Source organism: Psammomys obesus, unplaced genomic scaffold (assembly GCF_907164565.1).
Source record: "Psammomys obesus unplaced genomic scaffold, mPsaObe1.curated_primary_1811, whole genome shotgun sequence".
NCBI classification, from domain to species: domain Eukaryota; kingdom Metazoa; phylum Chordata; class Mammalia; order Rodentia; family Muridae; genus Psammomys; species Psammomys obesus.
The window spans coordinates 785289-857377 of NW_026590365.1; the positions used below are offsets into that span (position 1 = coordinate 785289).

The window sequence follows — 72089 nt, forward strand, 5'->3', positions numbered from 1 at the left end:
CACATCATGACTCACAACAGGCACAGAACAGACCATTTGGTCTTTTCATTTTCCTACATACTAATGGGAAAGAGAGTCTGGAATATCTACCTGAAAAAGATTTATTCTATGCATTAATAAAGCTTCTAAAATTACTCTCATAAAGTTCTTTTGAGTCTATGTAACATAAAACATGCTGCTTAAAAACATGTTATTTTCAGCTTAATAAAAACTAATTATTTCTCAACTGGAAAAAATAAACCTAGACAGAGGAAGATGATGCTAGAAGATATTTCTTTCTCTTTTTTTCTTACATTATTTCTTAATTTTTTCTGAGTCAATATCTTTTTACGTAACCTAAAGGCTTACATCATCACACCGAACACTGGAAGACATTTTATAGCATGAAGAACAGGAACAATGAGCTAAGTCTACGGGGTTTATGCATTCCCTAAACATGTGCCTATGCTATGTGTTCTGTTATCATATCAGTGAAAACCAAAAACATTAGAGGCTACAGCAATTCTAATTAATGTTTTAAGGTCCATGACACTTGGGGTTACAGAATATATAAATAAAATAGCAACCGCTGCTGGACCTCAAAATCGTTAGTCTCATAAATCTTACTTTCCTCCAGATTTTATTCATTCATTCCCTAGTTGCTTCGTAGACTACTTTTAATCTTTTAACATTTCATTTATTCAGTGTGTCTCTCTGTGTATATGCTTATATATGTGAGCACATGTGTAAAGATCACAGGACAACCTGTAGAAAACAGTGTTCACATTCCACCATATAGTTTTTGGAAATCAACCTTTGCTTGTCTGGCCTGGTGGTGAAGGCTTTTACCACTGAGCCATCTCACCAGCACTGGAGATTTTCAATCCAGATCAGGCCTGGATTAGGCTCGGATTACTGATCTACCTTCTCCAACTGCAGTCAGTCCATGCACTATAGATAAATTAATTTTTAAACACTGAATTGACATACTTATCTTGTTCAGTGGGTTCTTGTGTTTTTCTTTTTTACTGTAAAATTTAGATATCATAGATATCAGACATTTAAAGTCTTCCCTGGAACTTGAGGCTAAAATCTGGCTCCATTCTTTAATAAACTTTATTTTATACTTTTCCCTAATAAGCAAATTATACTCTATTAGAATAAGTGAAACTTATTCTTAGTGCAAAGTTAAGATATAAGAAAAAGAAACACAGACACTGAAATCCCTAACAGCACAAGTTTATTTAAAATTGAAGTTAAGGAATATACATATATGTATATCTGGATATACATATATATATATATAGGTTTGTTTTTTGTTTTTTTTTTTGAGACAAGATCTTGACATATATCCCTGGCTGGCCTGGACCTCCCTATGCAGACAGGCTGACCTCAAACTTGCAGTAATCCTCTTGCCTCTGCTTCCCAAATGCTAGGACTACAGGCATGAGCTATATTGTCTGGCTGAGTTACGGAATATTTTTAATTCATGCTGAGAAAACAGTAATACTTCAAACTTACATGTATATATTTGATAATGAATACAAGAGAGTGCTGGGAAGGACTTTGACATACACAACTATTAGAAGCAGGTTATCAGAGCACTTAAAACATCATTAGAGTAATGTTATCAGAACAGTTAACATATATCACCTATGTATACATTACACCAAATTCATGAACACCTCATTTCCTAACTTCTCAAGCTATTTCAATAAATAGCATTCAAAGTTAAACATTAGGACTGGGGAGCAGAGAAGAAAGACATAAGTGGTAAGATCACATTATTTCAGAGCCTACATATATGAATACAACAATAAAATTAAGAAACAGTGTTTCAATTTTTTGTGTGAAACAATATTCTGCAATGTTTAGCGCATGAGAAGACACTGTTTTGGTCCATCCACTCTCTCCAGCTTTTCAAAGTGTTTTCTGGCATTGCGGATGTTGATCAGAGTAGCTGCAGAAGCTGAGGGTGGGGTAGGGAGACACCCAACAGAGTAAGAAGGGCAGTCAAAGGAATGTCTGTCTAGTAAAAGCAAATAAATTAAAAGATTCAAATCCTTCAATGTATGCCAGAATACAGAAGCAGGAAGCCTCACGCTATCAAGGTTTAATATTTCTAAAGCAGATTTGCACATATCCTAAACATAAAATTTCACAATCTTTTGGTTTGAAACTAATAAAATAAACCTCAATATTTGATGTTACCTTTAAATATTAACCTAAAATAGATAAAACCAGAAGAGAGATACGTTAAACACATGGGAATATTCTGGAAATACTATGAGAATCTTTAGTCTAATGGTTGTAGCAGATATGGCTTCCATGATATGGCAATATAAACACTGCCCCTTAATGCCCACAACAGAAATATGTGGCTGTGGAACATGTAGTGATCTACAATATGGTTCAGCTTTTAATAACTTAAAGGTTACATGGCTAGTCTTTTAAAAGTTAAGGGTTCTGTGTTCTCATTTCTTTAAAACTTCACAATTTAGTAATCTGCTTTCTTAAGCTTTCCTGAAGAAAAATATAATGCCTGATAAAAATATTTTCAGCCCCAAAATGTATGCCTATTAAATAAAATTCAACATTAATACTACAACCACTACTAATTTCTTTAACTGTAGCTTTATATGTATGTATGTATGTATGTATGTTTATATATTATATATTACTTATGTATAATATATGCTTTAACATGCCTACCATTTTTAAGTGTACAGTTCAGTGAGAGTACATAACTTCGTGTTATTGTGCAAATAGCCCCACTATAAAATAATTTTAAAATATCTAATAAAGTACTACCTCTATGGCATTAAAAAATATATATGAATTTGAAACTATGTCAGCCAAGTTCAAACTTACGAATGGATGGATCAGACATCACGACCATGACATAAGTGTTAGATGTAAATATGTCAATGAAGGCAGCAAAGTTAGAGTTTCTCACTTCCATGCTCTGCAAAGAGGCAGCCAGCTTGCTATGGGAGAAAGGAAATGATGGTTAAAGAAAAGACCAAAATAAGTTGTTCTTTATTATATTAGACATTTTTATAGAACTGTATTTCAATTCATCACATTTTAAATTTCCAAAGAAACCGTACTGATAACTTAACTTATTTAAAGAGTTACTAGGAAATAAGATATGGACTGATGTAGACTCAGAAGTGAAAATGGGCTTGAATCTAGACACATATTAAAAAAATGTTACCAAAGATTTTCTAATAGTTCTTATAATTAAAATATAAAGTAATAGGTTTTATTATGACATTTTACTCTCTCTGTCTCTCATTTTGTTTTCATTTGTCCACACTCTCCCAGAATCTTCTTCCCTCAATACTGCTAGTACCCTTATGCCTGAAATAGTGCACCTATCTGTTTTCATGTCACGTGCATCACATTTCCCTGTCTTCTCCCTAATTAAACTTAAGATATCTTTCTACTCTCTCATGGTTCCATTTCTTAGTTTTATAATCTGCACAGAAAGACACAAATTTTCCTGATGAGAACTGATAAGCTAGAGGCAGATGGAAGGGGAGGAGGTCCTCCCCTATTAGTGAACTGGGGTAGGGGCATAGGAGGAGAAGAGAGAGGGAGGGTGGGCTTGGGAGGGGACAAGGGAGAGTGCTACAGCTGGGATACAAAGTGAATAAACTGTAATTAATAAAAATAAATAAATAAATTTGAAAAAAGAAAAAACGACACAAATAAGAGAAAATATGGTATTTGTTTTAAGTAGCTCATTTAACTTAACATAGTATTTCCAGTTCCATTTATTTTCCTGCAAACTTTATAATTTTCCTTTTCCTAATGATAAATAATATTCTATACTGCATATGCATAAAGTCTTCATTATCCTTGAATCTGTTGATGGGCACCAAGAATGGATCTTTTATGAAGATACTGTTAATAGATCAGCAATAACATGAATATGTAAGTATGTCTGGAGATTAGTAGTTCTTAACCTTCCTACTTCTGTAACACTTATGTGTAGTTACCACCAAATATAAAACTATTTCATTGCTACTTCATAACTGTAATTTTGCTACTGTTATAAATTGTAATGTAAATATCTGATAAGCAGATTACCTGACATGCAACCACCAAGTAGGTCATGACCCACAGGTTGAGAACCACTAGTCTATACTATTCTATTAATCAACATATCTGCTTTATGTTGGTATCACATAATTTTTGTCATTATGTCTCTGAGGTACAATTTGAGATTAAGAATTGTGATACCTGAAGCACTGATCATTTTGCTTGGGACTGCTTTGGATATTCAGGATTATGAGATTAGATATGAATTCTAGACTTGGTTTATAGTTCTGTGAAGACTATAATTTGAATTTTGATGGAAACTGCAATAAATCTTTGTGTTGCTTACAATATTAACATTACCAATTTATGAGCATGAGAGGTACTTCCATCTACTAGAGTTTTCTTCAGTCTTCTATTTTTTTTTTAAATTTAAAAAACTAAAGTCCAAGTGGATCAAAGACCCCAACATAAAACCAGACACATTAAATCGGTTAGAAGAAAAAGTGGGGAAGAGCCTTGAACTCATTGGTACAGGACACAACTTCCTGAACAGAACACCAACAGCATAGGCTTTAAGAGCAACAATCAATAAATGGGACCTCATGAAACTGAAAAGCTTCTGTAAAGCAAAGGACACCATCATCAAAACAAAATGAATGCCTATAGATTGGGAAAGAATCTTCATCAACCCTCTATCTGACAGAGGGCTAATATCCTGTATATATAAAGAACTAAAGAAGCTGAAAAGCAACAAATCAAGCAATCCAATTTAAAAATGGGGCACAGAGCTAAAAAGAGAATTCTCCATAGAGGAATCTCGAATGGCAGAGAAACACTTAAAGAAATGCTCAACATAATTAGCCATCAGGGAAATGCAAATCAAAACGACCCTGAGATTTCACCTTACACCCATGAGAATGGCCAAGATGAAAAACACAAGTAATAACACATGCTGGAGAGGCTGTGGAGAAAGGGAAACCCTCCTCCACTGCTGGTGGGAATGTAAACTTGTACAACCACTCTGGAAAGCAATCTGGCGCTTTCTCAGACAACTAGGAATAGTGCTTCCTCAAGATCCAGCCATACCACTCCTAGGCATATATTCAAAAGAGACTTAAGTACACAATAAGGACATTTGCTCAACCATGTTTGTAGCAGCCTTATTTGTAATAGCCAGAAGCTGGAAACAGCCCAGATGCCTCTCAACTGAAGAATGGACACAGAAATTGTGGTACATCTACACAACTGAGTATTACTCAGCAATGAAAAACAAGGAAATCATGGAATTTGCAGGTAAATGGTGGGACCTAGAAAGGATCATCCTGAGTGAGCTGTCCCAGAAGCAGAAAGACACACACCGTATATACTCACTCATATAGACATATAATATAGGATAAACCTACTAAAATCTGTACACCTAAAAAAAGAAACTAAAACTGTACACCTAATCAAGAGGGAGGACTCTGACTGAAATGCTCAATCCCCATCCCAAAAGGCAAAGAGGCTGGACATCAGAAGAAGAAGAAAACAGGAAACAAGTTAGGAGCCTCCCACAGAGGGCCTCTGAAAGGCTCTGCCCTGCAGACTATCAAAGCAGATGCTGAGACTTATGGCCAACTGTTGGGCAGTGTGCATGCAATCTTATAAAAGAAGTAGGAAATAGTATGATCTGGAGAGGACAGGAGCTCCACAAGGAGAGCAACAGAACCAAAAAAATCTGAGCACAGAGGTCTTTCCTGAGACTCAGACTCCAACCAAGTACACATGCATGGAGATAACCTAGAACCCCTGCACACATGTAGCACATGGCAGTTCAGTGTCCAAGTGGGTTCCATAGTAATGGGAAGAGGGACTGCCTCTGACATGAACTGATTGGCCTGTTCTTTGATCACCTCCCCCTAATGGGGGGAGCAGCCTTACCAGGCCACAGAAAATGGCAATGCAGCCACTTCTGATGAGATCTGATAGACTAGGTTTAGAAGGAAGGAGAGGAAGTCCTCTCCTATCAGTGGACTTGGGGAGGAGTGTGCATGGAGAAGGGGGCATTGGAGGGGAGGAGGGAGATGTTTATGGGGGGGATGCAAAGTGAGTAAAATGTAATTAATAAAAATTAAAAAAGACATGTCAATAGCAAAAAGAAAAGGGCAAAATAAATGGCTAAGAATTACAAAAAAAAATTAAAAAAGGATCTTTCTTATTTATTTATTTATTTATTTATTTATTTATTTATTTATTTATTTATTTATTTTGTCTACAGTGTTCTGTCTGCATGTACACCTGCATGCCAGAAGAGGGCACCAGATCTCATTTTATATGGTTGTCAGCGACTATGTGGTTGTTGGGAATTGAACTCAGGAACTCTGGAAGAGCAGTCAGTGCTCTTAACCTCTGAGACATCTCTCCAGCCCCCTCTTCTATGATTTTAAAGTTTTCATTTTAGATGTCTTCCACTTTCTTTATCTGGTGTAATTTTTGGTTACTTTATTTATTTTGAAGTAATTGTGACTATAATGTTTTCCTGATTTCCTTCTCAGTAACTTCATTATTGTTGTATGGAGGTAACTACTTTTTAAAAGAAATATCTTTAAGATTATAATATAATTACACTGTTTTCTTCTTCTCTTTCCTTCCTCCAAACTCTACAATGTACCTCCTCCTTGATCGTGTGTGTGTCTGTGTGCATTCCTAAATATAAAGATACAGCCTGCTCAATTTATATAATGACTACCAATTTTTAATGTTGGTTTAGTATCCTGCTTCTTTGTTGAAAGTGTTGATTAAACAGTTATCCAGTTGTATAAGTCATTTGTAAATACAGATAATTCTTTCCTATATCCTTTTTCTTTCTTTTTGATCCGTGTTCTGTCTCTGATTTTGATCATTATACTGAATAAAACAGAAGGAGTGGGCACACTTTTCTAATTCTTGATTTTAGAGGAAATGCTTTCAGTTTTCCCCATTTGGTGTAAAGCTGGCTGTAGCTTTGACATGCATGGCCTTTATTATGTTGAGATACATTATTTTTATTCTGAGGTGTTTTTTTTCAGGTTTTTATCATTAGAGTTTGCTAAACTTTATCAAATGCCTTTCCTGCACCTACTATATAATTGTGTGAACTCTATCCCTATGTTCATTTATGTACTATATTACACTTATTGATTACGTTGAACCAACTCTTGAATGTGTGTGATGAAATTAACGTGGTCATATAATTTTACTGAGTTCTATAATTTAGTTTTCAAGTATTTTTTTTTGACAATTTTTGCATCTATGTTCATTAGGAAAACCGGTCTAGGTTATTTTTGGTGTGTTCTTACCTGGTTTTCATAATGGAATAATTCTTCTTTAATAGAATTATTTTGGCAGTATTCCTTCCCTTTATATCTTATGGGACAGGTTGAAAGATGTTAGATTTAGCACTTTCTTAATGTTTAGTAAAACCCATCAGTGAATCCACCTCGTTCTAGGCTTCTTTGTGGGAAGATGTTTAATTAGTGCTTCAGTCTAGCTACATGACATTATCTAAGATATTTCTACCTTTTTGATTTAATTTAGGTAGGTTAAAAATGTTTAGTAACCTATTTATGCCTTCCATACTTTTCAGGGCTTTATTTTTCAATAGAATTATTCAATGCATTCCCTAATAATCCTCTGGACTTTATTAGAATCTGCAGCAGGATCCCCATTTACATCTGGCTCTACTGATTTAATGCTTTATTTTTCTTCTGTTTAGTTAGCTATTGGTTTATCAATAGTGTTTAGCCTTATAAGGGAGCATTTTTTTGCCCTTACTCTCCATTTTATTAACTTCTGCCCTGATTTTTATTATTTCTTATACACTACTTCTTTTACATCTGGCGAGTTCTTGTTTTCATAAGACCTCAACGGTATATCATTATTATTTGAGATATCTCTGAGTTTTCATGTAAACACTCATAGCTTATAAACTTTTCTCTCGGAACTGCTTTGGCTATATAACAGAGACTGCAGTAAGTTGCACATCATTTTTATTTGATTTTGAGAACTTTTAAACTTCGTCTTTGATTTAGTCTATTACCCATTGTTTATTTAAACATGTTATGTTCTGTACCATTTCTTTGTGTTTCCATTGTGCTCTGGTCCACTATAATCTGACAAAATACAAAAAATTATTTTAATTATTTTGTTAAAGCTTATTTGGTAGCCTATAGTGTGATCAAATTCCGAGAATGCTCCATGGACTGCTGAAAAAGATGTGCATTCCACAGACACCAGATGTTTGCAGGTATTTGCAAAGGCCATTTAATTTGTGGTATAGTATGTCTCTGGCATTTCTTTGGTAATTTTCACTTTGGGGAACCTATCTGAAGATGAGTATTAATTATCACCAGTATCAGGACCCATCTGAGTTTTACTATCCCTGTGTATTTGTTTTATGAAATTAGGTGTCATAACACTTGGTGCATACACATTTATAACTGTGGTAAATCCCTGATACTTCATTCCTTTTATTACTATGTAGTGTCCTAATTTATCTCCTCTGACTAATTTTCATTTGAAGCATACTCCGTCAAACATCAGAATAGCTGTGCCAGCTTGTTTTCTGCTTCCATTTGCTTGAGGATTTGACGTCTATTCTTTGGCTATATGTCTATAGATTTCTTTTCTATTGAGGTGAGTTTATTGTAAGCAGCAGTTAAATGAGCAACCGCAGATATTGTGTTTAATGCTTACTATTTTCTATGGCACTAATTTATTGTTAGTTATAATGGGATCCTTCCCAGCTCTCCTTTCTGCAGTTTCATCAATTTTGTCTTTCCTGTGACCTTGTGATTGAGAGCATCTTCCTGTTATATAGTTTTCTTTCTTATAATTTTTAAAATGCTGGTTTGGTTGTCACAAATCCCATAGTTTTTGCTTATCTTGAAGTGTTCTTATTTTTCCATTAACTTTAACAGATAGCTTTCCTGGATTTGGCAATTTTAGTTGTCAGTTGTTTGGATTCAGGGCTTGAATATATCGTGACATGTTTTTCCAGCTTTTAAGCTTGGTAAAAAAAAAGATAAAGCATTTACTCTGATGCTTGCCTTATTGGTGAGTTGGCATATTCTTCTTACAGCTTTTAATATTGTTTCTTTGCTTTGTATTTTTGGCTGATTTGTCACAGAAAGGCTCTTTTTTGGTCATGGCTACTTGGGGTTGTAAATGCCTGCTGCTTGTTGTTGTAAATGCCTCTTGTTTCTGGTTGTCCATTTTTTCCCTTGGATTTTGGAATTTTTCTGTTATAATTTCATTGAATATTCTGTTTATACCTTTATGATTTTAAAAATTAGATTTATTTATTTTATTTTATGTGCATGTGTATTTTGCTTAAATGTATGTCTGCACAATGTAAACCCATGTTCAGAGGAGGACATCACATCTCCTGGAACTGAAGTTACAGATGGTTGTGCGACACCATGTGGGTATTAAGAACTGAACTCAGTACTCCTAACCACAGAGCCTTCTATCTAGTCTGATGCCTTAACATTTTATCTTAGCTTTTCTCTCAGATTCTAAAATTTGGGTTCTTGAATATACCCTAAGAATTCTTTTTTTAATTTATTTTTACTAATTACAGTTTATTCACTTTGTATCTCTCCTATATCTCCCTCCCTCCTCCTCTCCCAATCCCACCTTCCCTCCCTCTTCTCCATCCATGCACCTCCCCCAGTCCACTGAGAGGGGAGTTCTTCCTCTCCTTCCTTCTGATCCTAGTCTATCAGGTCTCATTAGGACTTGGTTTTGGTTATGCTAATTTTTTCCTTTATATATACTTGAGTGCATTTTGTCCTGTATTTTTAATATTTTTTCTGCTTCATTTTTTATGATAATGATTCTTCCCATTGTGCTTTTTGATAGATTCTTTCATTTCCTGGAGTCTAGTTTGGGTCTTTTTAAAAATCTCAGTTTCCTTAGTGAATATTTTCTACACATTTGTTTTTGTTTTATTTGTTTGTTTTTTGCACCTTGCCTCCACAATGCTGACCTTTCCTCCTCTTTGATAGCTTTAGTGTCTAGGTCCTGAATTAATTGATTTCCTTACTTCAGCCACTTGGTTATTTGAGTCCTCTACTTGAACACTGTTATTTTTTTTAAAGTAGGACTTTGAGATCTTTTTCTGGAATTTCAGGTATTTCACTATCTTTTGTTTCCAGTATGGAGGAATTGTGAACATACGTACACATGAGCTCAGTGTCACAGTGGCTCATTCTCTCTTTCTGGTGATACTTTGTTGTGTTTTGTGTATCTGCTGCAGCTTCTAGTTTTTTTGTTTCTTTTCTTTACTGATTTATTTTATGTGAGCCATTGTGGTGATCTTCTTTCACTTGGGTCTGTATTTCTCACAATTACTTAGTAAGTGAAGCCAACCCAGTAACAGATAGAAAGGTTTGACAGAAATTCTGGTGTTATCATGCTGTAAAATCCCCTTCTGCTTTTCACTTATGTCTTTAAGGTTCAAGACAAAGGGACTAGGGTCCTATGGGGAAATGTATTTTAGGTGTTTACAGGTAAGGTTATTAGTAATTAAAGTAAAAAAAGAGGAATGGGTGTAAAAAGGGGAAAGGAAGGAATAAAGTATAAGAAAAGGAAAAGTATAGAGTTACAGATGTGAGAAACAACAGAGAAAACAAAGAATAGATGCAAAAAAGGAAGGATAGTTATAAAGGTTTTTTCCTTGCAAGATATAAGTTGAAAGCATATAAATTAATAAGTATATAACTAAAATGAGACAACAATCATTATAATGTTAGTATTTCTTCTTAAGGCATAAATATAGTTCCTTCCCAGTTTGGTTATCTGTTATTTTCTTCTGTAGATAGACAGCTGCTAGTCTCTGCAGTTTAAACAAGTCATACAGCTATGTCTTCCCTGTTGTAAGAATTTGCTTTCTGGAGGAACTTCCCAGTCTGAAACAATACACATCAGCTACAGCCTTCTCTCTGGATTATTCCTGATTGCAGTTTCTATCACGAGCTTTGTGAGTCTGAGACTCTGAGGGAATGTGGAAAGAGGGTCTATACTTGTATTTACTTTTGTCATAGCATGTTGTCATTGAACCCAGATCTCTGCTGTTTATTTGCTAATGTCCTATACATCTTGCCCAAAAAACCTTGTGTGCATCTATAACAGCACTAAAGGTTCAGCATAATTTTGCATTACCATGTTGTTGCTTATGCCAGCAGTGCTAGCAGTAGTGCTTTCCATTTATCCTTCAGGTTAGTCACTCTGAGGCTCTTGAATTATACTCCCTTGTTGTATTTCTAACCTGGTATCCCTGGGAGCCTTACTCATGGTGTATCCAGTTTCTAGTTGTGTCTTCAAAGCCTGTCTATCTCCAGATCACTGACACTCATGCTCAGGAGGGGACAGTTTCTCCCTGGTATTATTAGTGCCCTAGGCTCGAGTGGAGGCAGCTTGGTATATTCCTGTCTAGTTGCTCACTGTTTCTACTGAAGATAATTTTTTTCTCTCACCTAACCTTATTTCTCTTCTATACCTTTCTCTTATCCCCCCATACTAACACTTTTAGCTCTTCTACTTGTATGTTGTTGATAGTCTTGCACTCTTTCCCTCTTAGCAACAGTGCTTCCTTTTTTAAAATGCAGGGTTGTCTACTTTACCAAGTCATATATTCCCCCTTCTTTTTCAAAACTTTCTTGGATATTCTATTTTTATTTCCCAAACGGTATCAAACATCTCAAAAAGATACTTGACTTGCTTATTTTTTTATATACTTCTGTACCAGTTTAGTTCACATAGTCCATGCATTTGGGTTCTTTTTTCTTTAAAACTCCTGAATTTAGTAACTTATTCTCTGAAGTCCTCATAAAGAACATAATATCCTTGCTCAATTACTTTTCATGTTCAAAATATAAGCCTATTATGCTTATATTAAACGGACAATGGACTACACTTCAGTCAGTTGTAGGCTCCCTAAGAACTCAATTTCCTATTTGATTAAACGAGTATAAACATAAATGTAGTCAACTACAGTTTCTTTAAATTTCAAAAATGATAGATATTATCCAGAAATGAACAGTTCTCATGTAGAAAGTCTCTTACCTACAGCTCAGCTTGAACTGTTTAATAATGTTGCTGATTTTCTCAAATCTGTGGGCATCACGTTGTTCTTTACACTGATAATGAGAAATCACCTGTGAAAAGAGATATTATATTTTTTTAAATTCATGCAAATACTCATATCACTATTAATAATTAAAACAGACATGTAGAACAGGGCGGTAGTGGCATAGGCCTTTAATACCAGTACTAGGGAGGAAGAGGCAAGCAAATCTCTGAGTTCAAGACCAATCTGCTCTACAGAATGACTTCCAGAACAGGTAGGGCTACACATCTATCTCGAAAACCAATAAACAAACAAATACATAAATCAGTCCTTTACTCATCTAACTTTTTTAATTAATTAATTCACTTTACATCCCAATCGTAGGCACCTCCTCTCCTGGTTAAGAACTGAGTTGTTACCTGGCATCCTGTTTCTTGCCATTTATGCCATATCCTTGCCAATAATTTCCATATTTATTTAGATAACCTACCCAGAGTCATTTACTCATAACTTTATTAGATCACTGTGTATTCTCTAGAGACGATTTTTGACTCATCATGACATGACTTTTAACTTACCGTGGTAAGTAAGCAGTACACATTGAGTACACGCCATATTTTGAATTTTTCCAGGTTTGGAATATATTGCACAATACTTTCTTGTGATGCTGAATAGCAACAAGGAGCCATAAGTCACAGATTACAAAGGTCAGTTCCGAGATTACAAAAGTGAAGGTCTGATCATTCAGGGGATTTGCATTGCTAAGGCTACATGCTTATCAGAACATAAACCTAGCCTAAGTTAAGGGGCATTTGGTGTCTTCTCAATTATCTCAATCATTAAATCTTACCTTATTATCTTCTCCTGATAAGATGACTTTAAAAAACAGTATACATAAAGTAGAAATAAATAAAAATATCCAGCTGCTCTTAAGCAGTAACTAACATTTAATTTTAAAGCCTGTACCACTAGCTGTTGGAAGTCATATTTAAAAAACTTTCCTAGATGACCCCAAGTATTGACTTTCATTAAAGAATTGTACTCAGGACAGACATTTACACCAGCTAAAAATATTTGCCTAACACCTCCCAATTTTAACAAAGTACCCTAAAGGCTGATTATAATTTGTGCATTCCTAGCATAAGAAAATCTATATTACTTGCCAGCAGAGAGCTGGCTTGGAAATCCTGACATACTGTCAAGTATTTGAGATATCATTCTTCTCCCAATGATAGAACAGGTAGATGCACCTTGAGTTTATCTCCCTCAGTACAAATCATCAGTCACACATAAGCTTTTTTTTTTTTTAAGAGAGAAACAAAAGCTGTTAGGAACAGAGTCTGCATTGGATTATCATTATATGACCATGTGTGGTAGGTAATGGCAAAGGAATACTACTGAAGCAAGGTTTTGTGCCATATACATCCAAACAAACAGAACAGCTTACTTCCTTATTGATACAAACATTAGCCTGAAAAAAATTTAGGGTGAGTAGTAAGAGAGTAAGCCATACCAGTGGGAGGACACAGAGAAGTACTCTATTTAGGATCTTTAGCCTGGCTCCACCAGATAGCAAGAAGAGTATGTCTTCATGAAAGAAGAGGGGAAACTACATGAATACATTCTCTATCCTCTGTTGTTAATTACATAAGAAGGTTTGTGCTGGCTGCTTACCATTACCCCATTCCATTGTAATGCATAAATAAACCTATGATATAAACAGTATTACTGTTATTTTGCAGAAAAGGAAACAAGCACAGAATGATGAAGCCATTTGACTTCACCTCATACTGGTATGGTTCAGAAACTTAGTTCTTCACTGGGAGCTACTTTTAGCCTTATATTAAATGAGCTTATTAATTATTTATGCAGTGTGTTCTGACAAATTAGCTTTGTTACTATTTTGTTGTTGTTGTTGGTTTCTTAAGACAGTGTTTTTCTGTTGTTATCCTGGAACTTGCTCTGTAGACCAGCTGCCCTGGAACTCAGACATTCACTACCTCTGCCTCCCAAAGGCCTATGCCACCACCCAGAGGCTATTACTTCTATTTTTAAATGTATACACTGGGCTAGAGAGATGGCTCAGTGATTAGAGTACTTCTTGTGTTCCAGAGGACACAAGTTTGGTTATCAGCACTCATGCCAGGCAGATCATGAAACTGCCTGTATCTCCAGCTCCAAGAAATCCGAATACCTTCTTTTGGCCTTCATGGGCACTCAGCAACTTCCCTCACAAACAGACACACAAAATCAAAATAAATCTTTAATATATATATTTATAATACAAGATTTTGCACCACCCACTCACAGCTCTACAGCAGACTCTGACATTGTGGCTACACTCAATAAAAGTATAACTACCAATATGCCTCTTACCTGCTTGACTTCTCCATCTGAACTCTTAAGTAAGTTACTGAGTATTTTACATGCTAGAAATTTTCATAGTGTATCAATCTTTTTGAGAAATGGGTGGGAGGAAGAGTTTTCTTAAAAAAGGTCAGAAGGTAATAGGAACCCTTTATCTTAATTATATAGTTATTACTAGAACTAATCTGAAGTCTCTGAGAAGGCATACTGCAAAAATCTAAATTTTATGAATTATTACAAGGTTATTTACCAAAGCAGCTTTTCTATACCACTTGAGAAAAATATGGCTTTATATCTAAAAATATACCTGCTGATGTGAAGTGGGAATGATTATTCCTAAAAGTAGTAACATATTGGTTTCTGACTGCAAGAAAACAGTTTGAAATATATCTGTAGAGCAGAAAGTCTTTACCAAAAAAGTAGCTCTCTCAAACAGAAGTACTTCATCAGCCTCAATAATTTCAGCAAAATTCCGCAGGTTCATTTCCAGTTGCTGAACATTGGGAATCAGCTGATAAACAATGCTGGACCAAGCCTAACAGGACAGAAGCACAATCGGCTATTACTAACAGGTAGCCAGTTCGACACCTTTGAAATGAGTAAGTACCCTACAAGACACAGACAGCAAAATACATTGATAGTTGAGTAAAAAAAAAAATATAGACGTTAAATGTAACAAAAATGAAACAACGAAATTAACCTAAATACTTGATTTGTATCTTCGAGTTGAATTTCTAGAGTTCAAACACCTGAGAAATGCTGAAGAAATTTCTTTCCATGAGTAAACAGGTAATTTAATATCATCATGTAGCCATAGGAAAAAAAGTTGCAAAGTATGATCTAACACCCTTCTAATCCAGACATCTAACAAATATTTAAGTCCAACATTGTACACAGCTTTAAAAAGAAGAAATAATGGTATATTTAACATACATCCAGGAGTAAATTTTCTGAAAATATTGGAGTCACAATGATGAGTAGCCCCTCCCTTCAAAGATATAATATGCCATTATAAAAGGAACAACCGGGGTTATGATTTTCAAATGTTTGGTGACATCTGTAGTAATTCTTGGTTCAATTGAATTTTAAAAGCTCATGTGATTACCTGAAACTTTAACTTCATCCAGGAGTATGACTAATGAATGCATGCAGATGGAATCAGTTTTACCCTCCTAGTATTCTCTTAAGGTGCTTGTATTCATATTTCCATTATAAAATCTCCTTTTCTCTCACTCCCCATGTGTCTGGTTGGGTGTACTTTGTTCTTCTGTCTCTTACAAGATGTCAGGAACTTTACTTAGCCATTTGTATATGTGACAGCATCCAGTAGATAGACAATGAATGCTTCTTGAATAAAACTTAATATAAAAATTTAAGTCAGTTCTATGTGACATTAATGTAAGAGATAGTAGTAGTGCCATGTCTCTGTTCCAATTGTTTTTATTACTTAGGCGTAGTGTTCCAAGTTCCCATGTTGGTGTTAATGTCACTGCTGAATTTACCTTGGAGAAGGCACCAAAGCTAACCACAGCAGAGACATTGTCACTCACAGCAGTGTTGTGATTAGCCAATTGTCTTTGGTCGTGTTATGTATTGCCATCCTTCACATCGCAGCTGGTTCTTATCAGTGCATCATGTCCATCCTTATTCACGGTTACCTGTTCTATGGGAATAAGGCTTTGAGAGAAATTCGGCCCATATTAATCTAGAACAGTACTTCCTAGACAGGTATCTCAAAATGTTGTTATTATAGTGAGCCTGGGGCAACACAATACTGGGGGAAAAATGAATCAGTTGAAAAAATCAATTGCTATTTTGAAAAGCCCAATGGTTTTCCTCCTTGCAAGCCAGGTTTTTGTGCTTCTGGTTGTAGATACTGTCAGATGAGTTGATACTGAAGCTACCAGTGAGAAAGAAGGATCGTTTGCTACCCAGAGTCACACTTGTCAATGAATATCAGAAGCAGTCTGAAGAAAAGGTCTGACCACATGAGGACACAAAAGTAATCTTTAAACCACCAGTAAGCAAGAAAAACGGAAGAAGCAGGAGCCTATGTGGTAACTTCAACGTCATCCACAGAACTACTAAGATAATAACCTCTAGACTGCAACCAGTATGATAATCATTCCAGCAATGCTAACAACAAGAGTTGAATGCTCCAATTTGGCATGAAAGCTGAAGTTACAATATAGAGTATACGTATTATATCTCATTCTAAGATTCACTTCTCTCATTTCTCCACTAATTCTTTTTTCTATGGTCATCTAAATTTAGGCGGTTTAGTTTATACCATTAGCCCCTGCACATTAGACACAACTACAATAATCACTGAGACCACCTGGGTCAAAATGGATGGTGGATGTTAAGCAACATTTTCTCTATGAAAAAGAAGAGTAGCAGATTATTCATATCCAAACTGGCAAATCCAGTGTGACTTGGTGAAAATGTCGACCCAATCTAAAATTAAAACCAAAATCTTTTGATGTTGAGTTTGATTTTCTTCAATCGATTTGTTAGAGATTATTTTCTTTTTAGTACAACAAATCTAGATGGCTATGAAATAGTATAAAATATTTTAGTTTTGTCAATATCTTTCTAACTTTTATTCATGTTCTTAGGGTAGAGAACTGAGGAAACATACACACCTTATACAGAGTTTCATCCCAGATAGATGTTCGGAAACAAGAACATTCTAATGGACGTGATAAACGCCTTAAGTCTTCTTCTCGTTCTTTAAAAATCTGAATTTTAAAAAAAAACACAACAAACTGATAAGCATATAATAGCTCTCCTCCTTCATTGCAAAATCTGAGATGTAATTATTTTATCATATTTTGATCAGGACCTCTTACTCTATCGTCATAAGACTCTTGGGTGTTATTATTTCTCAAACAAGGCTATAAATGTGTTAATGACTATTCAAGTTGTTCGGGCTTATCCCGCTTTTGCTAAATATTCATAGATTTCACTATGATAGAAAATGAACTTTATAATATAGATCTTAAAATATATGTATATTCTAATCTATCAAATCTTAGAAAATTTAATATGGTAATGACTATATTAAAATTTTACAAATCAAAATATATTTAGTTCTCCAGTATAAATAGAAATACTATTTGATAACATATTACATGTATATATGCAATTATATATATTTATATGTTTAGTGTAATTAATTTGTAGCACATATATAACTCATACAAACAAGTAAGCTCTATCCAGCTAGAATTTGTTTCTATGTATACATACTCACATATCCAGAAAATATCTCTATAAAACATGTATACTCACTCAGTTGGGTATGGTAGCACACGCCTGTAATATCAGCACTCATGGATGCAGAGACAGGCAGATCTCTGTGAGTTTGAGGACAGCCTGGTATACAAATCGAGCCCAGGACAGCCAAGCTTACACAGAGAAACCCTGTCTCTAAAAACTAGTTCTTGCCCCACGCCCCCAAAAAAACATGTATACACAGATGTTTCCCTGTGAGCAGATTGCTAGCATGTGTGTGCACACAGTGATGGCTAATTCTTCTTAATTTTTTAAATTTCATCTTAAATTAAAATGTACTTACATTACTTTTACTCTTCCCTTTCCTCACTCCAGCCACTCCCAAGTCCCCTCCCTCCAATTTCTTCCCCTCCAATTTCTTCCTTGTCCCTGTTCCTTCTTAAAATAAGTCTTTTCCTTTGGTTAGTATTGTCATACACACACACACACACACACACACACACACACACACACGTATGCACAAATAAGTAAAGACAACCTGATGACTTCATTTTTGCTGTGTATTTGTATTTGGTTTAAGGGCTGATGACTTTGTACTTGGTAGCCAACTGCTGTCTAATAGGACTTAAGGCACAAAAAGAGGGAAATCATGCCTGATACTAGAAACCTACTCCTCCTCCAGGAACTAGTAAAGTCATGGATGCCACTATGCTAGACCAGCATAATTCCCTACTATATTCTGAAACTTATTCTTATGCCTACAGATAAGTGTAACTACCACCCCTCATCAAAAAAAGCCCTTCTTTAAAACAAATATAGACTATCACAGAAAACCACAACCAGATAAAATGCAGAGATCAACAAATCCTGGGGAATGCAGCACCAATGGATAGGTGCACACCACAGCTCCTGCATCTATGGCTCAGAGAACACTGTAGAAGAGGGAGCAGAAAGAATATAAGTGCCAGAATACCAGGAAGTCTGCTGTGAAACACTCTTCCCTAGACATGTCTAAACTGCCTTTCTATTTCAAGTACAACATCAAAGTTTTATGGTTCTCTAGTATGTTGGCCTACTCTCCAAATTTCATACTTGCCAGCCTCCACAATCAGTAGAACTACTTGCTTACACTAAATCTACCCTCCGGCCCCCATCTCCCATTCTGTTGGTTCTGTTGCTCCAAAGAACCTTTAATAAAATATTTTAGTACAGAGAGTGGGTTCTAGAATAAAATCTTTATTATTCAAAAATATTTCATATAATATATTTTAATCAAATTCTTCCCCCAATTCCTCTCAGGGAATCTACTCAGAAGAAAAGGCAAAAAGATTTTAAGAGTTAGAGTAGAATCTTAGAGATGAGTTTTCTGAATTGGTTTTGGTATGACTGGGATTACTTCTCTAATCTGATTAGAATTAAAGATGCAATTGCAAGAAGTAATGAGAACACACAAGAAATTTTGGAGGTGATGTAAAACTCAGATACTGAATCATACTAATAAATAATTGTAACAGGCAATGTTCTGGCAAGCACATATGTGACTATTTTTGTCAAAATGAGTATAAATGAGTTTGTTAGCCAATCCCAATTTTGCTGTATTAAATGGGCAATGATAAAAATGAGCTCATATTTGAATATCCAGTTCAATCACAATATAGATGATCTGAAATGTCTATATTTTTCTTGAAAAATATACTTCCTACAGCCACAGGTCTGAGGTTGCTACAAAGTAAATTTGGAATCTCATTCTATGAAGAGATAAATTACAGCTCAAATTAAATGCCCAGCTCCATGAGGTACCTGCTTGGAGAGCATGGCACTGGCTATGAGGGAACATGATTCTGGAGGGCAGAACAGGTCTCATATAGTAAAACCTTGAGGAACTTGGGGATGCCTAAATACTCAACTCTTTGCCTATAGAAGAAGCTATTACATTCTTATCTAAGAATATTCCAATTTTTCCTGGGGGAAAAAAAGATTGAAATGATCTCCTCCGAGGTTGCTGTAAGAGTTCTGATTCCATAACCCTTTGCTTCTATATCTATACAGATTCAAGTATTAGAAGAGTTCTAAAGGTGAGATACAAAGCATGAATCATGAGTAATTATTCTACTCTCTAACTATGATTTTTGTAAAAATATAGACAAAAATAGAAGGATAACTATGAGAGTAGATATTAAAGGTGAAGAATATAGTAGAAGGAACATAACATTCACTCAGGCCAAGTTTATTGATACGGATCCAATAAGCAGAAGATTTGTAGGGTTAAGAAAGCATTTTGCCCCCCACTATCTGGATTCAATCCGGACATTGCATTGTGCCGTTTATTCTAAGCATCACCTGTCTCACATTTGTGTAAACATGCCACCATTTGTTCTCCAATTTGTCAATCAAAACAACCAGCCACAATGTTGAGCCACAATGTTGAGAGGATAGGGTAGGCATCCTGGCTCAGAGCAGGAGGAGAAGAAGAAAGCAGGAGGAGAGAGAAGAGGAGCAGAAGCAGGGAAAGCAGAAGCTGGAGGAGAGGTCTTGGAACAAGGTGGAGAAATAAACTGGACCTAAGATATCACTAAAAGTAAGTATAATGGGGTGAATCTGAATGGTAGGAACTACACAGGCTTGGAGGTTTAGGATGGAGTAATTATTGCCCAGCACTGTATTCTAGGTTAACTAAAAAAAGAAAACAAAACAAGAATGCATTTTGCTTGTGCAGTTCCTGAGTGAGACATGAATCCAAACATAACCTATACTAGTTGAAGTTAAAATGTCAAGTTAAAATATGCATTAATCTGATACCTAGTAAAGAATCTAAAAGCTGAAGGAGATTATAATGATCAAGGTTTGTCATCTACAATCTATTCATCAACACTGGGAGGTTCCAGAACACAATAATAATGAGAAACAAATTAGTAAGAGGAACTCTAACTTCCTTCCCCAGGTCTCTGATCACTTTTCTCTGTAGGCGAAAACTTACAGTGGTATTGCTACCACTTAATTGGAAGGAGAGGGTGTTAGAGTAGCAAGAGCAAAGCGGAGACATTTTTTATTATGAAATACAAGAAGGATACACTTATTTGATTGGACAAAAGAACGTAAGCACCAACTCACAGAAACCTATAGTTTTGACCAGCTGATCTTAGTGCTCCTATAAATGAACTAGATGGGAATATCTACTGCATTCTTACTTGGTCTACATAAATTAAATAATTTAGATAAAATGATCAAAAATCTAGCAAGAATCATAAAATGTCATGGCTCCTCAACTAGTATCCAGATTTGCACCACTTTGCAAATCCAGAACCCCTTGACTGAAAGAGGAAGCTGGGTCAACTTAGGAAAGGATGCTGCATGGTGGAGAGGATGTGGAGAAAGGAGAATGCTCCTCCATTGCTGGTGGGAGTGGAAACTTGTATAACCACTTTGGAAATCAATATGGAGCTTTTTCAGACAATTGGGAATAGTGCTACCCCAAGACCCAGCTATAACACTCCTGGACATATACTTGAAAGATGTTCCACCATACAACAAGGGCATTTGCTTAACTATGTTCATAGCATCTTTATTTGTAATAGCCAGAAGCTAGAAACAACCTAGATGTCCCTCAATGAAGAATGGATACAGAAATTGTGGCACATTTACACAATGGAATCATGAAATTTGCAGGCAAAAGATGGAACTAGAAAAGATCATCCTGAGTGAGGCAACCCAGACCCAGAAAGACACACATGGAATGTATTCACTTATAAGAGAATATTAGCCACACAGTAAAGGATAAGCATACTACAATCCACAGACTTAAAGAAGCTAAATAACAAGGAAGACCCTAGGAAGGATGCTTAATTCTCAGTCAGAAAGGCAAACAGAATAGACACCAGAAATGGTTGAAGAGCGGGAACAGGACAGGAGTCTACCATAAATGTCTTTTGAAAGACTCCACTGATAGGGAATCAAAGCAGATGAGAGAATCACAGTCAAACTTTGGATAGAGCACAGGGAGTCATAGGAAAGAGTAGGAGAATAGAAGGACCTGGAGGGGACAGTAACTCCACAAGACCAACAAGTCTGGGTCCAGGGGGTCTGCAGAAGCTGATACAACAGTCAAGGACCATGCATGGAGAGGACCTACAACCCCTGCTCAGATATAGCTGATAGGCAGCTCAGTCTCCAAGTGAGTTCCCTAGTAAGGGAAGCAGGGGCTGTCTGTGATATGGACTCTGTTGCCACTTTTCAATCACTTCCCCCTCGTGGGAAGTGCCAGGTCACAGAGGAAGAAGATGCAGGCAGCCTAATGAGAATTGATAGGCTGGGGTCAGACCGTAGGGGAGGAGGAATAGGAAAGGGGGATAGGGGAAAGACGGAGGGATGGTGGAATCAGGAGGAAACTAGGGGGGCTACAATCAGGATGTAAAGTGAATAAATTATAAAAATATGTTTACATTATTTTTAAAAAGAAAAAAAGAGAAAGGATGCTGATACAATTCCATTCGGGTTCTATAGAAGACCTGGCTCTTGGAAAGTGGGATATCATATACACAAAAAGTTTCTGACTGCAGTTGCAAGTACTAGAACTGATGTGGTTAACATACTAAGTCTTCCATTGGTATAAGATTCAACTTTTCCTGTTGAGTATAAGAAGGCTACTAATTATTTGTGTTAGCTTTGTATCCTGCTACTTTGCTGAATGTTTTTATGGCTGTAGAAGTTTTCTGATGGAGTTTTTAGGGTCTTTATGTATATATTCTTGTTTTCACTCCTTTAGTCCATCTTCCCTGCTCTCCAGATTCTTCAGACTTCTTCCAGAGTTGGCTTCTAGAATCAGTTGAGTTAATTCCTTAAATGAAATACCCTCCCATGTCTTTTTGTCTTTATTTTTCTATACACAAACACATATGATTGGGTCTCTTTCTCTGGAAAACTTAACCATGCATAAACATACATAGAAATATTTATCTTAACTGAAATTGTTATTTTGAGAAACACATTTTTAAAACTTTTTATTGTAGTAGTTAATAAATTAATGAGTTTCTCAATTAGGTTAAAAATCTCTTAAGACTATAATATATGAAGATATTTATATGAGTATTTAATAAGTATTTAAAACAGTAAAAGAAATTAAAAGTGATTGAAACATTCAAAAGGAGCTCATTTGTTGGAACGCTCTAAGTTTTTATTACAATTTTAACTAAAAATATGTTTTCTAAAATGTGACTGGGTACAGTAGAACACGCCTATAATCCCAGCAGAGGCAGGCAGATTTCTGTGAGCTCAGGGCCAGCCTGGTCTACAAAGCAGAAAGGCTGAGAAATCCTCTCTCAGGAAAAAGAAATGTAGTGCTGGGGATTTAATTCAAAGTATCAAATGGGCCAGGCAGCACTCTAACACTAAATTATATCCCTGGCTCTTGAAGTTATTTTTTAAAATCCCAGAATAAGGAGTTGGAGAGAGGGTTCAGTAGTGGAGAGCATTTTCTGTTCCTACAGAGGACTCAAAGTCAGTATGTGGTTCCCAGCACATATGTAATTCCAGCTCCAGGGGATCTGACAGTTTTTCTTACTGAAGCTAGTACCAAAAAAATACTTTAGTATGAAACCTTCCTTAAGACTCCAAGGGACTGGGTGGTGGTAGCTAATACTTTAATCCCAGCACTTGGGAGGCAGACACAGGTGGATCTCTATGAGTTTAAGGCTGCTCTACAGAGTTCTGGAACATCCAGGGCTACACAAAGAAACTTTGTCTCAAAAACAAAAATAAACAAACAAAAAAAGACTCCAAGACTATGAGAAACTAAATCTAATACTGCTTTCCTTAGTTCTTTCTTTTTTGTTTTGGATTTTTTTGGAGTCAGGGATTTTCTGTGTTGCCTTGGCTGTTCTGGACTCACTTTGTAAACCAGGCTGGCTTCACACTCCATCTGCCTCTGCCTCCCTGAGTGCTGGGATTAAAGGCACGTGCCACCACATCTGGCTTTCTTAGTTCTTCTCTATGATATAGAGAAGAATTTTCATTTTTACCTTATACCTTAATATCTAGTGCTCTTATTTTACATTAAACAAACTGAAGGTAGACTATGTCTACGTCTTACCAAACCCAGAATCTCATAGCTACGTAAGAGTTTGCCTATTTCATTTTAAAAGATTGATTGGTTGATTGATTCTGCCTGCGTGTGGGCCTGCATGCCAGAAGAGGGCACCAGATCTCATCACAGATGGTTACAAGCTACCATATGGTTTCTGGAAATTGAACTCATGACCTTTGGAAGGGTAGCTAGTGTTCTTAACCTTTGAGCCATCTCTCCAGGCTCCTTGCCTATTTTACTACATGTCTTCTGTACTGAGCCCCTGAGTTCTCTCTGGGATATTTTGGGCTATAGGTAGTTAATTTTATGTGTTTTTGTTGAAGAAATGAAGGTTGATATTTCCTACTCTATCATCCTTAGTCATTTTTTAGTTATGCTCATGCATACTAATTCATTTATGACAGTGCAATTGTGAGGGATCATGAGTAGTGCTTGACACAGTGCAGTAGGCACTTGAACTGGTACATATTAGTTTCCTAAATTAATCTAGTGATAGCAGTAGCTTCTCCTCATCTTATTTCCAGTGGATCTATTAACTGTGACAACACAACAGGAGCAGCTAACTACTTTTTAAAATGCCAAAGGTTGTTTAGTGAAAGCACATGCTCAGATTCTTACCTAGTTCTGAAATATAAAATACTATGAACTGACCTACACTTTTTATAAAGGAAGTGTACAAAGCACACAAACCATTTGGTACAGTACCTTTTCAGTTTCTTACCAAGTCTCGCTGATCCTCCTGTACCAAATCCATTTTGTGTACCAAGCAAAAGATTTTGGCTTCTGGAGAATTCTGCAGAATAGCCTCGAGGCATGACTGATAATAGTGCATGTCCTTTTCTAGTTCACGGCTCTCCACATCAAAGACATAAATCAGAACCTCCACATTTCGAAAGATGTTGTCACGCTGGCTAGTGAAATAATTTTCCATGAAGGTCTCTTGTCTGATAGGGAAAAAAAGTCTAGATAGTAAAGACATGCTCTGTTCAATCACTCCTGCTTGAAAGTTTGTTGCTTAATCAAATAAAGTAAAAGCTTAAACTTTAGTTCAGACAGCAACTAGCAGCCAAAATGTCTTGAGTCTACCTCACTCTACTTCAGGGACATAACTTGCAATCCTATAGAAGCCTCTGACTTTCTTCTTATGCTTTGTTGTTGCTGCTGCTGTTCTTCTTGAGACAGGGTCTCACTATGTAGCCCTGGCTGGCCTGGAATTCACTATTTAGACCAGATTGGCCTCAAACTCATATAGATCTACCCACCTCTGCATACTTACCATGCCTGGCCTCTCTCCTTTAGTTTTAAACATACTTACCTTCTGTTCATTTTTTGAGTGGTTAGTGTTTTAACTCATGAATCTTTTACATATATTGATCACTCTTTTACATGTTACTTATCTACTTTTTCACCTAATTAACTCCACCTTGTTTCTTAGACTTTAAACCAACTCATATGTCCTTACAGAAACCATCCCTACCTTGGGCCAGCTCACTTACTATAAGCCCTTTACTGACACATCCCTCTCATTTACAACACTTATCATAGGTGCAATGCTATACTTTTTTGTATGAGTTTTTGATTAATAGTGTTCAATTTTGGAGGGAGGGGGACAAATGAGAGTGAGACTGGGAGAAGAGGAGGGAGGAGGCTAGGATAAAGCAGTAAAGAGATTAAATAAATAAATGAAAAAAAAAGTGTTCAATTCTCTACATAACCTGACAAGGATCATCTATGATATTATCTCCCACTGTGTCACAGATGAGTGTGGTAGTTTAATTCCTGACTTGGGAGGCAGATTCAGGCAGATCTTTGTGAGTTTGAGGCCAGTCTGGTCTACAAAGCAAGTCCAGGACTGCCAGGGCTACACAGAGAAACACTGTCTCAGAAGAAAACAAAACAAAACAAAACAAAACAAAACAAAACAAAACAAAACAAAACAAAAACACCACCAACAAAAACCAAACAAAAAAGGGCTGGCAAATGCTTAATGAACATTTGCTAAATAACTTTCATTTAATAGTCTAAATATATGAAAATGACTCCAGTGATGACTTTTCAGCAGAATGTTACTCTTTGCTCCTAGCTGGGGTACCACTTCCCAAAAAGATCTCAGAAGCTGGACAGCAACAAAACAGCAGAATCATTTAGTGGTGTATATTGTCTGGTGTCTACAAATTTCCAATCCTGAACCTTGCTAATTATAGCTGTGTGACCTTGAAAGAATCATAATTTCCCCTGAATTACAGATACTTGATCTACAATACTGAATTTCTTATTTTGGTACCTTAAGCAAGGAACTTGGGTAAGTCTATTGACAGATTAGAGAATTGAAAGCAATTACAATAAGGGGAGATTTATATCCCAGTGTGTTAGTCCAGCTGCTAGCAAGAAAAAGTTATTTCCTTAATATTATATAGTTATTACATTATTCTTTCAAAACTACTCCCTGAAAGTCTTTTGTATATTAGGAGCTAGGAAATACCCAGCAGCCAATAATAATCATTTTGTATAAGTCACTACAGTATATATTTTAGGTTATCATCATAATAAACCTATGAGTTGGTGATTTTGCTCTATTGTACAAGTGAAGCTTCAGCACAGACAGTTTGAATAATATACTCCAGACAAAGAACCTATGCTCTTAATCACTATGTGCTACACACTGCTGCTTCAGCACAGTGGCACAGTAAGTGTACATTTGTGCTGTGATTTTTGAGGATTGCCTTGGTTATGAAAGGAAATTCTCTCACCTTCAAAAAATAGGTAACTTGGTCAGATAACATATGCTCAGAATCCAATCTACAATGATAAGACTACCTAGAAGTAATTACTAAATGATTAAGAACAGTCTGGTATAATAAATAATAACTAAGAACTCTGTACTAGTAATCTGAAAGAGAGATCTAATTTATGCTACTGCAAAAGAGGCATCATCTATTCCACAGTATACATACTTAGATGAAGTCTATGTTGGAGCTATTTAAAATGTCTTCTGTAGAGGAAAATTTCACAGCTGTACAAAACACAGATCTTTATTAATCAAACGACAATTCTGAAACCGTTTTTAGCCAGTACATCTATGCAAATGATAGTTTCTCTAGGTGTATTTGCTATGCTGGTTATACTAGCTGACATCATTACTGACATCAGCTTCACAAACAAGTAGGCACATAGTACTTACCCACCACAGTCCCACAGGTTCAAAACCAAGTTTCCCAGAAATCGAACATGAGAATGTTCTACATCAACTGGAAGATAAATGTTACAAATCTAGTACTTGTAGTAAAATAACATGAAATTTAAAATAAACAAACCACTAACCCATGGTGTTTAGAAGGACCAAAGTGAAGTGAAATGCTCAAAGCCATAACAAGAAGGTGATTTTCAGTTTAGTTATGTGGTTTAGTGGCAAGGTAGGCACTTATACTACCATAAACTAAGGAATTGCTCTTGTGTAAGTAATTTTTAAATTTCAGTAGTTTAGTACACAAAGCAGAAACAATCTCCAAATATAATTATTAATATTAAGATTTAACACACAAGACAATGACATACACCATTTAACTGAGATTCCCAAACCCACAAAAATTAAAGACAGAAAGCAAACACAGAACAAACATAAAACATAAGGAAACTGCTATAATGACTTCCTCTTCAGTTAATAAGTCTACTAGATTTTCTTCTTTCTGACTCTCCTGACCACATTCAATTCACTTTGAGTCCTTTGTAGTATCTCTTAATTCTATTCTTTATTTTATAATCCATCACCCAACATCAAGGAGAGCCCTTATCACCTCATGCCTGCACTACGAGAAAGCTTTACTTACTTTACATCACCCATTAGGCTACTGCAAGGTTCACCTTCTTAACACTACTTTAAACATACCACTCTCCACTCAAAACCCTCTCAATGGTACCTCCATGTTTAATGGGGGTCTCTCAAGGTCCTTCACACTTAAGCTTTCAATCTACTTTTATAATCCCCACTAATTCACATTAAGAAATCCTTTCACTTCAGCCCAATATGTTTTTATTCATAGTCCTCCAAACTCTATTACCTCCCCATCTCCCAACATATTTTATATTCAGGGGTCGCAAACTTGCTAAATCAGGCCATGTGATCAAACCTATACCATTAAAGCTGGTTAAATATGAGGATAAATATCTACCATGAGCTCATAGAAGTGACAGTTACTCAACTATTGTTCATTTTCCATGCAAAATTGTTGGCTCAGGTTTACTAGATCTTTAACATTTTAAATAGTAGCTTAAATTCTACATTTTGTAATAAAAACTTTGACAGGAGATTACCACTTTCAATTTTTCTAAAACAATGTACAGACAAAAGAGAACACATCTACAGGCCTTATCAAGCGCACAGGCTGTCTGTTTGCGACCTCTGTTTTATTGTTCCGTCCCACTAGCCATGGCTTTTTTCATACTTTGCTGCAAAGCCTCCTTCTTCCTTTAAAAGTTAATCCTAAAACTGATCCTAATTCCCACCTCCTCCAAAAGTTCTCCTTGCCTGACAAAAATCCCACTTCCATTATCACTCTCTCTGAACTCAAACATTTATTAAGCAACTACTCTCTGCCAGGCACGAAAAACCCCAAGAAAGAATAATGAAAGATTTTATCATGAATATTTCTCAAAGTGTAGCAAATTTATTCCATATAATTTATGTGATAGTTAACTCAATCACACTAATATTTCCACTATCTCCAAGCTGTTACCTAAACTAATTGTTATCTACTTTTGTACAACTTTATCTTCTCATAATGTATAGAGATAAACCATCATGATAAAGTAAATCATAAAGACTTTCAAGTCAAACAGACTTTAGTTTATATAACAGTTCTACCTGTGTATGACTTTGGACAAGTCATGAAAGCTTATGAAATTAGCATTCAATTCTGTGAAAAAAAAAAAGGAAAGAACATAGTATTAGCCTCACAGGATTGCTGTGAGGATTCAAAGAGCTATATACATAAAGTGCCTGGCACATAGTAGATGCTCAAACTACTTCCTTTTACCCCTCTACTTCCCCCTCCTTGGAAAAGGAATCATATCTTACATGTCTTTGTATTTCCAACAGAGTCTACGAGAGAGTAGGTGCTCAAACTGCTATTAATTTGAAGACTATGTATACGGTCTAGTACTAAAAAAAAATGAAAAGAAGTGCTACTGAGAAAGGGAAAGACAATAACAAAAGAAATGACAGGATTCAGTGATTTTTTAGATATAAGGCATATGGGATAGAAATCTGGTTTCTACTCCCATATCCCAGAAACAGTTCTCATTAAGTGACCAATGGCCCCATTGTCAAATCCAATGGACTTTTTAGTCCTTGTCTTTCTGCAGCATGACACTGTTGAGTACTCTCTTCTTAAAAGAATTCTCTTCTCTTGGTCTCTGGTGTCACATCTACAAAATCCTGGAAGATCCTCCCTCATGGGCGCCTATTCTTCTTTCTGTTCCTTAAATGTTAGGGCTCTTCGGGATTCCAACTGGCCGCCTTCTCAACAAAATATTCTTCCCCAAGGCAACTTAACTGTCATAATGCTACATTTAGAATTCAGTTACTAACTAGGCAACACTAGTGTGGATTTTTCTATTTTTCTGACTCATATTGTATACTATACTGTCTAAGCTCAATGCAGCCAATATAACTTATCTCTTCTTTCATCCAAACCAATCTGCCCCTTTCAGTTTTCTCCATCTTGATGAATTTAACCAGCTGACTAATCTAAAACTTCTCATACTTTCAGTCTTCTTTTTCCCCTCACAATTCTCTCCAGGTTTCCCAGAAATCCTGCTGACTCCGCCACTTAATCATAAACCCCAACCCAGTAACCTTGCACCATAACTACCACCATCTTAGTCCCCTGCCAGCTCTTAAAGTTTTCAAAAAAAATAGAGATTTACTTCTCACAATTCCAAAATCGTGAAAATTCCGAGATCCAGCCACCAGCAGAGTGGGAGTCTAGTGAAAACCAGTTGTCTGGCTTATAGGTTATAGCTGTTTCTACCTTGCATCACTCCAATCTGTCATCCACATTACAGGTATATTGATGTCTCCAAACTGCTGAATTTTATACCATTCTCTAAAATGAACATGTCTGTGCATACATAATTGTATGCATTGAGAAGAAAGCCAGAATGGTAACCTTAGAAGTACAAATAGTGGTTGTCTCTAGAAAGTTGGCTTGACAACTAGGAACAAAATGGACTTTTTATACTTAGATAATGTTCGGCGCTTTTACAAGTGTTATTATGAATTAAAACTAATTCTTCCATGCTACTTTTTTGTTTAACATTCTCCCATGAGTTGAATACCTTTCTTAACTTATAGGACACTTTATATATAAACCTCATTTCCTGTTTCCCTGTTAAATTTTAGAACCATCTATGTCCCTCTTGTTCTCCTATAACTTTCCTACTCTGTTATCATGAAAGCAACTAAAAAGAATGAAAAACAGAGCTTTAGGGATTCATATACACTTATGGAGCAGAAAGGAAAAAACATTATAATTAAGATTAACTTTTCTTTTTAAAGCAGGGAGGGGTTGTTGAAGTCAAAGGAAGAATATTGATGTGATAAAGCATTAAATAAAAAGCCAAGAGAACAGAATTTTGAGAAGATGGAAAATCCTTGAGCCATCAACAGTGTTTAAGACTAAAATATTTCATAATCATTTTAGTGACAAATTTACACTTTAACATTTAATTATAAATTAGTAATATCATTTTTTACTTCAAATTTCAAAATGCAGAAGTCTATAAATTTAACAAAATAAAACTCGAATTTTTTCAGGAATGACAAACCATGAAAACACTAACACATTAAAGTCAAACAACATTTTAAAAGTAGTATTCTTTTTACTACCTTTAAATAAAATCAGTAACTACATCAAAAGGGATAACAAATGAAAAGCAATGTACTACATGTATTCTGAACAAACACAGACCTTTCTTCATTAGTGACAAACTTGTTAATGATGATATGCTAAAACATTAAGACCAGTATTTTTCATTATATTCTTTATTATCTTTAAGGAAATTCAGGAAATACTAACCAAGTATTACCAGTCAACTTGATACATGAGATATCCTTAGGGGTAGGAGCCCCATCCTACTGACATTATCTGGGAAAAGATACTTCCAGATATATGCTTTCTGAATGAAGGGCCTATTTTAATTAATAGGATTATAAAATTTGCACCATTATGATCATAATAATGCTCCCGGATTATGTCAAAACTATTTTCAGCAGTTTCAGTAATTTTGAAATTCTTGCTGTGAGACTATCCATTGGATTCAAGGTAATTAACCACCTCTGCTGATAAGTTAGAAACACAGTGAGAAAAGATGTTTCAAATAAGTGCACAGAATTTAAAATATGAATGAAAAAAAGACAGCATCTTCAACAAATGGTGCTGGTCTAACTGGATTTCTACATGTAGAAAAATGCAAATAGATCCATTCTTATCACAAAACTAAAGTCCAAGTGGATCAAAGACCTCAATATAAAAACAGACACACTAAACCTGTTAGAAGAAAAAGTGGAGAAAAGCCTTGAACTCATCGGCACAGGAGACAACTTCCTGAACAGAACTCCAACAGCACAGGCTCTAAGATTAACAATAAATAAATGGGACCTCATGAAACTGAAAAGCTTCTGTAAAGCAAAGGACACTGTCAACAGAACAAAATGACAGCCTACAGACTGGGAAAGGATCTTCACCAACCGTATATCTGACAGAGGGCTAATATCCAGAATATATAAAGAACTAAAGAAGTTAAACAGCAACAAATTAAGTAATCCAATTAAAAATGGGGTATAGAGCTAAACAGAGAATTCTCAATGGAGGAATATCAAATGGAAGAGAAACACTTAAAGAAATGTTCAATGTTATTAGCCATTAGGGAAATGCAAATCAAAATGACCCTGAGAAATGGACCATGCATGGATAAAACCTAGAACCCCTGCACGAATGTAGCCCATGGCAGCTCAGCATCCAAGTGGGTGCCCTCATAAGGAGAAGAGGGACTGTCTTTGACATGAACTCAATGGCTGGCTCTTTGACTCCCCCACCCCTCGCTGACCGAGGGAGGAGCAGCCTTGCTAGGCCACAGAGGAGGACAATACAGCCAGTCCTGAAGAGATCTGATAAGCTAGGATCAGATGGAAGGAGAGGAGGACCTCCCCTATCAGTGGACTTAGAGGGGAATGGGAGGAGATGAAGGAGGGAGGGTGGGATTGGGAGGGAATGAGGGAGAGGGCTACAGCTGGGATCCAAAGTAAATAAACTGCAACTAATATAAAAAAAATAAAAAATTTAATTAAAAAATATTCAACATCCATAGTCATTTGGGAAAGTCACTGGGGAAATGCAAATCAGAACGATCCTGAGATTTCACCTTACAGCCATCAGAATGGCTAAGATCAAAAACTCAAGTGACAACACATGCTGGAGAGGATGTGGAGCTTTCCTCTTCTTACTTTTCCTTTCCAACCTTGTACAAACACTTTGGAAATCAATATGACGCTTTCTCAGAAAATTAGGAATAGTGCTTCCACAAGATCCAGTCATACCACTCCTAGGCATATATCCAAAATATGCTCAAGTATACAACAAGAACATTTGCTCAACCATGTTCACAGCAGCTTTATTTGTAATAGCCAGAATCTAGAAACAAACTGATGTCCCTCCATGGAGGAATGAATACAGAAAAGGTGGTATATTTACATAATGGAATGCTACTCACCAATTAAAAACAAGGAAATCATGAAATTTGGAGGCAAATGGTGGTAACTAGAAAAGATCATCCTCACTGAGGTAACCCAGCAGAAAGATACATATGATATATATTCACATATAAGTGGATATTAGCCATATAATATAGAATAAGCATATTAAAATCTATACTCCTAAAGAAGCTAAACACCAAGGAGGACCCTAGGAAAGAGGCTTAATCCTCATTCAGTACAGCAAACAGTATAGATAGTAGAAGTAGGAGAAGACAGGGAACAGGACAGGAGCCTTCCACAGAGGACCTCTGAAAGATTCTACCCACCAAGGTATCGAAGGAGATACTGAGACTCATAGCTAAATCTTGGGCAGAGTGCCAGATTTATTATGGAAGAAGGAGATAGAAAGACCTGGAGGGGACAGGAACTCCACAAGGAGAACAACATAGCCAAAATAACTGGGCCCAGGGGGTCCTGCAGAGACTGATACTCTGACCAAGGACCATGCGTGGAAAGGACCTAGACCCTGTATTCAAAGGAAGCCCACTGGCTCCTCAGTTTCCAAATGTGTTCCCTAGTAAAGGGTACAGGGGCTGTCTCTGACTTGAACTCAGTGGCTGGCTCTTAGATTACTTTCCCCTGAGGTGGTACAGCCTTGCCAGGCCACAGAGGAAGATGATGCAGCCAGTCTTAATGAGACCTGATAAGCTAGGGTCAGATAGAAGGGAAGGAGGTTCTCCCCTATCAGGGGACAAGGGGAAGGGCATAGGGGGAGAAGACAGAGGAGGCTGCAGCCACAATATAAAGTGAATAAATTGTAAAAAATAAATATTTAAATAAAATTAAACTTAAAAAAGAGTAAATACTTAGGATGTAAAAACAAAGAATTGAAAGTATGAAGAAAAGGTATTCCAGGAATTGATGGGTAGTATAATATAGAATAATATAGACAGTGTAATATAGACAATAGAGTATAGTATAGATAAATTATTATCTGTCATAATAAACAGAAGAGGACAAATTGTTATTCTAACTCTGACACTTACTAGCTGAATGTGATTAAGTTTTAAGTTATCCTTTCATCATTATTAGAATACAGGCAATATGAAAACTAGAGTAAATGAAGAGAGGGCATAAAAGTTACAGTCATTCAATAAGCATCCCTACTGAAAACATATAGATAGTAGGCCTACATATTCAATTTGAAAAACAAAAATATTAAATATATCAAATCAAGACACAAGACAGAAAAACATTTGGACAAGTACACTTTCTGGAGGCTAGATGTCAACAAACCATATGAAACTATCTTGACCAACATTTTTGACAATAACTTAGATACTTATCAAATATAAAACTGCATATAACTGTGAAGGATACCTAACATATCAAGTGAGATAATAATTAGCCAAAATGAAAATGGGAATTTCTGCCAAGTACAATGACACCACTTGTAATCCCAGCACTCAGGGAGGCAGAGGAAGAAGGATCTCTGTGAGCTCGAGGGCAGCCTGGTCTACAAAGCAAGTCTAGGTCAGCCAGGATTACACAGAGAAATCCTGTCTTGGGGGGGAAAAACACTAAAAACAGAAACTAGGAACTCCTTTGTATTATGCATAAAAAAACTGCAATCCAGCAGCTTAGATTTCAAAATTAGGAAACATGAGCCATTTAATGTAAGAATTAATCATGAAGCTCAAAATATGAGCTGTACAAAAACCAGAGGATGGCTATGCTTTAATATATGTAAAGATGAACTGAGACTTTTATTGTGATTCAGTAAAATAAAGGTTGCTCCAAAACAAAAAGGTAGGGTTTCATTATACTAATAGCAAAGTAATGACCAGAATAAGAGAGGTAGTAGGCCTACCCTGCCTTGATTAGACCACATCTGCATTCAAGTCTTATAGGAAAAATAGACAAATTTGAAGAAGTCCTTAAAATATTTCAAAATTACGTCAAATAAGGAACCAGGGATGTTTAAAAGGTAGGGATAACAAAATTTGGGAGGTAGAGAATGAGTAAGATAAATTGAGATTTTGAGTATTCTCAAATATTTGTAGAGAATAGAAGAGAACCATAATAAAAAAAAAGAAAGAAAAAAGAAGAAAGATAGCTAGATAAACAATTAGACAGACTTGGTACTTTATGTAGGAAATAGTTTTCTAATCATCAAAACTGCTCCCTTTATCGAAGTCTACATTATACTACAAGCCCCTAACAGAAATGAAGTTCCTTCTCCTTTGTATCCCAGAGTCTGGAGCATAATGTGCTTTGAAACCAGATTGGGGCGACTTACAGAACAGTGCTAACTTGTTGCTAAAAGTACTGAAGATGCTAGAAACCCAGATTGGAATCTCAAGGCCAGGCAGAGGAGTGCCTTACTCATCCAGAAGCCAAGAACAAAGGCAGGATTCAGAAATGCTTAGATGCTTCAGAATGAAATGGCAATCTGTATCAGAGCAGGGCACTCCCAGGATCCTTGACTCATTGTTCTGGTAGCCATATTAGCCAAGAAAGTCTATACTAACAGTCTAGCCATAAACGTCAATTAGATATTTCCCAAGTCAGAGTAGATGCTCCAAAGAGAAGATCTAGGTGCATAAAGAGAGCCAGCAAAGTGCAGAGCAGGTATATCTTTTCCAAGTTTATCTTTTAATAAAGACAAGGATTAACTCCTGCATTGAAAACATCTTAGATTTTATTATACACTAGTTAATGTCTATGATTTTCTCCTTTGCATAAAAAGTTATAAACAAGCATTCTTCCCACAAAATAAGCAGGCAAAGGGTCCCTATGCTTGCCTAAGAAACAGCAGGATAAACAAGAAGTTAGCTAGGAACATCCCACTTTGCAAGCACCCTAGAAAGGAAAGCAGCTCCCCAGGATAGTGAGCTATAACAACCAGAATTAGGCCACACATTCTGAGAAATGCAAAAAGGGAAAGCATGCTCCAAAGCAAATTCATCAACCTGTGCATTCTCAAGCTGCTGCAATCAAGTGTGTTATGCAGATTAATAGCCAAGGTCACCTCACTTTACAATAAGATGAAACATCTTACTTGTTGCACCAAGGCGACGTGTGTCTCTGGCAATATAATTTGCAAAGATAATAGACCTCATGCTGGTCTTACCAGATCCACTTTTACCCATCAACAGCACCTAAAGACAAAGTATGGAGAAAAGTTAGCATATCTAGTGTAAAGAGAGCCATTTTCCCTCTGTAGTTGACATATTACAGAAGTGCAAGTACCAATGACCAGTATGGACACCTGTAATTTAACTATCCCCTAGCCAATGGTGATAACATTCCATGAGCCAAATACTTACCTGCTATGAATTACACATCATTTTAGCAATACAACTGTGGTGAGTTTGTTATTAAATGTAATATTTATTTAGAACTATGTTAATAAAATACCACCAGAATGGAAAACTAACTATTCTCCTATTATCAAAGGTTATATATATATAACACCAACAAGCAGATTTCAGTATAACTGAAAAGCTCTTCCTACTTCTCTGTTCAAGGTCAGTTTTTGTCACTTTAGCCCATGATTTTATCCTTTCCATGTACTTCTACAATTTTCTTTCATCAGTTTCTGTCTCTTCTTTTTAAGTTTCTTGTGCCCTAAGAAAACTGGGCAAGTAACCTACACATAACACCATTCTTGATTTAGCTTATTGATTTAGCTTATCTACTGTCTTTACCCCTTGACTTTCCCAGTCTACAACTTTTAGCATCCAGACAATTTAATAGAATGGATTGTAGTTTCTTTGCTTTCAGCCGTTTAGGGAGTCGAGACTCTATGTCTGTGTTCACAGTGTATTTTCTACCATCATTTATTCTTCTTTACTAAGTCCCACTTATCCTTCAAGGATTGATGCAACAATCAGCTCAAGAATTTTCTCTGGAGCTAGGGATGGAGCTCAGTACTAATACAAATGAGACCCTGTGTTCAATCCCCAGTATCCTCCCCATAAAGTTTCTCTGACCCAAATACCTTAGGCCAGCAATTCTTAATCTGTGGGTAGAAACCCCTTGGGGTGGGGGTGGGATCAAACAATCTTTTCACAAGGGTCACCTAAGACCATTGGAAAACGCAGATATTTACATTACAATTTGTAGCAGCAGCAAAATTCCAGTTAGGAAATAACAACTAAATTAATTTTATACTTTTTTTTGGGGGGGGTGTCACCATAACATAAGGAACCTTGTTTAAGGGCTGCAGCATTAGTGATGTCTAGAATCACTGCCTTAGGCTGACAGTTAGCTTGCCTACCCCCTAGTGGTACTACTATGTTATCTTAGACCACAAAGCTCTGCAGTCCCTCCTTTTGGGGAATTTTCTTCTGGGACTCTAAACCCTTCAAGGACAGAGGGAGCATCTTTGTATCCTTTGTATCTCCAAGGCCTGATGCATGGTAAAACCTTGAAAAACACTCACTAAATGAATGAACAAGCTATTAAAACAAAGATACAAGACCGTAAAGACATCTTTCTTGTGTTAGTATTTAACACAAGAAAAACACTGTTAAATAATGCCACATGTTCTTACACTAGAAGGAAACAGAGTAAAATGACTTTCAAAGAGTCCTTTTAAACATTAAGTTTATGAAATACAGTTCTGTTGTTAACGTTCCTTTTCAAATGAAAGGGATACTTATTCTACCTTCAATCCTAATATAGTTTATTGAACTGTCTGATTACAAATATATGGAACATTAAATTATAAGGAACAATTAAATTAACTGGAAACTAATTAAACAACTATATATATATTCCTGGGATAAAAACTGATTCTTTAATGCATGTACATTGTAGAATGATTAAATCAAATGACTTTTCCCTTTTTCTCTTTTTATAGTTCTTTAAGCTTTACTGTATCTAAGTTTTGCTCCTAATTATGTAGAGATCTCTGGCATTTTTAGGCATTTTTGTTGATAGCAACTTCAGGAAATCATCAAAAACATCCTCCCAGAAAACCTGAGGTCCATAATTAAATTTTAGATGGACTCAGGCTAAAAATATTAGACCTTCCCATGAAAGGGCAAAGATAATTATGTTTGTGCTCTACAGGGAGTTTACTCATATAAACTTCCTAATAGCCCTGTGAGGGTTATTACAGTACTTTACAAATGACATCAATTCCAAAAAGACCAAGAAATTTGCTTCAGAGGTACATTCTTTGGGATACTGTCTAAGTCCCAATAAAAGTGCAAAGTAAACAACATCCAATTCCAGCTAGGAAAAAAAATGCATGTAAACATTTGATATGGGTTAAAAAATAAACATGCACAAAGGAGGCTGTGTAATATTTCTATATGGCTTGACTCTGTGAGATTAATTTTAGACAAAGTAAATCTACAGTAAATAACGGGATGAGAGTCTGAAAGACCACATAGGTTATTGCCGTGGTCCAGAAAAAAACAAATTTCCTGAGCTGCAGCTTACCTTCTTCTTCATGTTTTTGATGTACCTAACACATCTTACCTTTTTCTTCATGGCTGCATTTGGCATTGCCCACCTGTAGATACAAACCAAAAGATAGTGTTTCTATGGTCTAATTGCCTTAGAAATAATAATTTAAAAAAGTACACGGAGAGATTCAGAAGAATACTCTTTAAAAGAGCTAAATATGTATAAAACCTCGGTTCAGATGTCTTCATTTTCCTAAATCATAAAACTGGGTTTATGGCTTATATTCCCTGTTTCCTTCCTAAGGCCGGGAGATGCTTCCTAGGAAGACATATTTAGGAATACGAACCATTTAAATTCAAGATTTTATATTTTCTTATAAAACTAAAGCAATACTGTGGGTACTTTCATAAATCAAACAGTATTTTAAAATACTATTTTGAATACTATTTTTTAAATTCAGCTTCTTATTTTTCAAATCTGGAAGCATCTTTGGATCTTCAATCGTCCTTCTAAGCTGTGTTTCATTCATTAAAGGCACAAAATACATATAACGCAGCTCTCAAATAGGCATATTGCATTATACGTCACTGGTCAGCAAATGTCTGTCCTCTTCCTCTTTTTATCACCAACAAGGTGATATCATCAAATCACCTTTAAGAAAACGCAAAACTCAGAACTGTCTCCATTAGAACACTACACATAAGGCAGGAATCTCAGCTCCAGGCAAAAGGCTGTTTCTGTTCTGTTTTCCATCATCAAGGGCATGATACCAATCAACCATACTGGTAAATTAAAGCAATTTATCACTGGAGGTTAGTGGCTGTTGCATTTCTCAATACTCTTTACAATTAGCACACCCTCCCTCCCAGGTACAACATAATACCCTGAACCCACCCAAGCGATCCTTCCGGTTCCCCTACTGGAGGTTCCACTTCTGGGCCCAGATTCTCATTCTCCGTCTTTTTCTCGGAGTCAGATTCTTCCATCGCGCAACAAGTTCTTCACAGTTCCTTCTAGATCCGCAGTACTCTTTTCTTCTTGCTCACCTCCCTTACTGCCTATCTTTGCCCAGTGCCTGCGGCCTCCTCTATCCCTGCCTCCTCCTTTGTCCACTGGGGGGCCGCTTTTCCCACAGTTACCTTTAAGAACCCAACTTAGTCTCAAGGCACAGCCAAGCAGGTCAGCCAAAAGGAGCCAGCGATTCGGTGCATGCAAAGGAAGAGATGGAGGAGAAGGGAGGGCAAGATGAATAAGGAATTGGTCCTCACTCCCCAAGGTCTCAAGACCGGAGGTAACTTGGTCCCCTTCAGTGCAGAATGCAAAGGCTGAGGTAATGGAATGAGCTGGACCTAAGCTGCAAGAAGCAAAGCGGTCACCGCCTGGTAGCTCCTCCCGACCTCGCTGCCAGTAAGAATCCGCCTGAGGACGCCTTTACTTCCGTGCCCGCCCTTCAGGAGAGCCTGAGTCTCACCGCAACCACGCTACTGCAGCCCAGGATCACGTGGGAACCTGCCGTAGTCCCAGGCCTGTCACGTGCCGCACCCCTTTGGGGTGGCAAGGGAGGGGAGCTTGGAAGAATACCATAGAGATGGCTCTAGAAAAGCCAGAGTGCCACCCGCTGTCACGTGGCCCGGGCTCTCATTTCCCCGCTGTGGGCCCTTAGGGTGACCCGCAGGCGCTGTGAAAGTGATGGACGTGGCCACGCCCACCCGCTGCTCAAAATTAAAGGAGAAGGTTGCGATTTCAGCACCTGCCACCTGTTTCCACTGCACCTTACGCTTAGGCTACCGTTCGTCCTTACGACAGTTCTACTAATGAAAAAACGTAATACATCTGAAGTGCTTTAAACTGCCTTTCACGTAGAAAACTCAATAAGTTGTTATTGCCAGGACCAGAAACACACACAGGGTTTTAACACATTCACCATTTAACTTTAAACATATGCAAATGTATTTTTAAATTTTCTTATTAACATGTAATACTTGCTCATACAGAATTTAGTGTGGAAAATAAGTTCACATAAGAGAATATATTTTCATAAGAGGTTAGGAAACTATAAAACTGATAACAGACCATGCTTATTATATTCTGGTATAGAGACTGCCAGAAACAGACACCAATTACGAATTCAAAATAATTGCTTCTGGAGAGCAGGACATGGAATAAGATGTGACATAAAGGAATTGCTAATTTTCATTTTAAACCCTTATATATTATATACAAATTATATAGACACACATTTTGTATATACACGCATTAGTTTGGTAAGAAAAGGTAGCAAAAAAAAAAAAGCCAGCTATTAAAGTACTCCTTTAATCCCAGCATTCAGGAGGCAGAGGCAGGTGGATATCTGAGTTTGAGGACAGCCTGCTCTACAGCATGAATTCCAGGACAGCCAGAGCTACAAAAAAACAAAACAAAACAAAACAACAACAACAAAAAAACCACCTTGTCTTAAGAAAAAAAGAGGGAAAAGAAGAAAGAAAAGGTAGCAAAAACTAGTGTCAACTCCCACCAACCCTAGTTGAGATCCTGTATGATCCTTCCTCTTCACAACTTCCATGTTTCATGAAAAGAAATACTCTATTGTGATTACTCTTTTGTGGCCCTAGCAGTAGCAAATTTTTCTGCTTCCTCCAATCAAATATTAACTGTCCAAAGGCGGTAGAGGGACCCAGCAATGACCAAAACAAACTAAAAAAAAATTAGGATATACCTATATTTCATCTAAAACTTGTAGAATACATGGGGCTGGAGAGATTGTTTGGTGGTGAAGAGAACTGTCTGTCCTTCAAGAGGACCTAGTTTCAATTCCCACCACCCACCACCTGGCAGCTCACAACTGTATATAACTACAGTTACAGGGCATCCAACACCCTCACATAGACATGAAGATACACAGAGCACCAATGTACATTTAATAAAGTAAATACACATTTTTAAAAAGTGATGTTTAAAAGCCTGATGGTGGTGGCACATGCCTTGGATCCCAGCACTTGGGAGGCAGAGGAGGTGGATATTTGTGAGTTCAAGACCAAGCTGATCTACAGAGCAAGTTTTAGGACAGCCAGGGTTCCTCAAAGAAACCCTGTCTGGAAAAACCAATAAATAAATAAACAAACAAATAAATAAGATAAAAAGTAAAAAAGTGAAATACACAAGAATACACGTAGCTCAAAGAAGAATAGATAGTAAAAATATATTCCCCAAAACTCAAGTGATAACACATGCTGGAGAGGATGGGGAGAAAAGGGAATCCTCCTCCATTGCTGGTGGGAATGTAAACTTGTACAACCACTTTGGAAATCAATCTGGCACTTTCGCAAAAAATTGGGAATAGCACTACATCCAGTGACACCCTTCCTGGTTATATACCCAAAAAATGCCCCACCACTCAACAAGGGCATTTGCTCAACCATGTTCATAGCAGCTTTATTCATAATAGCCAGAATCTGGAAACAAACCAGATGTCCCTCGGTTGAGGAATGGATACAAAAATTGTGGTATATTTACACAATGGAATACTACTTGGCAATTAAAAACAAGGAAATCATGAAATGTTCAGGCAAATGGTAGGAACTAGAAAAGATCATGCTGAGTGAGGTATCCCAGGAGCAGGAAGACACACATGGTATATATTCACATATAAGTGGGTAATATAGGATAAACATACTAAAATCTATACTCCTAAAGAAGCTAAACAAGGAGGACCCTAGGGTAGTTGCTCAATCTTCACTAAGAAAGCAAATGGGATAGACATCAGAAGCAGCAGAATACAGGGAACAGGACAGGAGCCTACCACAGAGAACCTCTGAAAGACTCTACCCAGCAGGGTATCAAAGCAGATGCTGAAACTCATAGCCAAACTTCGGGCAGAGTGCAGGGCATCTTTTGAAAGAAGGGGAAGATAAAAAGACCAGGGAGGGGGAGAGGTAGCAGCTCCACAAGGAGACCAACAGAACCAAAAAATCTGGGTCCAGGGGTCTTTGCAAAGACCGATACTCCAACCAAGGACTATGCATGGAGATAACCTATGCCCCTTGCTCAGATGTAGCCCATTGCAGCTCAGTGTCCAAGTAGGTTCCCTAGTAAGGGAAATAGGGGCTGTCTCTGACATGAACTCAGTGCCTCACCATTCCCTGAGGGGAGACAGCTTTACCAGGCCACAGAAGAAGACAATGCAGCCAGTCCTGATGATACCTGATAGGCTAGCATCAGATGGAAGGTGAGGAGGACCTCCACTATCAGTGGACTGGAAGAGGGGCATAGGAATAGAAGAGGTAGGTAGAGTGGGACTGGGAGGGGATGAGGGAGGGAACTACAGTTAGGATACAAAGTCAATAAATTGTAATAATAAAAAAATAAAATTAAAATTAAAAATGTAATAGGCCACCAAGTTGACTAGATATCTAGGGCAGCCACGGAGACACAATAGACGCCAGAATAGAGAGTCAAGCACAAACCAAACCAAAGTGAAGAACAGTTACACAGAGAAGATTCCTACTGGAGAGGAGTCAACAACAAATGTTAAAAATTAAAAAAAATTAGAGGGAAATGACCAAGATAATAAAAATTACTTCCCGCATTCACATATTCAACCAAATCCTCAGGCAACAAGGATAAAATCATAAAGGTTAGGCATATGTAAGCTGTCTCAAACGTTTTCACCTACTCTATACCTATCCTCAGTTGAACAGAACCTGAGTCCTAGCAGGCAAATCATGCCAATAAAGAAAAAGGGTAAATACAGTGGAAGGTATGACACAGAAGAGAGGCAAAGAGAGTCCTGAGACATGAGGGCAGGTCCACCACCTGGACAGACAGAATTACTCCAAAGCAGACTTCATGACAAGGACATTTAGGGACAGAATCTGTGATGCTTTGCCCAAGTTTAGAAGATTCTTCTAGCTTGTCTGTTCAGTGACCAGCAGCAATGTTTTTGACATGAAATATTAAGAAGTAAAAATCACAGATGTGGATAAATTCAAAGGAGAAGAAGATACTTAGGGAAATGTATCAAGGCTGAAGATTTTCAAACCGGAATCCCAAACCAATGGAGTCCTGAGAAATATTTTTCTCAGGAGTCTCCTGCTGGGGGAGAAAAGCTATACATAAAACTCTGGCTAAACAGGACAAACTCACCTGGCAGGAAGAGAATCCATGCCTTTCTGAAAGTGTATCTAGCTCTCATGTAAGCTGACTCACGTGTGTTTCCTGACTTCCCTTCATTCATTCTACAAGATGCAAGACAGCTGCAGGAAAAGAGAAAAAACCTGGGAGACTTTCAACTCCTGCTTTGCCAAAGTATACATCAATTCGTTTTCTCTACCAACTCCATCTCTTAATTTCTTTTGAAACATGGGACCACTAAGGTGGCAGGTTTAAGCATCCAGCAACAATGTTAGTAGTGACTTCAACCGTAAAAATGTAAACTCTAAAAATCAACACAAAGAGCAGCACTGAACAACTCTATCCAACGAACACTGGCTACACATAGTACAGGGATTCCATAAGCTAAACCATGTCTTCATATGGTGACATTTTTTTTTAAAAGGCTGATACCCAAACTGTAAATAAAGGAGAAAAAAAAAACATATTCCATGCAAATAGGCAAAACAAAGCTGGGATTACCATACTCATAGCTGATCAAATGGCATTCAATCAAACCTAAATCTCAAACTTTGGATACAAGTTATGAAAGAGACATTATTCAATAATAAACAAGTTAATCTATCAAGAACATATAAGAGATATACGTGTATATGCACCAAACATTCCCTAAATAAATGAGGTAAATTTCTACAGAATGGAAGAAAGACAAGTCCGAATCAATAGCAGTTATAGACATATATCCTTAATTTAAAAGCAATTAAACAATCAGGGAAAAGATGTATAAGGAAATGAACTTGAGAGAATCCATAGACCACCTGGATCTAATAGAAATATATAGAATATTCCACCCAAGAAAGTAAAAAAAAAATGTTCATTTTTTTTAACTTGATGAGAATATGTGATCAAAGTTAGACCATATATTTGACTATGTCATACAAAAATGTCTAAAAAACTAGCACTGGAATCATAAAAAAACTTTTCTGACTAAAATGTAATAAAATTAGAAATAAATGCCAGGGGAAACCCTGGCACATATCCAAATTTATGGAAAGTAAATAACATATTCATAAGAACAAACACTGATCCAATGAGAACTTTTTATGCTCATTTGCATTTCCTTGGTAGTTTCTTCTGCTCTTTAGTTTTCAGCATTACTCAGTTAGTAGTTAAGAGTCAGTATGTATCTTCTTAGTCTCTATAATGTTCCAGGCAGCAGGTTTAATTCATTTGATTAATCCATTTAATCCTATATTTTGCTTTAGTATCATATTTTATTTTTTTGCCTTTGTTAGTGTCCGTTTTTTTTTTTTTTTTTTTTTTTTTAAAACAACTGTGGTGTGCCTCTTCCTTTCCCCTTTGATAATCTTGACACTTTTTTTTTTTCAGTTGTCCCTTTAATGGTATCTTTATAACTTTTTACACTTAAACCTGTTTATTCAATTATTAGTATTTTAGAAAATACCTTTTAACTTTGACTTGAAAGGTGGTGAAATATCTTTCCTATCACCTGTTCTTCCACTTGTTGTACTATATTGTTTTTTGTTTTCCTAGTGTCCAAATTTACACATTTAAATTAACTGGGTTGCTTTTGTTTCTGAGAAAGGGTGTCACTGTGTGCTCTAGGCTGATTTTGAAGCCATCTTCCTGCTCCAGCCCTCCAAGTAGCTGGAACTAGATGAATGTGTCACTGTGCCCAACTAAGAATACACGTTTAAATAATGTATCTCATTGGTACTTGATTTAGTTTCTCTCCTTACCTTTGTAGAGTGTTGGGACTAGGCTATATGTCTCAGTCTAAGTTACTCCATTTTATATAAAATAATGGTTTTCCAAGCAGCTGTCTCTATGTAGATCTATCATCTACACCATCTGTTACTCACCATTCAACTAACTCAGACTAATAAATGACTTATTGCTGGCACTAGAAAGGGAAGTATTCTATAAGTTTATTGGGGTAAACTGAGATTGTAGGGGCACATGTGCTTAATAAAATCATATCAGACAGATTACACCCATGAACTTATCAGACATTTGAGACCATGTGGATGTGACTTACTCTCGTGGACAACATAAAGGGATGGACACCTGACACTGTGATGACATAGCCACACACCAACAATATCTGGTGTCTGTGAGTGTATCTAGGCTCAGAAAGTAGAGAACTCCACAACTCTATGTGGAGCTTCAACTCCTTTTGGAATCCTGCTGTTGATATGACCTGTTAAACTGTCTACTTGTCCAGCTGATCGCCTGATCCTCTGGACTGGAGCTCACTATTTCCTGTTTTTAGAACCTGGCTTGGGTTTTTACTTCACAAGTGGTATCTGCACCAATTCCATTTGCTCTTTCTGTTTCATGCTTGTGGCTCACGATGTGAGCTCTCAGCATCCTGATCCAGCTACAATGCCTGTTGTTTGCTGCCATACTTCCCTGCCATGATGGAGTCTTATCCCTCTGGAACCATAAGCTAAATAACAGAAGGTGTTCTGGATATGGAGATCTTGGTGAAAGAGCAGGTCTTGAACAAATTGTTTGAATTCTCTGAACCTCAGTTTCCTCTACTATAAAAAATTTTAACAGCAACTTTCTTAGATATTTTAAAGATTGGGTTTGACCATGAAAGAAAATTGTCATGTGTAGTGGCTTATCTATAACTGCTACTCAATAACTGGTAATTAAAAAATTTATAATCCTCTACTCATATTTTATATATTTTTAATAAAAGCAACTCATAAGTGAAGGGATAGAAATGGAAGTTCCATGAAAACAGAATAATGGCTATACTAGTATTTGATAAACTAGACTTGAAGTCTGAAACAAAAAGGTCATTATATCATAATAGAGGCATCAACTCCTCAAGAATACACAACAGAACAAGAAAATTTGAACACAGGGAACTTCCCAGAGACTAATACTCCAACCAAGGACTATTCATGGAGATAACCTGGAACCCCTGCACAGATGTAGCCCATGGCAGTTCAGTGTCCAAGTGGGTTACATAGTAATGGGAAGAGGGACTGCCTCTGACATAATCTGATTGGCCTGCTCGTTGATCACTTCCCCCTGAGGGGGGAGCAGCCTTACCAGGCCACAGTAGAGGACAATGCAGCCACTTTTGATGAGAACTGATAGACTAAGATCAGAAAGGGGAGGAGGACCTCCCCTATCAGTGGACTTGGGGAGTGGCATGCATGCAGAAAGGGGAGGCAGGGTGGGATCGGGAGGGGAGGAGGGAGGGGCTTATGGGGGGATACAAAATGAATAAAGTGTAATTAATAAAAAATTAAAAAAATAAAAAATAAAAATAAATAAATTTTAAAAAATGCCCCTCTCCCCAAAACCCTCAAATTGTGAAGGAAACAGGAGTGATCATACCTGACACTGCAGAAATTCAAAGGATTATAAGAGATTACTATGAACAATTTTAGGATAATAAACTGAATAACCTGGACAAAATGGGTAGATTCTTTTACTTTTTTCTTTTATTTATTCTTCTTTCATACAATACAACCCCTACCACAACCTCCCCTCCCTCCACTCATCCCAATTTCCCCTACCACAATCTCTGTTCTGCCTGCGCCTTTGTTTCCATTAGAAAAGAACCAAATGCAACTGACAAAAAACAAAACAAAACAAAAAAACAAACACGTAAACTCTTAGAAATACACAACCTACCAAAACTGAAGCATGAAGAAATAGACCAAATGAGCTGCTCTCAGAAAATAAGGCGAGTGAAGATTCAAGTGTGTCCTACAAAGGAGAACTACCATGACCTGATAGCTTCAGGGCTACATTCTATCAAACACTTAAAGAAACAAATATTACTTTTCTTTCCCAAGCTATTCCTGAAAATTAAAAGAGGACTACTTCTAAACTCCCTTTGGGAAGAACAGAAAATCTTCATAATTTTCTATTCATTGAAATATATGTATAAGTTTGTGTGTTTGTGTATGTGTGAAATTTAGAGAACAAAAATATCCATTCACCCTACAGGGCCCTTGAACATAAGAATTTTCGAATATATTTGGAGCTTTTACATCTTCCTCTCCAGGTGTAATCACTATCCTGGATTTTGGTAAATTTCGATTCACTTTTGTTTTTATCATATATAAATCTAATCCTAAGTGATGTGAGGTTTTTTTTTTTAATAGTTTTAACGTGTACAGTCTGTCTTGAATTGATTGAACCTAATCTGAAGATATATAGTCTTCAAAAAATCATCATAACTCCATCACATTGTAAACTTCCTAAATATATACAATACCATGATGGTTAGTTTTAATTGTTAACTTAAAAAATGTAGAATCAACTGGGAGAGGGACCTCTGAGTCTATCTGTGAGATTATGTTAATTACCTTAATTAAGATGAGAAGACTGGTGCCTAAGTGAATGGCACCACTCCTTAGGCGGCATATCCTGGATTATAAGAGTGGAGAAAGTGAGCCAAGTTCTAGCATGTATGCATTCATCATTCTTTGTTATAATGATCAAACTCTTGCCACCATGACTTCCCTGCCACGACAGACTGTAAGATAGAACTATGAGCCAAATAAAACAGAACAAATCCTTTTTCTGTTAAGTTGCTTTTGTCAGAGTATTTTATCACAGGTACAGAAAACAAACCAAGGCAAACATGTTTCAAAGAAAAACAGGTTAGTTAACTGTAAATAAGACAACTTTAGAGTACATATATTAAAACTTTGGGGCCTCTTTTTCTTACTATGACACCACCTTGTTGTTACAAAGGAAAAAATTATGACATAAGGCCCAAAAGACCCAATGTACTCTTACTTCTGAATGTCTGAGAACCCTGAGACATAAAATTGTAAGGACCTGAAAGAATTCATAAGAAGAAACATTCTACTGATGCATATTATGAAACCTCACCTATATAAAAGTATTCTGATGACGTGAAGAAAAGAAAGATACTGTACTGAGAAAAACATACGTGTTGCTGATACCCCATACTAGTGGAAAAGAACCCAACCCGTATTTATGCTTTTCATGTGAGAAAACACCTCATAGAAATTGGTACTCCCACAAAAGATTCAGAACTTTGTTTTCCTTACCATTTCAGACACAGACAATATACTCACCTAAAAAGTTATTCTAGCTGATGGGATAAGCCTGTCATTCCAGCTGCTCTGGAGGCTGATGCAGAAGGATCTTACCTTGAGTATCTTAGTATGATTTTTCCTCTGGGAAGGTGCTGAAGTCCCTTGACTCAGTGTATACCGAACAGCAGGAAGAGAGCTGAAATCAGGCACAGGTTCTTTGGCCTTGTGCCGCTGGCTGTTACTGTGATGGCTAGAACCACGAGATTGCTCAAAGCCCCCGTTAGCATGCTTCTCTGGGCAAAGCAGCAGTGGGAACCACCTAAGCACAGTATAGTGGAGAGGGATGGTGTAAATCTCATGGACACCTGCATTTAGTCCTGTCAATTGCATAGGTCTGCAATGAAGCTGGCCATGCCCCTGGTGTTACAGGGAAATCCTAATCTCCTGGTTTAGGAAGGTGGTATTTGCCATACCTGCTGTGTTACATCACCTAAGTGGGCATGGTTCACAGTCACTCTTACTGATCCAGATTGGGTTTAGGCAACTAATCCCTTAGCTAGTGCAATAGGGTCTATGGGTTCCCACAGAGGTGGAGAATGTAACAATTTCTAACCCATAAAAAACCCCAAGTCATACAATAGCTCCTTATTGAGATAATTTCTGGTTTCAGCACCCTGGTGGCTCACTGGGAGCTGATATACGGTCCTTTCCCAAAGCAAGGTTACTCTGTCTATTTCACATTATCTATAGAGGTGGCCTATATTATGTGAGGAATGTGGCACGTTCTAGTAGCTTGAATCACCGGCATCCACACTGGAAGAGCTTACTGGCCTCCTGACTTTCCCCTGCAAAGAGAAGACTCCTCCCTCCTGTAGCTGTGAAGCTCGAGTAGGATATATTGGGATGTTTCACTTCTCTCTCTAAGATATCCTAGGTCTATGTATATTACAAAGTTATACCACCCTCTTGTTGGCTTTCCCCACACTCATTAATCTTGAAATGCAGCCATAGAAATTTGCTCTCTTTGTAGAAGAAAAAAGTCAGTGCTGCCTACTTTCATTCATCCATCTTGATTTACAAAATTAAAACAGTTAAATTTGTTGTCTCTTTGTCGGACTCCTCCAGAATTTGGAAACTCCTACTGAATATGATTATGTAATGGGATAAGAGTCTTGTGAGACTCTCTCTACATTGTTACTTTGATAGAACTGGACAATTCTTATGTTGTCAAGGTTTCAACTACTATGTTACATTTGAGAACTAAACTCATTTAATTTGATAAGACCAGACAGTTTTAAAGACTCAAGGTTGCCCTGCTGGGATCAATGTTTCTAAAGCTCTTCTGAGAAAGCCAGAATGGCAACACTCTTACAGGGTCCCCCAAATTTCAAGTATGTAAATAAAGTCATTCCAATTCGGCCCAGACAACTGAAAGTATTTTGGAGACTTTGAAAAGAGAATTTTCTCAAATTTGTAAGTATTACAAGTAAAATCTGAAATCTGACAGTGAGTCATTGATTGTTATCTAGCATCTAGAAATGTTTAAAGTTCCACATAAGAGTCCTCATAAAAATTTCTAGAAAAGCAACAATTATTAGGCTGAATCTAATGAGATCACTGTTGTGATTTTGTGAGCAAGAATAATCTTTCTTTGAAAGTATTTTTGTAGCCCAGCACTTTGTTGTATGCCTATAATCCTAGCACTTAGGGAGACAGAAACAGAGGCAGAGGCAGGTGGCAGGATCAGGACAGTCAGGAGGCAGGAGGCAGGAGCAGGGCAAGCAGGAGGCAGGAGGCAGGAGGTAGGAGGAGGGAGGAAGAGGCAGGAGGAGGCAGGAGGTAGAAGGCAGAAGGCATATATCTGTGAGTTCAAGGCCAGCCTGGTCTACAAAGTGAGTCTAGAACAGCCAAAGCTACACAGAGAAACCCTGTCCTGAAAAAACAAAAACAAAGTATTTTTGTATTTTTGCTTTAAAGTGGAGGGAAGACTAAGGAGATATTTTGTATTTCAATGGGAATTTTTTATTGATTATGTCATTTCAATTGTCAAAAATCAAGCATTGTTTTATCGTCTTTGAATTACCTTGAAACTCTTGGTCAATTGTAGGTAATTGGAATGCACACACACATGCCCTTTAGGTTTGGCTATATTGTGATCTCATCCCTAGTTGAAAAATCACTTTTGCAATTAACCTCTATGTTTTTTTTTAATACATATAAAGCTGAGGTTTGACTTTGCCTTTGAAATGGTTGTTAACATGTGATGTTTTCTTAATGAAAGAGGAAAAAAATGTGTGTGCACGAGTGTGGCCAGAAGGCAACCTCAGCTGTTGTTCCTCAGAAGACTCCCACCTTGCTTTGTGAAATTGGGTCTTTCCCTGGGAACTGATGCTCAGTGGCTAGCACCCCAGGAATCTACTTGTTACTACCCCCTCAGTGCTGGGAGAATAAGAAAGCATGACTGTTTTTAAAAGATGGGTATTGGGAATTGAACTCTTGTTGTCTTGCTTGCATGATAAATACTTGATTGAATGAACTATCTCCCTAGCCCCAGTTGCATAATTTTTAAAACTTTTCTTTTTCAGGTAGAATGCTGTGTGTTCCAGGATGACCCTGAACTCACCACATAGCGAAAGATGAGATTGAACTTCTAATCTTTCTGCCTCCAACTCAGTAAAATATAGGCATGTGCCACCACACCAGTTTTATGATGGCTAAGGATTGAATCCAGTGTATAGTAGGATGCACTGGATTTCCTAACTGAAGGATATTCTTATCCACATTTGTTTGTTTTGTTTGTATTATTCGTGTTTTACCTATTCTGAAGCTCACATTTTAATAGATTGAATATTTTAAAATTATTATGAAATGGTTCAGAATTTACTTTCTACTATCATACTTTTTCAGGCCGTTTGCATTTTGCCTGCTAATATTGAGATCTAAAGAAATTAAAGGTGGAGATTTGGTAAATTTAACAGAATTTAACAGAAATCCTTATACTGTTTTTATAGATGATGAAGACAAAAGCTCTTCTTTTGTGTGGTAAGCATGGGTTGGGGGAGGGTGGCTCAGTGGTTAAGAACACATGCTGCACTTCCAGAGGACCTAAATTCAATTCTCAATAACCACATGGCAGCTCACAACTGCCTGTAATTCCAGTTCCAGGGATCCTAGGCCTCTGCCCTCCCAGGGCACTGCACTCATGCACACACCCCCTTCCTCTGTCCTCCCCCTATATACATAATTAAAAATAATAAAAGTAAATAAATCTTTTATGCATAAAATGACTAGTATAAATGTATCACTTAACTGATTCTTAGGAAAGGCAGTTCTCAGAGATGAAATGATTGCTAAGTGGTTAAAGCACTTGCTGATAAAGTGCAAAGCCCGGAGTGCGTATCCCCAGAAATGCACAAAAAATGCTAGATGGGTGTAACAACCTGCCTGTAATTGTAATGTGTTAGGCAAGGCTGGCTAAGTTTGTGATCTCTGTATTTGACTAAGAAACAATATCTCAATGTATACAGTGAATGAGTGACTAAGGATGATTTCTAATATCAACCTTGGCCATCCATATGCATGGTCATATGTGCACATGGGCACATGTGTGCTTGACCTCACGTGCACATACACACACAGAAGTAGTTCTTAAATTGAGACAAAAGAAAGCACAGATAACAATTGTTTAGAAGAATATAATCCTATGAGAAAGGTGAATCTTTTTTCCATTGCTTAACTTCAAAGAACTTGAATAAGTAACACAGACTCAGTGATACCTGGATCACCAGAGGTGAGTGAAGAAGTGCTGTGACTACTTACTGCTTCATTCCTGAAACCAGAGCAGGAAGAACAGAACTCCAGAAATGAAAAATAAAAAAAAATGTAAGGTTGCACACACAAAACATGGTTAAGTTCTGAAAACAACAGTTTCCCTTGTTAGGAAATGTGCAGAGTGTGAATGAAGAATGCCATTTTTGAAAACTACAGAGTGGATACATTAGTAATCAAATTTATCTGCAAAAAAGAATAGTCTTCTGAGTTTCACAGAAGTATATTTCACTTGGTGTCAGTTTTGAGAAAACCAAGAAATAAACATCAACTCTATTAGGTAGAAAATTTTATTAATTCCAGAGTGTTCTGTCAGCATTTTCAAAGTAACTGTAATACAGAAGTAACATTTACAATTACTTTTGGAAATCATTTTGTTTGATTATGCAGCCTTTGTAATTAAACCTAAAGAATTTTGTATCTGCTGTAGTAAGCCATCAAAAGAAAAAGTCTCCATATTTTAATCATACTAAATTAGCTGCTTTTGTATGGTACAGACATTTTTAAACTCTTGTTGAATGCTTGGCAACAAAATTTTCTAGACATTGGTATACATTTAAAAATGTATTAACACAAAAGGCAAAAACTATATTTAAATTTCATGAACTTAGTGTTTACAAAAAACAAATTTTGAAATTAGAAAGCCAAAGGCTAAAACTTTTGTTATGTTGGTATCTTGTTTATGCTTTCTAGCACTGCACAAATTATAACTTGTAGTTCTGTTTACAGAACTTAAACATGTAAGTACAATGTAAAAACTGTTTGGTTACCTTTCTTATAGTGGCTCATGACCCTAGTGGAACTGTTCTCCTAGAAGTCACCAAACACCTGGTTAATATTATTCACACTGTTGCCACTATGTTTCTTCTCCAGTTTATGTGTTCAGCATGTTTCTATTTATCCTGCACAACTAGCTCAAAAGGCACTTCATTTTTAATGTTTTCCTGTTTCCAGGAAAGGTATCTTCCATGGCAACTTCACACCTCTGTTTTATCACACGTAAATTATCTATGTTTCACAAATATGTATTTGCTTTCTATATTTAACATCTAAGATGGACCTCACATTTTCTCAAACAAAATTTGATGAAAAAACACAAACGATCACAAATGCATTGTCATAAAAAAACTTAAAGTTAACACAGAATCAATTTGAGGACTTTCAATAGTCAAACAAATAACAGCTGCTTGCATTTGTTACTACTGGAACTGGATAGCAAGAGAACAAAGCTCTTAAGTCTAGGACGAGAGAAAAAAACAAGACTCTGGAGGACAAAATAGGTCATTCCAAAAGAAGATGAAATTGATGAATGGTAATGGGATATTTGAGTCTCCATACTTTAAGCACGAAGCCTAGTTCTCTTTATACACATCTACCTTCAGATGGCACTGGAGGTTGCCCATAATCTGGGTTTATTTCGTATTTGTCCTTTATATATATTTCATAGTTTGTTCCAGTAAACACAACATTCTCTTCTATCCTTAGATTGCTTGTTCCTAAGACTTTCTGCTTATGCTCAAAGTAAAGTGTGGACCAGCTGTTGTATAACTTTCCTTCATTATACATCTGTATTTAATCCCTGCTTCCTCTGTAGTCACCTCTGACTGCTTAACAGTGGGTAAAGATGAGGCTTGTCACCAATCATAGTAGGATTGCAGATGAGTACAGGTTAGTTCGGCACAGTAAGCAGGTCAGTGTTCCAGAAAGTGAGCAATTGTACTTCAAAGCATAAGAGTAGGCTGGAGAGATGACTCTGAAGTTAAAATGTTTGCCATGCAAGCAAGAGACCTGCATTCAGATCCCCAGAACCAAATTGGATGGGTATGAGGACCTGCCTACTATCTCAGCCGTGGAATGCAGAGATAGGTGTCTAGTGACACTAACAGTATCTATAAGCTCTAGGGTTTGACTGAAAGACCCTGCCTCAGAGAATAAGGTGAAAGAGCAATGGAAGGGAATTCTTGATGTCAACCTTAGCCTCCGCACACGTACACATATATGTCCACACACATTCAAGCATGCATACACATACTTACACATAACACACACACACACACACACACACACACACACACACACTCACACACACACACACTCACACACACACATAAAAGAAAACTATTAAAAATGAAAGAGGAGGTCTATCAGCTCTGGTTGGCACATGCATTGTTTGATGTTCTCCTTTCGAGTATAAGCCAAAACACGGGTGTCCTCCTGAAAGAAGCGGTTTCCCACTTCAGTGAGCTTCCAGAAGAAAGAGCGAGGTTTTCCATCCAGCTCCTTTTCACGGGGGACTGGCACCTTTTCAAAACAGGTCAAGGAGCAGAGGTTGTGGCGAATGGTGTTTTTCCAGCCTTCTGGTGCTGTCCGGAAGTAGGGGAAATGTTGTCGAGTAAAATTGTAGATCTGTTGCACATTGAGGCCACAGGAAGGGCTGTTTTTTAATGCTAGAGCAACCAGATGGCTGTAATTGAGAGGAGGGCGTGGCCAGAACACCATGTCCAGGACACCATGACCCTGTTTGTGCTTCTTAGAGTGTTTCCTAGAGGGTGGACATTCAAGTTGCCCAGCCTCCTTTTCTATGGTATCAGGGTCAGTGGAGAAAATGGACAGCTCTTGTGGGTTAATACGCTCAGTACGGAGAACAGACAGGGACTCCGCCACTTTCCGAGTCCCTAAGCATGCAGCTTCCTTAGTGTTTGGTAATGGTGCACTTGATGGAACATTATGACAGGGATTTGGAGTCTCATTGCTGATGATAGGACACACAATGTTGGGATTCACCCACATCCACAGGCTGGAGTCAGTGGGAGGACCATCCTCGTCAGAATTGGGTTTCCTTTCCTGAGGCAGTGTTGGTGGTTTTATCAGTTGGATTTTGTATTTGGCAAGACACTGCTCAGTGAAAGTGCACTGATCTGTAGTACAAGGCAGGAAACATTCATTTCCCATATCCCAATCCAGCATCCCTGGGACTTGGCCATGAAGACTGTACCAGAAGGCCCTATCTTTTAGGTTAACATTCATCTTTTCAGGAGAGATAGCTGTAGGGAAACTTCCAAACAGAGAAAAGTCTCTCGGGCCCTTTGAAAAGCTTTTGTTGGGGCACTATTTAAAGCAAAATGTGTCTTTTACAGTGCATTCTATCAGTCAGCCTGCTGGAAGTACTGACACAAGGACACTGATACTTCACTGATCCGATGTCTGGCTCTGTGAAAGCTCAGCTTTCTGAACAGCTCAAAGAGGAACTAAGAAGATCATTTTAGCAGAAAAAGCTGCTTTCAGATTTTTCCCCAAGTCTTTTCTCACTGTTGGTCACAAATGTTGTTTTGATAGCTCTGTAAGGTAACATAGTGCATATCATTAACTCGATATCACAGATCTTGGAACTGACATTTACAGTCTTTGGAACTATATAACTAAGTAAGTATAGGACAGCTAGATCTATAGCCTTTTCATAGCCTTTATCAATACCCATGGTCTGCTGATTTCATTCAATATGCTAGATAAAGTAGGCACAAACCTGAGTTGTAGAATATAACTGTACCTGTGAGAAGACTGCACCTATTAGACTCACACCCATGCAATTTTTCAATCCTTTTCTGAGACTCAGCTGGCTTCTACTTCTCCAGCTTATCTTCTTAGGCTATGGCTTCTAAGTTATACTCTAAAAACTGCGCCACCAAAGGTTTGCTATATTATGTGAGAACTTAACTTTCATATAGGGTCATGTTATAGAAATTTGCAAGAACAAATAGGAAGGTGCCATTTGGCCAGTTTCAAAAAACACCCATAAAGTATATGATTTCACTAAAACCATTATAGAGGGCTACATCACAAAGATTCCAACAAATGCCCATGAAAACTACTGAAGGACACTGATTCTCTGTGTTCCCATTTTCTTGTACTAATTTGTTCAAAAATATTGTTCATACAAGCTTCTAGAATGACTTTTTATTGCATCACTATAATAATTAATAATGATTGTATGAATATTTATTGAATTCTCTAAGTATGTTGCATGATTTAACTCTATGCCAAAAATTACTCTATGAAATAAACAATCATGCTCACCTTATGTAGTAAAAATTATAAAAGTAAATCACACAGCTAGATGAAGGTAAAGCTGACTTTCGAAGCTATACAGAGCATATGCCTTTACTAACTCTTTTAATTTGTACAGTTTCTATATCATAATACAAGAAGTTATCATTTTAGTATCATTTATTTATAATTCATATGTCAGAAATACAGACCTGCTAGGATTTTCACTATATACTCTGTCTATCTTTTTCCTATGTTCCTTTGATTAAGAACTTCTGCCTAAGCCAGGAGAAGTCGTGCACGCCTGTAACCCCAGCACTGAGAGAGGAGGCAGAGGCAGGCGGCTCTCTGTGAGTTTGAGGCCAGACTGGTGTACAAAGTGTGCCCAGGACAGTCAAGGCTACACAGAGAAACCCTGTCTTGAAAAACAAAACAAAAAAAAAAACAGACAAAAAAATCTGCCTAAAATGGCCTACACCCAAGTATCTTGGTTTAGCTAATACCTATTCATCTTTTTACATTTAAATTTTATTTGTATTAGTGTGAAGGTGTCAGACAGTTAGGGTTACAGACAGTTGTGAGCTGCCATGTGGGTGCTGAGAATTGAACCCGGGTCCTTGGGAAGAAGAGACAATGCTCTTAATCACTGAGCTATCTCTCCAGCCCCCTACATTTAAATTTTTATTGTGCATGTGTGTGTGTTACACACACACACACAGACAGAGACAGAGACAGAGACAGAGAGATGGGAATGGGGCATGTATTCCATAGTGTGCCTGCAGAAGTCAGAGAAAAACTTTGTGGAGTTGATTATCTCCTTCCACCCTTACATGCATTTCAGGGATATAACTCAAGTCATGAAGTTGGCACAGAAAACACCTTTATCCACTGAATTGTCTTCCTAGACTCCTACTCATCTTTTAAAACTGAAGAAATGCTGCTTTCACTGCCACATAGATAGATCCCTTTCACAGTGGGGTATTGGCCTGGAGAAAGCAAGAGATAGAACCTGAAATATTGAGATTGTGCCAATACCAGGCATCCTGGCAACACTTGAGATTTCAGCAGTCCATTACTCCTTAAAGGCAGGCTCTACTGTTATAGAATGTCTCTTTCATCTTTATAGAACAGAGTCCAATTGTGTTTAGTAAAACAAGTTCATCACTGTGTATTCACTTTCAGGCCTGCACAGCTGTGTGTGTGTGTGTGTGTGTGTGTGTGTGTGTGTGTGTGTTGTGTGTGTGTGAGAGAGAATGGAAGTCAGAAGACAATTCAAAGGAGTTCTCTCCCACTCAAACTCAGTTCATCAGGCTTGGCACCAAGTGACTTTTATTCACTGAGCCTCTCACTAGCTTGCCTCTTCTGGGATTAATAGCATGAGCCATCACACCCAGCTCCTTTAATATTCAAAAGCACCCCTGTGTCCTGATATTGCTTCTCACCCAAAGGACTGTTAAAGGAGTTAGCTGATATAATTTAGGTAATGAAAAAAAATCCAAGTAATTCCTTATGTTGTTACAAAGCTCTTGAATTTGTTTCAATCATGTCAGCATTTAAAGAATGAAAAACCACCTTCAAGGGCCTTCCATAAATAAAATTTAACTTTTCACCATACACATTGCAATTAATTGAAACTATTTGGGTCAGTAAAAGGCTGTGTGAATGACTTCTAAAACTTCTGAAAAGAATAAATAATTCAGGGTATTTAAGGTTTGCTATTTTTATATAGCAAAATGCATGAATGCTTATCTTAAGAATATGCAATTTGTTTCTATCTGTGGCCAAGCAGGGAAAAAAAAACACAAGAAAAGCAATGAGTTAATAAGAAATTATTTCAGAAAAACAAGTACCATACTAATGACTGTTATGCATGATTACATAGATTGGTAAAGTTCAAAGATCCCCAAGAACAAAACATGAAAATCTGTCTACTCTGTTTTCAAAAGCAGGTGCCCCAGTTCTGAAGCTGTATCAATCTGCAGGAGGTACCTCTTTCCAATTAATACAGAAGAGTCATTATTCATCATGCACCACAAATCACATACTTGTTTCTAATTTATGCATAAAGTGCCACCCACATAACTAAGAACTTGTAAGAATGATAAACATTGATGGACACACATAGTAATCAGGTAGAAAAAGTCCAATATATGAAAACTTTTTTAGAGAGAATAATAAAAAAGATCCAATTCCTTATCCTCAAAATTGTGCAAATCATAATGAAATGAAAATAATGAATATATAAATCTGAACAGTGCTAAAAGACTAGGTACATAGTAGGAAGGTCAGGATAATGGAGAATTATTAAATATTCAAAAACTAAAGGATGTTTCAGTATTTATATAAACAAGTTACAAAGGCTGGGTGTGTTCGCACACACCTTTGATCCCAGCACTCCGGAGGCAGAGTCAGATGGATCATTTTAAGTTTGAAGTCAGCCTGCTCTACAAAGTGAGCCCAGGATAGCCAGGGCTCTTGTTACATGGAGAAACACTGTCTCAAAACAACAAATAAACAAACAAAAAAGTCACAAAGAAGGAGCTCCAAGAGATGGCAAGTGAAATGCTGTTATTAAAAGGCTCCCAACCCACCACTTAGTTCAGTATCTGTGAGTCCCAATAACCACTTTTATTCTTTTACCTTGGCAAGTCTGAGTTGTGTTTTCTAGGTAGCTGGGTAGAGTTAATAAAATTCAAAAGTAGTAAAATCCTGAAAAGACATCAAAAGAAAACAAATATAACATTAAACAAAGAAGCAAAAGTACAATGGCAAGGATAAAGAGCATGGATAAATTAATTCCACTGTGTTTATACTTTATAAAAGGCTAAAAAGTCAGGGGTCTTTCCAGAGACTCATACTCCAACCAACTACCATGCATGGAGATAACCTAGAACCCCTGCACAGATGTAGCCCACGGCAGCTCAGTTTCCAAGTGGGTTCCATAGTAATGGGAACAGGGACTGTCTCTGACATGAACTGATTGGCCTGCTCTTTAATTACCTCCCCCTGAGGGGGAAGCAGCCTTACCAGGCCACAGAAGAAGACAATGCAGCCACTCCTGATGTGATCTGATAGACTAAGATCAGAAGGAAGGAGAGGAGGACCTGCCCTATCAGTGGACTTGGAGAGGGGCATGCATGGAGAAGGGGAACGGAAGGTGGGATTAGGAGGGGAAGAGGGAGGGTTTATGGGGGGATACAAAGTGAATAAAGTGTAATTAATGAAAATTAAAATAAAATTTTTTTAAAAAGGCTAAAAAGGAACTATATGAAATATTGTTAATTGCTGTATTTGTGTAGACTTAATATGCTACTCAAGCCATTTGACTTGTTTCCAAAAAGCCACATTAAATTTGTAATTACAGTTTATAGCTTTTAGGAAATTCAATTCATCAAATTGATAACCAATGCTTAGATGGTCAAAAAAGTGATTTAAAAATAATTTAAACATCTAGTTTCTGAGCTCCTTGAATTTAATAAGTTAAGCAGTAAACAAAACACAAATAGTAATGAGCTGCCCTCAATGTACAAAAACCAATTGACACTAAAAAGCATGCACAAAAATGTATTATTTTTATTAGTTTCTCTTTCTAGCAATCTGACTGAAGTTCAAGTTTCTATATACTTTTTCTCTGCCTGTATACAAAGACTGGCAGTGTTTGGGAGTGGTGAGATTGCTCAGTGGTGTTAGCTATGAAGTTTGACGACCTGAGTCTCACCCTTGAGAGTCACATGATGGAATGAGAGAACTGACTCTACAAAATTGCCCAATGGCTTCCACACATGAATGTGCTGTGGCATTCTGAACATCCACCCTCCCAGCATAAACACATAAGTGAATAAATAAATAGATATAGATAGATAAATAAATGCAAGAAAACCACAACAGAATCCACTTTTAAACACATTATAAGTATGTTTGAAGATGTGCAGGTAGGAAAGCATAGAGGCATTGAGACTAAATTGTCATTTTACTCATCATCTTATTTCTGCCATGCCATACTAAGTTTCCTCATGTATAAAACATAAAAAATTTACCGTTTAGTCATTGATATTAAATGAAATAATGTAAATTATTTAATTAACAATGTTAATTAATTGGGGATAGCAATACTTAATTTCAATGTTTGACATATGAAGTTTCATAAATGTGAGATTTTTTCTTTTTAAAAAAGATTTATTTACTATTTATACAGTATTCTGGCTGCATGTGTGCCTGTGTGCCTGCATGCCAGAAGAAGGCACCAGATCTTATTACAGACAGTTGTGAGCCACCATGTGGTTGCTGGGAATTGAACTCAGGACCTTCAAAAGAGCAGCCAGTGCTCTTAATCTCTGAGCCATCTCTCCAGCCCCTAAATATACAAGATCTTATTTATGTTACTCTATTGAGGAGAAATATGGGCTCTTTAAAAACATTTTAAAATATCATTTTATTATTTATTTCTCTGTGTGAGTGCACATGAGTGCCCTCGTGTGCAGGTACATGTGTGTGCATGTATATGCACATGTGTATAGGAGCCTCTTCCAGGCTGTTGGAGGCTCTGGAATTATAGTTGCAGGTGGTTATGATGCTGGGAACTAAATCTGGGTCCTCTGAAAAAGTGGCAAGCATTCGTAACCATTTAGCCATCTCTCAAGACTGAAATATAGGTTCAGAATCATGAATGTCTCATACATTACTCTTATTGGAAAATAAGGAGAACTGATTTAACGACTATGTGAGAAAATCTCGACAGTCCTGAGGAATCTATTTTAATTTTGAAAGCTCTTTGAACTCTGCAATATGAGTTCAAAAGCCTCAGATGAAATTTTGTTTTATTTTATTCCAACACTTCAAACGTCCTGAATTGATGGGGAGACTAACCAACTTATTTGCTGAAGGCTAATAACTCCTTTGTATCTTAATGCATGTTTTCCAAAGGACCTCACCTTCTTGGGTAAGCAAAGGAGATTCTATGAAACAAAACCAAAATTAAGACAAATAAAAAAAACTTATCTAGACCATAACCAACAGGGGCAAATTTCACATAGCCAGTACAAAAGGTTTTATTACAGTAAGTACTAAAATGATTTGTAAAAATATAGTGTGTGCATAGAGAAGTGGTAGGGCTTTTAGGTCTAGTACATATTTCACACCACATCATTTGCTTTTGTCATTCTCAAGCAGACAATTCACAACAGCATGCATATATATATATATATTATATAGTAGCCAATTAAATTTGGCAGAGCGATTTCACATATTTTGGTAAGCCTCTCCTATTTGCTTCAAACATATAAGGAATAACAAATAAAATTACACTGAAAAAGAGATATATCACACAATATAATAAATCTCAAATATAAGAAAAAAACCTCATGATACCAGAAATTTTTAAAACTGATAGGTAGACCTGCATACATTGGCTTGCTGACCTTTTGAATACCAAGAAGGAATTAGAAATCCAGAGTGCTGAGGCAGTCACTCAGAATCCTCATCCTGATATCTAGTAGTGTGCTGGAGTGCCAGCAGGGAGCAAACAAAATATTTTAGAAAAGGATGGAGTATATGTTAGACATTGGTCTCTGTGATAGAACACACATGCAAAACAACTTAGAGAAAGACTTATTTTGGCCCCCAAAACTTCCAAAATAAATCTTTGTGCACGAGTAGCTGAAGTCTGGAAATATATCCAGAGGTGAGCCCTATCCCACCAATTCTCTTCTCAAAACAGTATTTTCAGTGAACTATTTAAAAAAAAACCCTTTGTACCCTTGACATGGATATGAATGGGGTCTGGCCAATTTTTCAGATTCCTTCAAGGTATCTTTCCTATTGCTGTGATGAAAAGCCCTTGAGTTCATTTTAATGGCCCAAATCTTTAAAGCAGCCACCATTTCTTTAGCTCCAATTCTACACACACCTCTCTTTTCTAGGCAAATTGTCTTTCCAAAGCCCCAAATGCTGGGATGCCATAAGATTTCTTCTACCATATCAGCCCAGTGCCTTTTCACCTAGTCTTCCACAGAGTCTTAAAATAGAGATAAAATGCAGATCAATTCTTTGCCAGACTGAGGTACCCTCTAGTCTAATTACCAACACAGTGCTTACTGCTACCTAAAGCCTTTTCATAGTCTTCACTGACTGTTTATATAAGATCTGATCTTCTGGGACCCCACTTTTCTTACTTACTATACTCTGATTACAGTGTTTTATGCTTTCTCTAGCTCATATCACCAACTTATAAAGGTTCCTCTCAAAAACTGATGCCAAAAGTGAGGAAAGAGAAAAGCAGGGTTGGGGGTGGGGCAAGCAACTGTTTGACAGAAACACTAAGAGCCTGAACCTGGACTCCACTGCTTTTTCTCTCCCCTCCCCCAATGCCCATCTATAAGATGGGATGGTACCACTCACATTCAGAGAATGTCTTTGTCCTCTTACTTAATCCTTTCTGAAAATGCTTTCATAGACATTTCACAGTTGTGTACTTTACTAACCCCTTAGATGTTTCTGAATCCAATGAAGTTAATGATCAATATTAATAATTATAATGAGCATACTAATGAGTAAAAATATATAATATAAAATCAAGCTTTAATTAAAATTAGACTAAGAACTCAAATTTCAAAATGCGCAAAAGTTATTAATAAGAGAACAACTATATCATGAATACATTCACAAAATCATAATACTATAAAGCCATCTTTATAGGATATTTGAATAACTGGATGTGATATATTAAAATATACATAAAGAAAAGAACATATAGACAAATGAGATGGAAGACACTAAAAATATGAGAAATGGCTCAGTGAGATGGCTCGAGGGGTAAGGTGCTGATGCCGACCAAGTATGATGACCCAGGTTCAATCCCCAGAATCCACAAGGTTGAAGGAGTTACTTTCTTTTCCCCCCACAAGATTTTTGCCACTATTGCCCTAGCATATCTTATGGGCAGGTCACCACTGTAGATCAAAGGATTTATAGCTGGGCTTGGTGTTTACATTTCTCATTTGATAGCTTTCAGAGTACATTCCTATTCCAAAGATGCTGGAACACAGAAAGGAAGGCTCCATATAGGTACCAGCTTGACTTCTCCATGTTTAATGAGTTGTGCAGGTGTTGTATTCAGCAATGGGGCCTTGCTGTCAGTTTGAGAAAAACATACAATCTTGATAGCTTCATTTGGTGACAAGATGGCCAGCTGGGACTCTGTTTTCCTCATTATTTGTTATTTCATTTAGATCACCTTTATATATTTCTATATTGTAGGAAGCTTCCATTTTATAAGGTTTCCGTTCTACCTCTCCATACTTGATCCTCCCATTACAGCCCACTCCTATCCATGCATAACTATCCTATTTTCCTTTCTTAAAGAGATCCATCTGATCCTTACAGTCCCTTACTTGATACCTTGCTCAAACCCTCCATGGTTCTACAGACTGTAGCTTTGTTATCATTGACTTCACAGCAAGTATCCACATACAAGTGTCTACATACCACATTTCTTTTTCTGGGTCTGGATGATAATCCTCACTCAGGATGATTTCTTTTTCTAGTTCCACCCATTTACCTGTTAATGTCATGGTGCCAGTTTTAAAAACGTCTGAGTAGTACTCATTGTGTAATATACCACATTCATCCATTCTTTTATTGAGGGACGTCTAAGTTGTTTCCAATTTCTGATTATGAATAAAGCAGTAATGAACAAATGGTTGAACAAATATCTCTGTAGCATGATGAATCTCTTTCAGGTATATGCTCAAGAGTGGTACAGCTGGATTTTAAGGTAGATCAATTCCCACATTTCTGAGGCACTGCTACCCTGATTTCCACAGTGGCTGTACAAGTTTGCACTCCCACCAGCAATGCATGAGTTCCTCTTTTTCCACATCTTCACCAGCAGGAGATTTCATTGTTTTGTTGATCTTAGCCATTCTGACTGGTGAAATCTCATAGTTTTGACTTGCATTTCTCTGATAGCTAAGGATGTTGAACTTTTCTTTACGTGTTTTTCAGCCACTTGATTTTCATCTTTTGAGAATTCTGTTTAGAACTTTTTACCCTGTTTTGGTCATTAGATTTCTTTAAATCCAGTTCTTTATGTTCTTTATACACTTTAGATATTGGCCCTCTATCAAATGTGCAGTTGGTAAAAATTCTTTTCCAATCTGTAGGCTGGTGCTTTGTACTAATGGTACTGCCCTTGGCTGTGCAGAAGCCTTTTCAGTTTCATGAGGTTCCATTTGTGAATTGTTAATCTTGGTGCCTGTGCTATCAGTGTTATGTTCAGAAAGTCTTCTCCTGTGCCAGTCATTCAAGACTATTCCCCACCTTCTCTACAGGTTCAATGTATCTGGTTTTATATTGAGGTCTTTTAACTACTTGGAGTTAAGGTTTTTGCAGGGTGGTATGAATTTATTTGGATTCTTCTAACAGCTACCCATTTTGACTAAAACCCTTTATTAAAGATGCTATCTTTTTATTTTCCAGTGTGTTTCTGGCTTCTTTATAAAATCTCAGGTTTCTTCCTTAGGTGTGTGCCTTCAATTCAGTTTTACTGATCATAATGTCTGTTTTTTTTTTTTTAATGCTGTAGTACAACTTGAAATCAGGGAGGGTGATACATCCAGCAGTTCTTTTATTGCTCAGAATTGTTTTAGCCATCCTTTGTGTTTGTGTGTGTGTTTATATGAAGCTGTCCTCTTGAGGTTTGTAAAGAATGTGTTAGATTATTGATGGTGATTGCGTTGAATTTGTAGATTGCTTTTGGTAGGATGACCATTTTTACTGTATTAATCGTACTGATCCATAAGCACTGGCGATATTTCCATCTTTTAATATCTTCTGCAATTTCTTTCTCCAAAGAATTTAAGTTTTTATTATACTAGTCTTTCACTTGCTTGGTTAGAGTTATCCCAAAAATTTTATATTATTTGAGGCTATTGTGAAAGGCATTATTTCTCTGATTTCTTTCTTATTCCTTTGTTATTTATATAAAGGATTACTGATTTTTGTGAGTTAATTTTGTACTCAGCTACTTTGCTGAAAGTGTTTGTCAGCTGCAGGAATTTCCTGAAGGAATTTTAAGGGTCACTTATGCATACTTACCATATCAACTGCAAATAAAGATATTTTGATTTCTTCCCTTCCAATTTGTATTCCCTTGATCATCTTTAGTTGTCTAGCTAAGACTTCTTGCTTTTAGAGTCTCTATTGAAAAGTCAAATTAATTCTAACAGGTCTGCCTTCTTATGTTACTTGGTATGTTACTTGGTCTTTCCCCCTTGCAGCTTTAAATATTTTTTGTTTTGTACATCTAGTGCTTTGAGTAGAGGGGACTATCTTTTCGAGTCCAGTGTATTTGGTGTTTTGTATGCTTCTTGTACTTTAATAGGCATGTCCTCTATTAGGATAGGGAAATTTTCTCCTATGATTTTGCTGAAAGTAATTTCTGTGCCTTTCACCTTCCTCTACTACTATTTTTCTTAGATTTGGTCTTTTCATAGTCTCCCAGATTTCTAAGATGTTTTTGCCATGAGTTTTTTTAGGTCATTGATTTTCTTTGATCTATTTGTACATTCCTTTTCTCTACCCTGTCTTCAATGCCTGAGATTCACTCTTCCATTTCTCGTATTCTGTTAGTGAGGCTTGTCTCAGGTTCGTATTCAAGTTCCTCAATTTTCAGTTTTCAGATTTCCCTCTGTTTGGATTTTCTTTATTGATTCTTTTTCTGCTTTTAGGTCTTGAAGTGCTGCTGTTTTAGTATTTTCCTTCCACTGTGTTTTCATAGATTTAAGAGATTTATTAATTTCCTCTTTAAAGACCACTATCAATTTCATAAAGGCTGCTTCAAGGTCTTTTTTCTTGGGCTTCAGCTATGCTGGACTATTCAGGGCCTGCTGTTGGTAGGGTTGTTGGGCTCTCTTATGGAGACATGTTGTCCTGATCGTTTTGATTGTGTTTTTGTGCTACATCTAGGAATCTGGAATTGGGAAGATCTTAATTCTAGGTGCCGATACCTGGTCTTGTCTTAGTTTTTTTTTTTTTTTTTTTTTTTTTTACCCCTTTCTGTGGTCTCTCTGGTTCTTAAAAGAGTTCTGTGGCTGTGTGTTTCCAGGTAGAAAATTTTACTGGGATCCTAATAGATTTGGTCACTGGGGATTCCAATTAAAATGTGTTTCTGGGTATTGGAATGGAAATAGGCTAGGGGAGGTTAGGGGCTCCACAGGAGGGAGGAAAGCAGGGTGTTCTGCCATTATCTGCTTACATTCCTGGGGCAGAGAGTAAGGAGAGGCCACAGCAGAAGGTCTGCTACAGAGCTGGGGATGGGACTAAGGGATTAGACTTTGAGGAATGGAGGGAGAGATGAAGGTCTGCAGTCAGCTTATTTGTTTCCCTAGGCATAGTGGCCTGTGAGTTCCCAGGGAGTGGCTGCAGGTGTTGGGGGCTGGGACAAGGCAATGAGTGGGTGGAGAAAGGTTAAGGAGGGGAAGATCTGAGTGATCCACTGGAGTTGGGAATAGAGGGGGAAGGGAGACTGCAGCAGATGTTTTGCTGCAGAGCTGGGGATTGCAACCAGGGAATTGGGTTTGGAGGAAGAGAGGGAGAAGTGAAAATCTGTAGTCAGCCTACCTGTTTCCCTGGCCAGAGTGATCCCAGGGAGTGCCTGCTGGAGTTAGATGCTGGAATAAACAGAGTAGGGAAAGAGAATAGGAGGAAAAGATCTGGGGGATCTACTGGGGATGGAGGCAGGGGATGGGGAAGGGAGGCTTCAGTTCTATTGTAGGATTAGGGTGAGGCAGTCTTCCCTGGCAGGAGTGGCCTTTGGGTTCCCAGGGAATACTTGTTGGAGTTGGGTTCTGCAATAAAGCAATGAATGGGGCAGGGAGGTTAGGAGGGGGAAGATCTGTGTCATTCAGTGAATGTGGGATAGGGGAGGGAAGAGAGACCTGCTAGGTGTTCTGCTGTAGAGCTAGAAATGGGCCTGGGAGACTGGATGTGGAAGAGAGCAGGAGAGGTGAAGATCTGCATTAAGCTTACCTGTTTCCCTGGCAGGAGTGGCCTGTAGGTTCTCAGGGAGTGTCTGTTGGAGTTGGGAGCTGGGATAAGCTCAGGCTGGGGGAAGGGAGGCTAGCCGCAGGTGTTCTGCTGCATGGCTGGGAATGAGGGGAGATTTGAATTTGGAGGAGCAGAGAGATGAAGATCTGCATTTAGCCTACCTGCTTTTCTTCCGGTTCCCAGGGTATGCCTGAAGGAATTGTTTTCTGACCCCCACATGTACAATGCAGTACATGCATGTACACAAAAGTGTGTTTGTATATGCACAAACAATAAATGTAGTGTTTTTTCCAACTGGTAAACGATAATACCATGATCAAAGAAGAGATCAATGAACTGGAATTACGAGTAGTCAAGGACTCAGTCAACATATAGCAAGAGTCATAACAATGTAAAAGCACAATCAGGAGAACTGGAGGCTATAAGGAGATTATGTAGCATTCATCGACTAGAACTTTCAAAGGATTAAAAGGTGAATAATGAAGAACTAATAACTTAAAAGAAATTCCTGATAATCTCTAGATTTGCATAATGGTATACGCTTTTCATACCAAAAATAACAGCACAAAACGTCAGCTTACTCCTAGACACCAGGAACAACAACAACAACAACAACAAAAAAAAAAAAAACCCTCATAACATCAAGGAAAAAAACCATAGGGAAGGTCTGATGGAGGCATGTTGGCCTTCAGAATTTCTGAGAGACTAGATAGGTTCTACTCCTGACATGTTATTTATCTCAAATAATCTCTCAATATTTACAGGATTGTTTGAAATGCATCACATCACAATGATGGACAAGTTTTGTTCCACTACCATTAGAATCCAGATTTCAGAAGAGTGTGTCTAACTAAAGAGACCATAATTAAAGCTATTCTTCTGCAGTAAAACAGATAATACTCAAGCTGAAGCTGTGTCAGAAGTAGGCTAATCAATGTTTTTTTAAGACTTTACTTGATAAAGCCAGAGTTCAGGCATAAAGCCACTGGTTTACTTTACAATGTAATGACGACAGTAGAGGTTGTAGCTTTGTGTGATACAAACTTGAAGAACATGCAGGTTCCAATGCTTCTTTCCTTTAAAGAATTTTTTCAATCGTTCATATGGACTCAGTAAGACCTTTCTACACTATAATGGCTGAATTCTTCGCTCTACCCCAGAAGGTACTGAGACCTCCGTGTAAGATGCTTACTATAAAGTAGTATTTCTTCTTACACACTGAAGATTAGAAATAATACATATATTATGCCTGTAATGGACATATTCAGTTTGATCAATTTTGACAAATGGATACATATATGTTAATGCCATCCAGAATAACTTTTAGAACACATATATAACTATAGAGGATATTCTTATCCTCTTTGTAGCTTCTGTTCACTCACTCTTGCAGGTTATTTCTAGCTTCTAGCTTCTATCTCTGTAGATTACTTGTCTTATGTATAAATAATTATAACAAGCAATGAAAATAATCTTATGAACCAGCTGAGGATTAAAAAAAAAGAAAGCCTTTCTTTTAAAGGACCATCAGTTAGACTGAGGAAGGTAACAATAGATGCTTTAGACCTTTGTACTTTCTTAATTAGTCAAGTGTGAGGAAAAATAATAAAGACCTTGTTAGAGGTTCTTTAGTGACTACCACTACATGCAAAGATATACAACAATTTTTAGGCATAAGAAAATGAAGACATAGGATTCCCTGCACTCTGCCCAAAGTATGGTTATGAGTCTCAACATCTGCTTTGATACACTGCTAGGTAGAGTCTTTCAGAGGCCCTCTGTGATAGGCTCTTTGTCCTGTTTACTGTTTTCTCCTTCTTCTAATGTCCATCCTATTTGTCTTTCTGAGTGAGGACTGATCATCTTACGCAGGGTCCTTCTCTTCTTCTTGTTAGCTTCTTTAGGTGTACAAATTTTAGTATATTTATCTTATATTATAAGTCTAGTATCCACTTATAAGTGAGTATATACCATGTGTGTCTTTCTGCTTCTGGGATACCCACTCACAAAGGGGAGATAGTGGGAGCTGGAGAGGACAGGAGATCCACAAGGAGAACAACAGAACCAAAATATCTGGGCACAGGGGTCTTTTCTGAGACTGATACTCCAACCAAGGACCATTCATGGATATACTCTAGAACCCTTGCTCAGATGTAGCGCATAACAGCTAAGTATCCAAGTAGGTGTCCTAGTAAGGGGAACAGGGACTGTCTCTGACATGAACTCAGTGGCAGGCTCTTTGACACCCCCCCAGGTGGGTGCAGTTTTGTCAGGCCACACAGGAGGACAATGCAGCCAGTCCTGATGAGACCTGATAAGTTAGGGTCAGATGGAAGGGGAGGAGGACCTCCCCTATCAATGGACTTGGAGAGGGGAATGGGAGGAGATGAGAGAGGGAGGGTGGGATTGGGAGGGAATGAGGGAGGGGGCTACAGCTGGAATATAAAGTGAATAAACAGTAATTAATATAAAAAATAAAAATTTAATTTAAAAAATGAAGACAGATGAAATAGTTAAAAAGAGACAACTAGAAACTTATGTTCAAAATGGAAAAATATAAAAATATCCAAAAATAAGGAAGAATTATATGGTGGATTCAGGCATACTAAGGACTCTGCAATAGTAAATAGGACAGAATTACTGAGGAAGCCTTTGGTAGAAATTTTTGTAGTTTTGTATGTTTACTTATATATCTATATATACTAAGTTCAAAATAGGATGAATATAAATGTCATTTATAACATCCAAAGCAGAAGAGGAAGGCTAAGAAGCCAAGAGAGAAGACACTAAACAGAAAACAAGTAATATAATAAAAATGAGTGAAAATATGTCATTAAACAAAATAATCTAAACAAATTAACCCCACTGAGTAAAATCAAGTTATCAAAAGATCTTTTCCTAAATGTTTCCATAGAGCCAGTTTATTCTTGTAGTTTTAGCCAAAACATACCCCTTTTAATTGAGTTGTTACTCAATTAATCTAGCACTCATTTTTTTTTTCATATAATGAATTTAAATTGCTTTTAATGAATAACATGAACTACTTGGAATTTAGAGGAGATGTAATTAAGTTCAGAGCTCTTTTTCAGTATTTGATTTTTCCCTAGTATTGTGGGGTTTGTTTGTTTGTTGCTTTGTTTTTTTAAACTGGCAGGTGTTACATTTCTAGCTGCTGGTTTCAATTCTCCCATGTTTCACATCTAGCTTTTTAGTGTGGTAAATCATGGTTTACTTTCACTTGAGCATTGGTAGTTTGGAGTATCCGGTACTCTATAACTGAATTTGCACTGACCATATAAAAATCATTTCTATAATGTAGCCTCAATGCCACTTCATTGTTCAGATTCCTTGATACAGAATAAAATTTTTATCATTACCTTCAGCTTCTGCATTTTATTTTCTTGAGGTTTTTCTTTGTACATGTATCTTACACTAGGCAGCAAACCTACCGGTACGTTACTTTTTTTAAGCCCCTGGTACATTAATGTGAACCTAGATTATCAATGTGAACCTTTATTATGCTATTTAATATGAACTAAGAACTAGAGTTTTGCATAGTTTTCCTCAAAATTCTACTTTCTTTTACCACTTGGAATATTTTGGAAGGGTTATAGATCTCCTTACCTAGAAAAAAAGTCCTGCTACTTACCACTGCTGCACTCAGTCACCCTGGAAAAACAAGACTGGGGTGTTGGGGGGGGTGATGTGGGTGGGTTTTTTCTGCTATATTTTTAAGCTTCAGCCGTCCCATGGTAAGTAAAACTTGAATTTAAACAAAGTTAATAATCTGAGCAGAGCACTTAAGTTAATCACGAAATCAGTGCTATCTAGGGTAATCCTGCGAGGATCTTAAGAGGAAAGATAGTGTGCTGAAAAATTGAGATTGAATTACTGGTTCATAGTCTGTGAGCTAATTTACCTACACTCTGCCTGGCAGCCAGAGTTAGTGCCCATGAAATAGAAAGAACTTGTTGCGACTGAGCTGTGAGGGCTAAGACCTACATTTCCAAGTGGCTCAGTAATGTCTAAGGGATGAAAGACGTTCACTTTGATTTATTCTCATTTGAACTCCACTGGAGTCAGGGATGAAGTGGCACTTTCTACTCCAAGAATGAAGCCTTCAGATAACATCTCCACTCAGCTCTTTCTGAGCTAACTGTTCATCAAAAGAACATAGAGCTCGTAAGCTCTCTCCTTCTGTCTCAATGACTTACTTATTTTTATTTAATGTAAGTTGATGTTCTGCCTGCATGTATGTCTGTGTGAGAGTGTCAGATCCCCTGGAACTGGAGTTACAGAGAGTTGGGAATTGCCATGTGGGTACTGGGAATTGAACCCAGGTCCTTTGGATAAGCAGCCCAGTGCTCTTAACCTCTGAACCAACTCTTTAACTCCTCCTTTCTGTCTTTTTCTTTTTCTTTTTGTTTGTTTGTTTGTTTGTTTGAGACAATGTTTTTCTGTGTAACCGTGGCCGTCCTGGAATTTACTCTGTAAGACCAGGCTAGCCTTGAACTCAGAGATTCCCCCTGCCTCTGCTTCCTGAGTGCTGGGATTAAAGGTATGTGTCACCATGGTCCAGTTCTTAAGTTTTCTACTTTGTAGGTTTTTCTGGTTTCTGGAAGGGTCAAATGGATCATGCCATTTTGCCAAACTCCACACACAGCCAGCCAATCATTGATGTCCTTCCTTCATGAAATGAAATGAAATCTTCAGGCCCCAAAGGGATTTGCAGAAATTGAAGTACCAACCAAGGACAATGCATGGCCTAAACCTAGGCTCTCTACACATATATACCCAATGGTCAGCTTAACCTCCCTGTAGGTCCACTAGAAAGGGTATCCTGGGCTCTCTCTGACATGGTCTCTGCTGCATGCTTTTCAATCATGTCTCCCTGGAGGGGCTGCCTTGCCAGGACACTGTGAATGAGGAAGTACACAGTCCTGATGGGATTGTATGTGCTGGGATGGGCTTATGTGTATGTTTGTGTGTGACTCCCCTTTTCTGAGGGGCAAGGGAGGCGGTGTTAGTATTTAG

General features: G+C 37.2%; 2 protein-coding genes across 4 annotated transcripts; both read right to left on the reverse strand.

Moving 5' to 3' along the window:
- Positions 1-1486: 1486 nt before the first annotated feature.
- Positions 1487-39582, reverse strand: Rragb (Ras related GTP binding B). Of its 3 annotated transcripts, none has more exons than XM_055606924.1 (11): positions 39111-39582; positions 38044-38077; positions 35612-35711; positions 28873-28956; positions 26980-27046; positions 24520-24742; positions 17128-17223; positions 14895-15017; positions 12112-12203; positions 2851-2966; positions 1487-1948 (listed from the first exon to the last, which is right to left on the reverse strand). In XM_055606924.1, the coding sequence occupies exons 2-11, from the start codon at positions 38068-38070 to the stop codon at positions 1851-1853; spliced, it is 1026 nt and encodes a 341-aa protein (XP_055462899.1). In that variant the 5' UTR covers positions 38071-38077; positions 39111-39582; the 3' UTR covers positions 1487-1850. The 3 variants fall into 3 exon arrangements, with proteins under 3 accessions (XP_055462899.1, XP_055462897.1, XP_055462898.1); XM_055606922.1 differs by having other exon boundaries at positions 38866-39582; XM_055606923.1 differs by lacking the exon at positions 28873-28956 and having other exon boundaries at positions 38866-39582.
- Positions 39583-54089: 14507 nt separating this feature from the next.
- Foxr2 (forkhead box R2) lies at positions 54090-54995 on the reverse strand. The gene has a single exon (XM_055606927.1). It carries the CDS (start codon positions 54993-54995, stop codon positions 54090-54092), a length of 906 nt encoding a protein of 301 aa, XP_055462902.1.
- Positions 54996-72089: the final 17094 nt, after the last annotated feature.

What these genes read in the sequence shown, in the direction of transcription:
- Rragb (XM_055606922.1), bottom strand. Translation starts at nt 38,957, where the DNA reads ATGGAAGAATCTGACTCCGAGAAAAAGACGGAGAATGAGAATCTGGGC. An exon ending in AACCTGTGGGACTGTGGTGG is followed by an intron (nt 24,743 to 26,979) that starts GTAAGTACTATG and finishes TTTCCCTATCAG; the next exon opens with ACAAGAGACCTTCATGGAAA. An exon ending in GGGATGAAACTCTGTATAAG is followed by an intron (nt 15,018 to 17,127) that starts GTGTGTATGTTT and finishes CTGTCCTGTTAG; the next exon opens with GCTTGGTCCAGCATTGTTTA.
- Foxr2 (XM_055606927.1), bottom strand. Translation starts at nt 54,995, where the DNA reads ATGAATGTTAACCTAAAAGATAGGGCCTTCTGGTACAGTCTTCATGGC.